Source organism: Thunnus thynnus, chromosome 6, assembly GCF_963924715.1.
Source record: "Thunnus thynnus chromosome 6, fThuThy2.1, whole genome shotgun sequence".
NCBI lineage: Eukaryota > Metazoa > Chordata > Actinopteri > Scombriformes > Scombridae > Thunnus > Thunnus thynnus.
In genome coordinates, this window is record NC_089522.1 from 16,282,989 (window position 1) to 16,354,328 (window position 71,340).

Here is a 71,340-nt window from a genome sequence, read left to right on the forward strand (position 1 = left end):
AAATAATTTCCCACATTAATTTCACAGCAGCCTGAAGTTTAGAAAAAAACATGGTGAACACAATCTTCCACTCTCATATGGTGAACAATGGCCGTTGCTGCTGGAGAAAATCAAACTTTTTCTCACAAAAGACAGTGTTGATGCTGTTGCTGTTTATTAGTTTAGCTAGTTTGCGCATCTCTATTGTGATGAGTATTATGTCCTTCTAATGACTCTCTCCATCAGTGGTAAGCCACCTTTTGTGGGTTTAAGCCCACAGTTTAGTTTTACACGGGAGGGTGTTTAAAAGGTGCTTGCATTGTATTTTCCTGTTGCCTGTCTGCAGACTGCTGACACATACATAACACCATGCAGCTCCTAAACATCTCACACCGGAGTAGAAGCTCTGCACGGCCTGCACGCACCACATAGGGTAAAAACATTTATTGCAGAACACAGGAGAGTAACGACTTAAATGTACAGCACTTACTGTTAGGCTTCATAGCTGCTGCTAAAAATTACTCAGGAAGTTCCACTGGCTTCAAATGATCCATTTTCAGTATCACATGCGATTCATAACGTGTGCATAATAGCGGTATTTAAGTTTTTATACCCATTCATAATCTATAGCCTTTACTGACTGATAATTACAATTTAATACCAGATTAGATGAGCATCACAGAATCAGGAGACGTCATCTTTGCTAAATACTTCTATTTGTGGGATACATATATTGCATGTTTGACAAAAATAATATCCAGCAACATCACAAGTAATTTACACTGGAAATTTACAGCGTAATGGAATTTCAGACTTCCATTTTCCTTTTTGCACTCAGTATAAAAGAACAGAGGGGATGGGAAACCCCTGGAATACGCTGTGTAATGTTAGAGAGAAGTGAGAGAGCAGTGCTGTGAAGCATCAGCACTACACAGTGGTTACAAAGTGACATTTCACATTTTCATGGAAGTTGGTATTCACATTCACCCATCAGTAAATTGAAAGATTGTTCCTCCTGTCCATAAGAGATCCCTTCCTAAGTGATTCCAAGTTCCACAATCAGTCTAAAATTCAACCAAAGATATGATGCTTCAGCAAAGTAAGTCAAATCAAGTGGGTATTTTCCTTTTTCGAAATCAGTCAAAATGTATTTATATAGCACAATTTGAAGTGTTGTGGAAGAGCTTCATATAAAAATGAAACTGTCACTCCACCGCAGCTCAGCAGGGAAACACTGTGTGGGGAAACACATTGGGACTATTACTCTAAAAACATTAAGTTGTGCAACTCAACATGGCAGAAGTCCCATATTAGCTTCAGCTAAACTTTAGAAAACATTTTTGTTAGTTTTGTCACACAAATCTCAATTTAAAATTATTACAAACCGATAATCGTCTCGGTGTACAGTACACATGAGCATGTCGGTGTTGTTTTATGACAGACTTGAAAAATGTTAAACTATCTTTTAAATATTGCCACTGAGACCACATTCCCACACTAATAGAGAATAATCATCTCATTCTCAGTTTATTTTATAGTTAATCGTTGTTGATGAGTTAAACTCCTTTGGAACTTGGAAAAAGTGATGCTTCAATACTAAATTCTCATATTCAACAGCCTGAAACAAGTTTATTAGAAATGTATACCCAAACTCCCACAGCATAGGACAAACACAAAAGTGCTCAACACATGTTGAGTGAAACACACAAGCCTCCAAAGCATAGTTCTAGTGTTTCTGATGAACAAACATGTATAACCTGTGCTGTGTTTTTACTATTTGGGAAACTCTTGGCTGGGTACATTGGATTTCTGCCCTCACCTCAGGATGCATATGGAAGAAAATTAAGTATTTTTTGTACCTGCTACAATGTGCAATGTTTTGTACACTGGCATAGAGCAAAGGTTTGACTATGTGCAAAGACTGTATCACTCTACTACCATAATCTCAACACAAGCTGTAAGTTGCACAAGCATATCTGTTTATTTTAAATGCTGAAATATGTTTTAAAAAGAATGAAATTATTGTTAAATATTTGCAGATGTTGGCATACATTGGAAAACCCATTTCAAGCGGAACTTTTTAAATTAACACAACAAAATAAGTGCAATTTACAATACAAACATTAAAAGGGAAAAACCTGTCATTAAAAAAAATCATTTTTGGAAAATAGGCATTTTTAGTTGTTTTTCTTCGTTAGAAATCACAATGTTCTATACATAACCTGACATTGCAAAAAAAAAGAGAAGGTGTAAGACATCAGCACATCCCACAGTCATTTAAGTCAATGAACAATAACATTTCATTTTGAACAGAATTGTCCATGCAGAACAGAACAGCAAAGCACAGCACTGTATGTCGCTATGGATCTCTGTGCATGTCTGTATCCAACAGTCACTCCCTTGAGGGGTTTCGCTTTGGAAACTGTTTCGAGAGATGAGGTTTCCTCTCCAACGTGGCTGCCAACTCATGTCCGATCTCTCTCTTCAACAGACTTATAACTCGCTTTGTTTACTACTGAGGTGGCATCCATATTCATCTACTCAAGGTCGGGCATTTCTGGAAGAGAGAGAGAAGGGAAAAAAAGAACAATTAACCAAATTGTTCACAATAAAACATTCAAAGCTATTTGATAATCAGAAATAAAAAAAATTATAACTGATACTGCTACAATGTTAGGTACCACAGGCTTTTTGGACAGAGTGCAGCTACGACCAACTAGTACTGAAAATACCGATTTGTGTTAAGACAACAGTTAACTATCTCTTACTTAATGTTTTATCATAGCCATTTATGATAGAATAAAATCAATTCTCCTTCAAGGACTGTAACAACAATCAAGCCCTTTCTAACATAATATAATAATAACATACATAGGACAATATCATCTTTATAGCTTACTTAACGGACCCTAAAATAGACCATATTTGTATTCACTTGGCACCGCCTAGCATTATGCCTGTCTTCTGTAACATCACCTCGTCAGAACTAGTGACTACCGGTCACAAATTACATGACAGCTCTTTTAGAAAAGTACTTACTTTCATCATCGCTGTCTGCAGAATCATGCTGCAAAGCAAAACAAAAAACATTTAAAATCCTTCATATATGCTTTACCTGATAAATTTCACTTGATTATAATTTCTCCAAACAGAAAAAAACTCATCTCTGTAATAAAGATATGAACCACATAAAAAAGTACACTGTGTATTAAAAAAACATACCTCATCTTCTGCACCATCTAAATCAGGTAGATCATCCCCTCCCATGCTGTTCATCATCTGGAGGCATTAACAAGAGACAACAATCAACATGGCGGCACTACATCTGGACATACCCTCGCTTCAGGAACTGTGCATTCTTAATATTCTTACCTCTGAGAATTTGTCAAAACTTGACAAGTCCTCATCTGAGTCATCTTCCCAGTCTTTCCAGTTATTGAAATCCACACTCAGCCAGTTGCACTAAGGGAAGATAGATTCAAGCTGTTAAGTAAGGCAATATTTAACATGCAATCAGTTTATTCCAGCTGTTTTTACAATGTTCATATTTACTTAGCTGTTTAGTTAGGTGGCGTACTAATCATCACCATTCCTAGAACTAAGAAGTTTCATGTTTTTAAATCATACTGTCAGATGTGAGTTTTATTAACATGTGGTTTAAATAAATAAGAAAACAGCTGACCAAGATGTATGTTCAGATTCATGGAAATAAAAGAGAAATGTCTGGTTTGCAAGTACAACAAGCCAATACCAGAACTGCAATGTTCTGCAGATTGACACATTATTTTTAAATGAATGAGTTACCTTTGTCTTGTCTTTGGTGAGTCTTGGCCATGATTTCCCAGCCTCTGCTTTTCGTAAACAACACAACACAGACCTGTCTGTGCGTCTGTGTTTGGATTCCTGCATGAAACAAAGAGGGTTTGATGAAGGCTTCAAATTAATTTAACAGATGGTGGAACTGAAACTATGTCCGCAAGTGACAAACTTACTTTAGGGTCAATTTCCCCAAAAAGTTCCACTGTATTCTGGTTTTTGATATTATCTGCTCCACTGATACAGCTGTAAGGTGAAAAGAGGTCATATTATTCCATCTGCAACCATAAACGTTAAATGTAAACCAAAAAGTTTTGTGTTTTCAACATTCTGTTCATTCACAGGATCTGGACCCTGTTTCCAAAAAGCATCATCAGGCTCATCTAAAAATTGTAAAATTACCATTTAATGTGCAATGAATACAACTTACCTGAAATCAAATTTGGACTTGTCAAAATTTACGTGCACATCTTTACTGTCCTCCACGCAGAACTCTATAAAAACGGAGTCCCGTCTGTCATACCACTTAGCTGCTGCAGGCTGCCTAATGACAAAGAGAGAAGAGGGAATATGTGATATTAGGATAATCCAACATCATCCATGCTTCATTCTGGTAGTTATTCAAGAACTAACACTGCCCTACTTGTTGGCATTAGTTGGGCCTATCATTTTCACAGCCACTAGTGGCCAACGAGGATACAGCACACGAGGTCACGTTTGAATCATGTTGAGGAAAGCTTCACTCATTCATTCCAGATTAGGATGAAAACCTCTGAAACATTCATCACCTCTTCACCCCAAAGCAATAACTGTTGTCTTAGCTAAGCGTGAGAATAAACCCTTTAATCAAACCGGTGCACCTGCTAACGTTACACTGCAGATTGAACACATTTCACTAGGAAACAATTATATGATCACATTGTGAGACTGAGTCAGGTAATGCTAGGAAGCTGTATAGTCATTTTAATGTAAAACACAGTGAGGGTAAAAAAATACTCAAATGGGATAAAAGCAGCTTGTGCTACAAGTATCGCTGACAAGTGTGTAAGTTGGCGTTAGCCTACGTTAGCTAAAGTGAAATCTAAGCTAATCATGACACCATGCTTTTTCAGTGCTAACATTACCCTTGCCTTATTGGGTTGACATTAGCCTGCTAGCTAACGATATCTGAGCTGATGCAAGGCGCGTAAACAAGACTAGCAAAGAGTTTATCAGTTTAAAGGACATGCTGGTGCCAAATTATATAAGACTTAAGGAAAGTTGTCTGCCGGTGGATTTAACGATGTGCTGTGCCTTTTAGTCTTGTCATGCATGTAAATATGAACGCACCGCTGCGGCTAACTCGTGTGCTAAGCTAATGTTAGCTGGCTGAACCGCAATACACCACTCCACCGACACTGTCAACGACTACGTAATAAACTCAAAACTTACATCTTCACAGTTTTAGCAATCTAATCCCACGTCGGCTCGAGGCACAGATAATAGTTTAATGTTGCCTACGTTAGCTGTAGTGTGCCTGGCAAAAAAAGATCACTGAGACATAAACAGTTAACGTTTGCAACAGATGCCCCTGATGTCTCTCCAAACATCGCGTGCTTTCCTCTCGTGACGCACCGTGTCACCTCACCCGCCTGTTCCAAGGCAGCGCGAGAGCTCCACCACGAGCCTAATGTGAATCATACAAGAGCTATGGAGGAAGGAGGTAATTAATTAACGTTCTTATTATTAGTATTATTGTTTTTTAGCGGCGGTTGGCATCCAAAATGTTGCATTACCGCCATCTACTGGATTTAAACTTAAATCTCCACTGAAATAATATCTATATATAATGATTTCTTTTTACTACAACAGTGCAGTTAATTGCCAAAAAGGCCAAAAAACTTCACATGATCCTTACAAAAGCAAAACTCAGCATGCTTAGATTCTTGTCTCGCATCATAACATTCCTTACCTACTTCCTCATGCTTATGTCTCTTCTTAGATCTGACCCTGATTATTTCTTCCCTTTGCAAAGAAGACAGTGGATCTTTGTCACAGTCTACGTCACAATCATTCTCCCCACATTTATCACATGTGGCTATCTCACTCCTACATACAAGCAAACTATGACCAAACTTCCAGCAATTCTTACAGTGCAAAGGTTTGGGCACATACAACCTTACTAGTTAGGACACATGGTCCAAGAACACTCTATCAGACAAATACTCCAAATCAAAGTGAAGCATAATAGATTTAGTTTCATACTTTTCATTAATTACTTTGTCAGACCTCTTCATTCTATAGCTTTCTGTCACCCCTTAACACTCTTTAGATCTCCTTGTATCCACTCTGCATGAGACTCCATCAACGTTACCTTTTATTGGAGCTTTCTTGCTAAGTGGAAAACATGCCACTGGGTACATATCCATCCTAGCACCCAACACTAAGATTTTCAAGGCTTTTTCCATCTGTGTCTTTGACATATGTTCAAAGACTATCAATCGTTTTATGTCGATCAGTTTAACTTCACCCACTTCATCCTTAATCCATCTTGCCACAGTGTGCTTTTCTGACAAAGCTCTACATCCAGCACCTTCTTTCAAACCCTGAATCTTCATTCAAACCACGTAGGTTTCTTTTTCATGTTCACTCTCACTATGACTCGATGAATCAACTTTCTTTTTCTTTCCCTTCTCTGAGGATCTCTCACTTCTAAATTCAAAATTCTCAACTTCCATTTCCCTTGTTCACTCTCCATTTTCATCTGCCAACCCTGCGGTCGCCATCTTCCCCTCCTCTCTCAAATGAGGACCTCATTTAAGACCTCCTTAATTAACGTTTGATACGCCTGATGATGAAGAAAGTGACTACCTGTTGACAATATCAGTCCTCCACCTTCAGTAAAAGTTGCAATAAAAATATGTAAAAACATTACTTAAGCTAAGTAAAAGTAAGTGTTAGCAAAAATGTACTTAAATGATCAAAAGTAAATTATTCAATACAGAAAAATGCCCCTAGTTACATTACATTATTAGGTTATAATTGTATTATAACATTTGGTCGAGGTGGAGCTAGTTTATTAACTATTTGGCTACTTTTGAGTAGTTTAATCTATAGAATGCATCACATGTTTTGTAAGTAAAACCTTAAGTTGTAAAGTAGGACTAGCTGTCAATTAATGTAGGCTAATGGTGTAAAAAAGGTGTACTTTCCAGTACTGTGTGTCACAAGTGTGCAAACTTGGAATAAAAAAAATAGCAGAGTTGAATCAACATCTTTATGACACACTAGAAAATAAGCTTCAACAAGGCAGCATATTAATGCGTAATAAGTGTCTTTCCTTTGCACATGCAGTCAGAGGTGCACTTGTTACAACCGCACAGGTAGCAGCAGCCTTTCTTGCAGGTGAAGCAGGAGCAGTTTGTGCATGTGCAGGATCCTTCAAAGCTGCAGATTCCAGTTTTGGAGCAATGGTCGATTTTTTAGTCAGTGTCTCCTCATCTTCAAAATATGAAGCTGATATTTTCCTGTCAGTGTTGAGTATATAAGCTTTACAAGTGGGTAATGACGAGTGCTCCATTTATTGTTGGTGTATAGTTCTTTTTAACCTATTGCCTTCATCAATATCTCAGAGTCTAGAGAAGGACCAGTGAGGAAAAAAGGACTATAAAGGGAGCATGAATAGATGACTCCCTTGTGAGACAGTTTTTACAGCATAAATAAGAATAAGAACATAAATAAGTTCCACTTGTTCCATAGTCCCTTTTATGGACTGAGTGTCAGGAGGTTAACAATCAAAAAAAAGAAAAGAGAAAAAAGAAAATGTATTTTGATAGTATCATGGGTGCAGCAGAAGACTGAGGGTATTTCTGCATTTGGAGATGTTGAAAAAGATGCAGGACTCTGGCTTATGGTTATTTTCTCAATAGAGATGAGCACAGATGCAGTGTTGGAAGCCAATGCATCTCCCTTCACAGTTTTGCTTCTCAGCCAGCATATTAACAGATTACTCTTTAGCATTGCCATCAGCCACAATATCAAAGTGAAGTTTAGCTTCATCAGTTTAGGACCTTATAGGAATGGAGGCTGCCAGATGCACCTGCTGCCATGTTGTTTGACTTGTAGTGCTTTTCTTTATCAGGCAAAGCACTCAAGCAGCAGAAAATGACATGGAAACTGACAGATGATTTAAAGTCACAGGGGTAGGCTCTAGCTGATGTCACTTTGGGAGCAGCTTCAATCAGTTGGATTGGACAAGTGAATAGAAAGGATGCGAGGCTATGAAGCAGTATCACCAGTGTAAGGCTTGGCAGCTTCCCATAGAGGTAGTGGAATAATAGCCGAGGCAGGGAAAAAGAGAGTGAAGCATCATCAGATGAGTGCTGTTCACTGTGAATTGAGCCACAGATGACACAGATGATAGTTTGGATAGAATAACAATGGCAGGCAGCTTCTGAATGTGTGGGAGACAACTGGTGATGTCAGAGATGAAGGGATGAAAATATCTGGAAGTGTTGGTGCAGTGTTGGGTTGAGTAGATGTGTAGAGGTTGCTTTTGACACATAATCTGCCTTTCCAACTTTGACCATCTTGTGCCTGACATTTGCCTTTCTAAGACCAGAAGGGGGGCCAAAATAGTGGCAGGCCTGACAGGGGATAGTGAAAGGGAGGGGAAGACACTTTGGAAATGAGGGGCTGGAGTTAGATGACAGACTGGAGTTTTGTTGGCCACAAAAAGGGCTTTAGTTAGAGCATACAGCTCAGTCCTAATTTTAGCCATTTTTTAGGAGGTGGGGATATGAAATTTCAGCTATGGGTATCTTTAAATAAAACCAGAACTAGCAGCATCAGTCTTTAAACTTAATCTATCGCCAACATTTGAACTTGTTATCTGCAAAATTATAATGCTACATTTCTTCAGATAGATGTGCAGTATGCAATTGTCGTCGAAAGATTCCTCCTTACAGCCACAAAAGACAGTACATTTATAATGAAGTAGGCTCATGAATTAGTCATAATTAAAGGGGAAAAAGACATTAGTGTAATCTGAATTACCTCCAGAAGCTTTTCTGCCGCTGCAAAGTGATTTGCCAAAGAGAATTAACAATAGCTCGCTGTGCTGCTTTTTTTTTTTTTTTACTACTAGACTCTCTGGCAGATATGTAATTTGGATGCATTATTGTGATATTAAAACCTAATTTCCTTCTTCAGTGTGGTCCATCTGACAGAATTTTGCCTACTGGCCTGATTGTAATGATGCCATTTATAAATGTAGAGTTTTTCAAGCAAACTGCTGAAGCCATGGTTGTAATATGGAAACATTTTGTGTAGCTTCAGCTGTGGATGCTGACAGAGTTGATTAGGGTGATTCCTAAAACTTTCTATTCGTGTTTCCAAAGCTCAGGTTTAATTTATGAAATCGTTCCTTTAAATAGCATTAAGATCAGACCATGATGATGTCAGCATGACACAGAATCCTGGAGCTGCACCATATATGTTGAATCACACGACAACTGCATGTAGCCACAGGAGCTTTACTGAGATATGACTACATTTTCTAAATCACAGCTGGATGTCTTACGTTCATGTAAAAGTCATTACTGCAACAGAAAAAAATCAGTGAGCCCACAGAATCAGTCACTAATTCAGTTCCCATGGGCTGACTCCAAGAAGTGTCATATTATAATAGCACACTGTATTGTAGAGCTCCACTAGTTCATCCACTGATGCAGAAGCTGAGTAGGTGATGTGCTGGAGGTCCATAGTTACGATGGCTGGGTCAGTGCTCGTTGATATCCGGATGCTTTCATCTCTTCTTAGTAGTTGTAGTTGTCTGTGTTTGAAGATATCGTCTTCTAACATCCATGCAACAGCACAAAGTAAAATATGTTTTTCTGTACGGCAACAATGAAAGAGTTGATGAGAAGTGTTGAATGTGTAGCGCTGTCAGAAAGGTGAAAGATATAATAACCCCAAATTAACTCTGATAACAATGAATTGCAAACCGTCGTGTGGATACTAATATGTGTGCACTGTTAACAAACTGAGACTGGATCCTACCTTGTTTAACTATGATGTGCATTTAGATAAAAAAAACATTTGATTGACTTACACAACATAAATGATACATGGTTTTAATCTGCTGCTTTCACAGTCGTCATATATAAAGTTTATACCTCGATGAGTAAGATCACCAGATATTAAATAAGGAAGTTTAAATAAAGAAGGAAGTAGCTGAAATCAGAATAGCTAAATAAATATCAAATTGTATTAAATTGAAATAAACAGTATAATCACAGTATGAAATGTTTTTTGGGAAGTGATGTGGAATATATTGCATGATGTTGCCGGCTTAAGATCCTCGAGCAGGGTGATCCAAAGTCTATAGTTGGACCTGACAGCCAGGTCCAACTGTCACATCAGCAAATCCTAAATCTAACCAAAAACCAGAATAGACAGGGAAACAGATTACTGTATCAGCATGATTTCACTGAAAGCCTCTCTGGTGCATTTTTTGCTCTAGCTGCAGACGAGAGAAGGATTCTCAACTTCTCTGACACTCTTCTGACAGCAATGTTTTTTTTTAACAGGAAAAGGAAAGACTCATCAACCCTTTTCACTTTTGTCTATCAAAACTTGAAACAAGAATCACTAGAAATCACAGATTTCTGCAGGTTTAATAAGATTACAGAGGTTGTTATGAATCAGGTTTAAGAGGTTTGGATGAAATCTAAGAAATTCTTTATTATCAGTACATCGCAGGTGTTGAAGGTGTTAAGACACTATCATCATGTCAGTTATCTGAAGATATGTTGAATGTTGATCAATTTCCAGAAATTCTTGCATTAGTTTTAGATAGAAAAAATGTCTCCTGTCATATGGAGGTGTCTTTGAGTCAGCAGCTATCTCATGTTTGAGGTTTATGATCCTGCATTAACTGAAAAGCAGCAGGACGAAGACTATTGCTGTAATGGATGTAGGGGCTCATATCCTGCTTCAGTTTCATTAATAAACAGAGAGCTAATGAGGTTTTCTGATTGTTGGTCAATCACCCAACTTTAGTTAAGTACGAGTATAGAGGTGCAATGATCAGTGGATTAATTGATTGGTAGATCAACAGAAAATTAATTGGCAACAATTTTGATAATCGAATAATTTAGTCATTTTTTACGCAAAAATATCAAATAGTCAGTTGTTGCAGCATCTCAAATGTGAGAATTTGAAACTTTTCTGTGTCATACATGATAGTGAGCTGAATATCTTTGGATTTTGGACTGCAACTAATTATTTCTTAAATTATTTTCATTATCTATTAATTTGCCAATTATTTTTCTCTATGAATCGTTTTGTCTATAAAAATAGAGAATAATAGAGAAGTAGATGATAATACCTGTTATAATTTCTTAAAGCTCAAGATGATGTCTTCAAATCTCTTGTGCTGTCCGATCAAGATATTCAGTTTTCTATCACATACAACAAAGAAAAGCTTCAAACTCTTATTTGAGAAGCCGCAACTGTTGAATATTTGCCATTTTTGCTTTAAAAAACTAAACTGAAATGTTTATTTGATTATCAAAATAGTTCCCGATTCATTTTCTGACGATCAACTAATCGATTAAATTGACTAATCGATATAGCTCTATTGTTGATGTGACAAAACGAGACATTTGAAGACGTCACCTCGACCTTTTTGATTATGACGGGCACTGTTCTCTATCTTATGACATTTTATGGACAAAATGATTAATTGATTAGTTGAGAAAATAATCGGCAGATTAATTGATAATGAAAATAATTGTTTGTTGCAGACTTAATAGAGCAATGTACAATAACACTAGATAGCTAGAGAGAGAGATACAGATATGAGGGAGGTATACTAGAGATAAATAGGACATAGTTATACTAATATATAATATTTATTATGATTATATAATTTCAGCTCTATCCTGCCAACATTTTTTAATACTGTGGTACTGAATTTAAAAAAAATCACATAAAAAGCTGTAATTATACCCAAACAATGTATTCTGTCAAAATGTATCAACAGATATATTATTTCTGTCAATAAGTGAGAGCATCCTGACAGACAGCTTAATTTGCATCATAATTGAATGAGTGGGTATTCCCTCAGTGTCGTGTAGGCTGAGCTCACTGTGTGTGGGTTGCATTTTTTTTTTTTTTTTTTTTTTAATCATTAAAGCTGCTCTGCACGACATAAGTATGATTCACAGCAAGAAGCACAAACCACCATTTGTCGGCCAATCATGTCAGCTCAGTGACGAACTTCCTGGTCACATTTTCTCGTAGCTCCCAGTGGTCTGTCCCCCTTATTGATGGAGATGTTTGGTCCCCGTGGAGCCAACAAGGAGGAGGACATGGCCTGAAAGCGGAGACACGGACTCAAAATGAGCAGAAAAAGCACATTATCTGCCTTAGAAAGCTGTCACATAGCGAGCGTGGCCGGAGCCAGATAAGAAGAGTGACTACAAGTGCTATTTTTACTCTGTTAACGCCTAGCCCAAGGACGTACTAGGAAGACAAACACAGGCGAGACTAAGGGGGGTTGGGGGGGGGGACAAAGTGCAGGGTTTTTGGATGGCGTTTGCAATGGGCTGGGGAAGGGCTGTCGAAAACCTGAAGTGATATGAGCCCAGATAACGTTTTGGATACCATGTCTTGACTACAAAAGACGAATTATCCGCGGATAAAGTGCACCAGCACGCCAGAAATAAAGGCCTCCTCCGATGGAGCGCTGTGCTCTTTAATCCAGCCAGAAACCTCCCTGACTGGCAGCGACGAGCTACGGCAAAGGGTGAGGTACTGAAGTAATAACGAGAGGAGGAAAAAACCTCAAACACTTAGCTAAATGTTGACGGTAGATATATCTAAGCTATTGTTGCGAAATCGCTGAATTTCCTCGTTGCTGCTGCTGCTGCTGCTGCTGCTATTGCTGCTACTGCTGCGGAGAATGGTTTATCGCCGAGTAGCTGTGATAACGCTTCAGTTGTTCTTCCTCTCTTTTTCTGTTCAACAGGAAGCTTTATTCGCAATTGAAGGGATTTATGGGATCACAAGGTAACATATCAACCGAAACAAGTGTCACTCTTGTGTTTGCATGTGGCTGTCAGTGAGCTTTCGTGCCCTCCGCGTATGACGGGCTTTAGTTTCCTTTGTTTACAGTCTGTGAACAGCTGAGACGTCCGCAGCCCGTTGTAGATTTCTCTTTGACATGCTGCAGCCACTACAAGTAGTCCATGTAGAGATATTAGATTTACTTTGTCATTCACAGATGCAAAAAGAAACAACAACTGAAATAGATGTGTTAGACTGACTATGAAGTATAGAAATAAAGCAACCACAGCCAGCAGGCGGGTGTTAAAGCAGAAGATAGCATCATTCCTCAAATGCATTTGAAAATCACGATAAGTGCAAGTGCAGATAAGGGGACAACTTCTACAACAAGTGCAAATAGTGTTTGTTTTGATGTTTTTGTTGACACTCTGTAAGGTGCTGATGACTTTTCTGTGCTTTTCTGTGCAGTTTCCTCTGATGAGATGAGTGTGCGTGCTGGCCAGGGCAGTGATGAGGTGCTGGTTTCACAGGCGGTGTGGGATTACCTGGCTGCAGCTGGGAGGCCCTGGCTCATTGACTTCCAGCACAAGCAGGGGATGAGTGCTGGTATCATTAGGCGAGGAGAGAGGGGAGGGTGCTGCGCCGTGAGGCTGCAGCCGGTGGAAGGCTCCAGGAACGCTGGAGCTGGCGTGATGGATGGACCCATCTCCAGCGAGACACGAAAAGCCTTCATTGACTTATGCCGTTGTGCCCGCAAAGAAATGAGCAAACAGGAGGGGGGACCCAAGAGGAAGAGGGCTCTGCTGCCCTGTGTCGGAGTCCTGGAGCCGAACGGAGAAGGGAACCTGCTTCAGCCGCCACCTCCCCAGCCGCGGCGCTCCCAGAGACAGCAGCAGAGGTTCAGGAAGCCTGCTGATGAGGAGGCCTGCGCCGTGCTCCACGAGGCAGCCCAGAGAAAGGACATGGACTCCAGCATGGCTTCCCACAGCGAGGCAGAGGACAATAATACTTGTTCAATCTGCATGGGGGACATAGTGGAGAAGACTACCCTTGAGAGGTGCGGCCACTCGTTTTGTCGCTCTTGCCTGGATCAAGCCTTTAAGGTGAAGAAAGCGTGTCCTGTGTGTCGGTTGGTTTACGGCCAGTTGATTGGGAACCAGCCTGCCAATGGTAATATGATCGTAGAGAGAGATCCTGATCTGGAGCTTCCTGGGCATGAAGGCTATGGATGTATCTGCATCATCTACAGCTTCCCTCCTGGCCTACAGGCGGTGAGTAGACCGAGAGCACGAGTCACACAGTGTTGCTGGAATAACTTGAAATTTTGATAATCATCTGTGGGTGTAATGAACTCAACTCTCAGCTTTTAATAAACAATACGGATCATTAAACATTGTCAAATACACTTTTTAATAATCTTTACCTACCTTTGTCTTACATCGAACTGCAAATATCCAGTTTTAGAAGGTAATACATACAACTAAAAGTAGATTCTTCAGTCTAAATGTAAACAAAAGCATCACAATCTAGGATATAAACCTGCTGTGATTCAAATTAATTGGCAGGTCTTTTAATGCAGGAAGGAACACTAAACAGCATCTAAAATAGTTGTTTTCATATGCTGGTTAAGGCATGTTTGTATCAGTAATATTTGTATCACAGCAGTGAAACAGGCTTGTATGTTCAATTGTGGTCAGTTTTTCATCACTACAACAAACTCCTCACTTATTTGGTGACTCTAGCTCACATTTCTAAGGTAAAGATTAAGGAATGGAAGCAAAGTGTTGTCCCAAAGCTGCTTTAGTGGAACTTATACCTTTTAAAGGGGCTCACCAGTGCTTTAATAATTTCACCCTCCATGACTTTTTGTCCCTTTTTTATGGGTCAAATGTGGATCAAACATTCCTTTTAACAAAATCAATAGTATCTCATCGTTAGGCAGAGCCTGTTAAATGCCAGTGTCTTTTTAAAATTCATGCTCCCAGTTTGTACCGCAGCTTTCTATTTATAAAAGTGTATTCTCCAAGCCTAAATTTAGATAAACTTTCCTGACATCAGTGGGATTTTTGCTTCTGAAACCTGGGAAATCTCCCTTCACAGAAGGCAAACAGTTTTTACAGGCTGAGTCATACTTTCCCTGACAAGTTAACTGACCTTTATGTGTAAAATCAGTGGAGTTTCCCAGGAAAGAGACAGCTTTATGCCAGAAGAATGCTCATTGTCTGCCAGAAGTACCGTACATGTTCTTGATCTAACAACAGCAGTGATTGTAGTATTAAAGTGTTACATACCTCAATAAACAGACACAATTTTTTTAGGTTTTAAAGCTATTTATGTAACTGATCCTGTTTTAACTCCTTTGATGCCAACAGCCAGAACACCCAAACCCGGGTGTTCGGTACCCGGGAACAGACCGCGTGGCCTACCTCCCTGACAGCCCTGAGGGGAACCGTGTGCTGGGCCTGCTGCGCCGGGCCTTTGAACAGCGCCTTATCTTCACCGTCGGTACCTCCATGACTACGGGCATGCAAAATGTCATCACCTGGAATGACATTCACCACAAGACCTCAATATGGGGCGGGCCCCGCTGGTATGTATGGGCTTTTGGCTTCAAGTGAATGTCACAAAGATTGGATCTGGTAATAGTCTCAAAAACTTCCCTAAGAGGTGTGGTCGTCTGAGGACAGGGCTCAGTGAGGACTGACAGATGTAATTCGAATTTCTGACAAGGAAATGCTTTCAGCTGATGTCCTTGGCTAGATGGCACTATTGCTGCCTGAGCTCATACAGATGCAGTGATGGCTTTTTTATTTCTCCTGACAGTTTTGGCTACCCAGACCCCACTTACCTGGTGCGAGTGACGGAGGAGCTCAGAGAGAAAGGCATCACGGCGGACTGACAGAATGAAAATGACAGACTCTTCCAGGACTTTCCGAGTGTCCTTGTGGTGGACATGACTCAGCTCCAGGTTGGTCTCTGAGACTTCCCGTCCCCTAAAGGATGGCAGAAGACAAGGCCCTCAGCAGACAGGCGTCTAATGCTGCAGCAGAGCCCACATCACTCCACCGGTTGTTCCTCTGTTTGTTCATTTTTCCTCCAAAGTTCAGCTTAACCTAGTTCTACATGTGGAAGAAAATACTTTGAGTGCAGTGCATTCTTGTATTACACAATCCTCTACCTGTCACTGTTGGCAATAGGACCGATATCTGATGCACTTATTCAAGAGCATTGTGGCGTGTTGGAATTACCGGTACTTATATATTATTTAGAAAATCTAAGTTTAATGTTCTAAAGACAGTTTATGTTATATTAATGTTGATTTCTACTCTGGGGATCACTTTATTTCTTACAAGCACACATTGTTGGTTTTATCTCCCCGGAAATGTTTGCTGAGCAAGTCTCTTATTTGATTGTTACTAATTACCTGTCATAAGGATAGTACTTGGATTATATGGCAGACTAGCATTGCTTCAATAGAAAGAATTCATTTTCTGAAGTTATTGCAATCTAAAGCACTCACAGGCACTTTGGTGATGGAGTCCGTTTTTCAGTGAAGTACGAGTAATGCTTTTTTTCTTCCTCTGTGTTGGAAAGTGCTCGGGGCAAACAGGTTCCTGCAGCCATCAGCTGTTAGCTCGGTGGCCACAAGTTTTGATGTCAATTGTTTGGAACTCTTCATTTGTGTGTGATCTTCATTTTTACTTAAATTAGGGAGAATGTTAAACGATGTCTCATTGCAGCACTTTTTATTATACACATTAGGACCTCCTCCTGGGTTTTTTGTTTTTTTTTGCTATCGGTCACTCCTGTTATTTCAAGATGTCTCCCAGGTGTTGAGCCCATTACCTCAGTTGTTAGTAATGTGCTCATCTAATTACCAGATTTATGACGATGTCAAATATAAAGGGCATATAGACCACTCAAACCAAATCAAAGGCACAAAAGCTCTTTAAATATCTATGCCTCTGTCCCTGTCAAACTGGGAGATTTGCCTGCTAATCTTCTCATTTAAAATGAGGTAACTGTTGTAAATTTGTTTATCTAAATAGATAATCTATGATACACAGTGAAAAAAATTACTAAAGAAAATGTTGTGGGATCAATTGATGTGATTTGGGGTGGGTGGGGTATGGATCTCATTTTGTTGTGCCTTTCTGATATTCACTTTTGATAAAAAAAAATAAAAAAAAAACAAGCATGATGATACTAATGAATGGTAAGCAGTTCGGGCATATTTCGGTGTCATTTGATAGGTAAATAGCATTATGTTCATAGCTATACTATCAGGCTTTAAGTACAAATATTACACAGTTCATGAAAATATGTATACTAATGTGTATTAAATTAGCTTCACCTTCATAAACATTCATGCAGTCCAAATGCTGAAAAAAAAACCCTTTGAATTGATAAAGCTGTATGTGTGAAAGTGCTTTGCTAAGTGCAGTAACCTGCTTGGCTAGTGGTAAATTTGTCATTAATTTGACTGGTCAGATCCATACATCAAGTACCCTTTAATTATGTTTTCATCCCCCTTTGTATTTTAGTTTAAGGGACCAACTGAAATATTTTTGGGACACAGGATTGTCAGTTTACTCAAGCTACTGTGCAAACATTTCTATGCATTACACGACCGAGAAGGATCCAGGAGAACGGAGAGATTACACATATTACAAGTTGATTGTTGAGGAAAAGATGGAGTTTTGCTTTTCTAATTGTGTTGATTGGTACTTTGTTGATATTCAGAATAATGTGCTTTACATTTTAATACTTGAATAAAAAGTTATGTTTGGGTTTGTGTTGGATATTCAATGTCGGCCCCCAAATAAACTAGGTATGTCATAAGCAAATGACAATTAAACTTGTGTCCATTTAGAAAGTTAGAATGAATTGAGGTGCTCCTAAAAATTTGACCTGATTTACTTCCTTGTAGTTTAAGATTCTTGCAAGAAATTGAACTCTGCTAATACACTTTTTGCCATCTAGTGGACATCATGACTATAGAGTGAACAGTAATAATAATTAACTTCTTCAAATGTTTAAAAATGTGGGCTATATGTGACTAAGCTTTTGAAACATTTTTAGAGTAGTATTAATAGCTCCACTTTCCAGTGTACAAAGTGTGTCATTGTAAAGAAATGTTAGGTTTCGCTGTCATAGTTTCATTCAAGCTAAGATATGTAAAATGAAAACCACAGCTTCTCTGGTACCAGCTGTGGCCGTGTGTTGCATATCATCCTCTCTCACACTCCCCACATTTCCTGTCTGCCTCTCTATAATATACTATTAATTAGTCACTTCAAAAGGTTATCGGGATACCTAGAATAAAGGTATCCCATGCTACCTCAGATAAGACTCACAGTTTTGGGGTGTGCCTTATTGAAGACGAGCACATGAGTTAGGGTTAACAGTTTATAAAGGCTGAATGAAAGAATTATATATTCGCCCTTTCAAACAGTATGACAACTAACTTGTCTTCAGAACCCTACTAAAGTACTTTCACTTGAGTAGTTTTACAAAGGTAGAAAATGGTAAATGTTTCTCCTCCACAAACTGATTTTTTCCCTTTTGGTTACAGCTTCAGGCAATACTTTATTAGCTAATTATCAAAAACTATCAAACCAAATGCTGATGCTCTAATAATGGTAACCTGTTTTATATAGTAGCCTTTACTTGCACATTGAGATTATTTAGGGATCAATCAGTAATTTTGGGCCATATAAATTACAGGTATACTCACTCACAATGTAAAAGGTTGAGTTATGAATAAATGCTTCCATTCTTACAGACATATTGAACCTCAGCTGCATCAGTATATATTAACTTAGTTGTCTCATGTTTATCTGTGTATCAAAAGAATTGTCAGTGTGGGTTTGTGTGTTTTAGGGTTTAATGGTGGGACAACCCTGCATGTTTACATTTAGTTCATGAAATTTGGCTTTAAAATGAATCACAGAGAGTCTTTATGGAATATTTCTAGGATAAATTTTAATCAAACCAATCAGTGGAAAGTGTTTGCACCACCTCCTTGCACATGGATGTGTATCACCCAGTCGAAATGAGTCGGTAATATACTTATTTGACGTCACGTGTATCTGGAGGCAAACCTATTTGCTTCCGTACACGAGAAGGCGTAACATACCCGGAAAATGATGGAAAACAAACACTCTGTGGTCCGCAATGGTACGGACAACTGCGTCGTCTGCTTGGACACAATTCAGGAGAAGAAAACGTTAAAATGCCTTCACTCTTTTTGCGCTGAGTGTATCGACTCGGTTTTCAAGTTGAAGCCCGCTTGTCCGATATGCAACACCTACCACGGAGTGTACACAGGGACCCAGCCGCAGGGCACGATGACGGAGACGCGCAGCTGGCAGAGCCTGCCGGGCTTTGAGCACTGCGGCTCCATCACCATTCACTACCATTTCCCAGCGGGGATACAAGGGGTGAGACGGAAGATTTAACCCACATAAAATCCATTTACTCGACTCTCTGTATGTTTCAGCCGTTCATGTCCACCAGAGGGCAGTGTTGGTTGTCTTTAGATCCATCATGGAACTGGATTAAGTATGATAAGATGGCCACAAATTCGTTTATTAGTCAGCCAGCTATTGTGCACCTAAAGGGAGTCAGCCTTAGCTTCAGTCCGGTGTCGTAAATCAGCCTATCTTGTAAAACATGTGGTTGAAAAACATAGGTATATGACAGCATCATTGGCGGAAGTCATGACAGCTCCCCATAAGTGAAGCCAAAACATCTCGGTCGCCCCCTTGTGGCTGGCTGCAGTATAGGTCATAAGTCCCGCCCCCTCCATGTTAGCAGATGGGACATGAGCCAAACTAAAAAAATCAAACTACACGTCAAGTAAATTGTTCCCAAAATGGTTTCTGTCATTTTAGGTATTTCTTATCACACGGATGTTTGTCCAAGTGCTCACTTTTCTGATAGGTTTGTTTTTAATTAGGTATTTGACTATATAAAAGGGTCTGTGACGTCATGATTGACAACTGTGAGAGCCACTCTCAAACCTCGGTCAGGCGGTGGAACGCCTGAGGGGGCGTGTCCGACACTACTGCGCAGACTCTGGCTCCAAATGACGTCACACAAATAAGATGGCAGCTCACGGAAAGGAGATTTTTGTTTTGTTTTGTTTTTATAACTTTATTAACACAGTAATGTAAAAATACAATACAAATGACAGTACAGGAAATATTGGAGAAAATTTAAAATAAACTAATCACAAAAACACAAGCAGAAATAAAATTGCACAATGTATGTATGTATGTATGCATAATACAGAGATGAAGAGAAAAATAAACGCAACTTTAAAAAGTGAATAAGCAATATTACAAACCAACTAATATCATCTGGCAATGTCCTCAATGTTTTTCACGAGATGAGATGTCTTTAAATCATTCTTTGTTTTTTGATCATAAAAAGTCTAAAGTTCAACATAAAACAAGTTTTTGTCAGGAAGAAACTGAAGAAATCTGGTCTTGTGAATATGATGTTTTCCCAGAAGACACAGCAGTTTTATCAAGTTATCAACTTCATTGTTGAGTACTGAGTGCTGACATAAAATAAATGAGAAAAGGACTCAACATCCTTTTTGCAGAAAGAATATAAAGGGGAAACATCGGGTCCAAAATTGTGAAAGAATTGCATGGATAGCATCTGTGTAAAATTTTAATATGAATTTCTTTAACTTTGGGGACAAAAAAATCTATTAAATTCAGACCAAACATTCCTGCTAATGTTAGGAAACATCACTTTCCAATGATGAAAGGAGTTGGGACACTGGCTTTGAATAGAAGTAAGAACACTTCTGAAATGAGCATTATTACCAGAATGTTCCTCGAGAACCTTTCCACAGTCTAGGAATCACCTCTGAGAAAGATTCATATAATAACAATGCTTTAATGAGAGACACCAGTTAGTGGATATACTTTTAAGTACTCTGGAGTGTCTAATCCTTTCTGTTGGATGAATTATTCATAGTTAGCTACTGCAGGTCCCCTGTATCATTTGGAAGTTCAAAAATAAACACAATACCTTGGTCATACCAGTCCTTAAAAGATATGGTCTTATTTGTGTATACAACATGCTGATTGTTCCATAAGATACACGTGTGTGGGGAGAAGTTGTGCTTGAAAGCAACCTTCCATGTGTAAATGGCTTGTTTATGGAAGTTGGCAAGTTTAGCAGGTAATTAACCTGAAATAAAATTACAGGAAAGCAAGAACCTTAATCTACCACACTGATCAAACACAAAGTTGGGAAAAAATGATTATGAGCTAAACAATATTTTAGCCAATTAATCTTAAATATACTATCAATAGTTTGAAAATCTAAAAATTAAAACCTTCCTCTGAATATTGTCTAAAAAGAGTTTTCCTCCTTACATCTGTCTTATATTTCCAAATGAATTTGAATAAGAGTGAGTCAATAGCTGCACACGATTTCTGATCAATATGTAAAGATAAAGCTGGATAAACCTTCTGCCTTAGAAAGTAAAACACGACCCAAAACAGAAAGGTCTCTTTGTAACAACAGTTAAAAATGGATTTTGACTTTTCAACTTTTGGTAAAAAAGTTTTGAGAGATTCTTTCATCTGGAGATTTAGTTATAGTGATTCCCAAATACTTGACAACTTTTTTCATCTACTGAAAGGATATCAGAAGGGTTTACAGTCATTATTTCACACTTGTCTTTATTATTAGTGCAGCCAGATGCAAGTGAAAACATTTTAAGACATTTATAATAATGGGTACTTGAAGCTTGTTTTGAATGAACAAACAGGTATCATCAACTAGCTGACTAAAGCTCAAAACATTGTCACCTGTCTTAATACCCTCTACACTGCAATTGGCAATAAACAAATTAAGAAGTTCAGCAGCAATTTAAAAACAAAAACAGGAAAATAGGGCACCCTAGTCTAATCCCATGTTTGACATCAAAATGAGGAGAAGTGCCGTGTGTTAAAGATACTTATCTGTTAATGTTAGTATAGAGTGCACTTATTATATTCCTGAAGTTCTCTTCAAACCAAAAATATTGTAAAGCCTCAAAAATAAAGGAGTGTTCAACAGTATCAAAAGCTTTGTTAAAGTCTGAAAACAAGATCAATGACTTGTCACCAAATAATTCTGGATAATCTAAAATATCGAAGACAAGTCGGATATTATTAGAAATGTACTGAATTTTCATCATAGAGGCTAAAGGACATTTGTTTCTTTGTTGCAAAATTTTATCAGACAGAAATTGAAGGAGTGTAATATAAACATTATAACATATAACATAAACATTTACCAAAATAAATAAATCATCCGCAGATTTAATTCACTAAAATCCATCTGCCAGCATCCGATACCTCTGTGAAACGAGATATTTTGGCTTCACTTTTGCGTAGCAGTAGGAAGTGGAGACACGTCGTCCATATTTATATACAGCCTATGGGTGGCATGATGGGGATCCCGTGGAGGGAGGTGCGTCCCTCTGTTGCCATAGAAACAGTGTATGGGCTGAGGAAGAGGAGGACAAGATGTGCTTGATTCAACGATTTCATGATTATTTGCCCACAACTCACCTAATTTTAGAGCGATATACATCCCCCTTCAGTGACGGCAATATGCTTTGGAAAAAATAATTATTTGGTGTAATGGTTGATGTTCAGTTTTATTATTTACATCAAAAATTAGGTTATAAAAATTCAGATAGTCTTTGAATTAATGTGTCAGAGGGCTGCAACTAAAGACTATTTTCATCATAGATTTATGTGCTATTATTATTATTGTTATTATCAGTTAATATCTGTTAATTGGCCATTGTGAAAAAACTCAGAGCCTAATGTGACGTCTTCATGTTTTGTTTCCTTCTATTAATTGTCCAAATCCCAAAGATACTGATATTAACAATGATTAAAAACGGAAAGAAGCAGGACATCTTTACACTGGAGAAGCTGGACCCAGAGAATGTTTGTCTGAAAACTTACTGAAATTATTAATAGATTATCAAAATGGACGCAGATTAATTTTCTATCAATTGACATGAGCCACCATGAGGACCAAGTGGCAATAGAAGTTGAAACATCTTCTTTGTTTGGTTCCTTACAGGGAGATAAAGAATGAGCTTTCCCTCCCAGTCTGTAACGCCAGATATATATTTCAAAACGTGTACCTTGAGTTACGCATTCGATAACCTGCTGTTTACCATTTTATAGCCTGAGCACCCAAACCCCGGCGTGAAGTACAGCAGCACTTCTCGTACTGCCTACCTGCCAGCCTGCAAGGAGGGAGAGAAAGTCCTGAAGCTGCTGAGGAAAGCCTTCGACAGGAGACTCACCTTCACCGTCGGACGATCTGCCACCACAGGCCTCAACAATGTCATCACATGGAACGACATTCACCACAAGACCAGCATGGGAGGTGGTCCACAATGGTATGCACAGTACAGCATCACTTTTGTTGTGATCAAGTCACTTTGTTTTATGTGAGCTGCTACATCTTTTATCACATTAGTCCAGCTCCAGATCTCTGAGTTCAAATAGTGAAGCAATATGGAAGTTCAGTCTGATTATCAGGTTTAGGGCTGCAACTAATGATTATTTTCATTAAAGATGAATCTGATTATTTTCTTGATTAATTGTTTTGTCTGTCAAATGATAATAATATTTTTTTAGAGCCCATGTTGATGTCTTTTTACTGTCTTGTTTTGTCTGATCAATAGTCAAAAATCTAAAGAAGTTCAGTTTACCATCATTACTACATTTGAGAAGCTGCAACCAGCAAATGTTTGGCATTTCTTGCTTTGCTAATCAATTAATCAACTAATTGTTGCAGCTCTAATCAGGTTAACATCACTCAGCCTGCTATCAGGTATAGTCTTAATAAATATCTACCCATGTTCATTCAAGGGGACTAATAGTGGGTATAAACAGATACATCATTTAGGGATTACATGCTCTAAAATACAAAACATTGAGGTTAATATCTAAAGGAAAACACAAAAATGGATTATGATTATGGCTGCATGAATATCTTTTTGATGCTATTGAACAAAAATTTTGAGGAAATTCTATAAATGTTGTAGCAGAGCCTTTTCAATGCTAATTTAATTTGATACATTTAAAGGACCAATAAGCTAAAAAGAAAGTTTTTTTTTCTTGTTCCAGAGAAAAACTTCTGCTTGCTTGTCTCTCTCCATTCCAGTTTTGGGTATCCAGATCCAGAATACTTGTTCAGGGTCCAAGAGGAGCTTCGTCTTAAAGGAGTGACAGAGGATGACTGATGGGCGGAGTCCCACTTTCAGGGGACATCCTTCAAATAGAGTTAATACTGTGTGTTGAAACACAGGTCCTTATTTCATGTCTGCACTTGTTGCAGTCCTCAAGCAGGGATCTTCATCAGTGACACTTTAAGACGTATGTACATGGAATTATTATCTTACAGACATAAATAATAATAGCAAACTTTATTTATAGAGCACTTTTCTTAACAATGTTATAAAGTATCAAAAGAAAGTAAAACCAGACAAGGCAGATAGAAAGAAAGTAGAGACAATAAAAAGAATAGGATCATATAAATAAAAGCATATATCAAACATCTCCAAAAGCTTTTACAAAGAGAAAAGTTTTAATAAGAGATTGAAAAGAAGCCAAGAGGGCACAAAAAGGTCAATAAATCAGAGATGCATGTAGGTGCAAGTCCGTTTAAGGCCTTAAAATGCAAAATTTAGCAGGGAGTCAATGTAGGGAGGCAAGCAGGGGGTAATATGATCATGCCTCTCTGTTCCAGTAATAAGTGGAGCAGCCGTGTTTTGTACCAGGTGGAGACAGTGGAGGGAGGCCTGGCTTAAATAAAGTCTGCTGTAATAATCAAGCCGAGAATAGATAAAAGCATGTACATGGCATGACATGGAGGTTAGTGGCTTTTCCCAAAGATTTTTCAACTGACTATGCAAAAAAATACTTGAAACATAGTCTGTGTGTAATCCAACAAACCGAGGGTTACAGTGCAGTAGGATTACTGTATTGATCGTCAGAATACATTTCAGTAATATATGTCTTGCCTTTGTATCACTGGATCACAGGTCTGGTGCCTTAAAGCAGGCGGATGCTAACAGACGCTAAAAGCAGTCTTCAGTTGTTCTGATTTACAGTCGAAAAAGACAAACTTAACCAGAGGGGTGAGGCGAACAGAGCAGAATAAAACAGCATCTGACAGAGAGGGCCTGCTAGCTGTGTCCTGTATATACTGTAGTGACATATCCTGATGATGTGACCATATGTGACAACTGTCCATAACTGCAGTTTAGCAATGGTAGCTTTAGCTGTAGCACATTTCTACCGTTATGTATTTAAAGTTATGGAGTGAGTTAGTTGGATATTTTAAGTTTCGCAGAGAAATGAGAGACATTGTCTCTGGCATATTGTATCATTAGAAGGTAAGTCCGGTGATATTCTATATATTTCTCTTATAACCAGCAAATCCTGCGAGTAGACCAAAACCAACAATTAACAGATCCTGCTAACAAGCTTCGTCTGTGTAGCCAATGTATGTTATACAGTAGCTTATTCCTTTGTGCGTCAGAGCTCCACTGTTGTCCAAAAACTAATAAAAACACATCAGTGGGCTACCATGAACATGAGCACTGTAGTTTATTTTTTCCTCTTCTACCACACACACCATCCTGATGCCTGCAGTGCTCTCTAATGCACCAAACCTGCTGCTGAAAATAGTCATTGCACTATTCACTGCTTTTTAGTAATGTTTGCTACAAACTAAAGCGCTGAACTGTTTTAGGAATTAATTTAGCCTTTTTAAAAATGAAAAGATACATTTTTGACACATTTTTAAAGATGTATGTTGTCAGTAGGGATGAATGGATTTGAGAATGAGAGCCACAGACAGGCTGGGGAAGTTAGAAAGTATTGAGACCAACTAATATAGTTGTTAGTTTTGGTCTTTTCATGGATTTGTCACCAATAACAAAAATATAAAATATATCTGGTGTCATCCTTTGTAATTATACAACAAATGCCACATGCATTTATTTTGTGCCTTCATGTAAAATCAGTCATCATACTGTATTAGAAGAAGTTTCAGGAGAGTCGGGAGTGCTCTGAATCCAGCTCTTAAGTCCTGCCTTTTGCCTCTCTGGTCCACTAGAGGGTGATGCTCTCCTCAAAGACAAACATGTGATGGCGTCTGCTTGGTATGCAGCTGTATCATCATCACAAACCCACAGTCCCACAGCACCTCCCAAACCTCATAGCCCAAAGTCAGTGAGAGGAGCAAAGCATCTGCTATAGATGATGAGTCATGTGTTTCTATGGTGCTCGGGGCAGTTTTAGCAACGACAGCAGCCACACTGTATATACAACAGAGAGGAAGGAAATCACTTTGTGTTTGACCACAATCAAGTGATCATGTCTGGATTTCTAAAGGCGATGAAAATACTGTGTAAGATGAGTTGTGGTAGTTAAATACGTAGACACAGATTCAATTTAGAGATTAATAAAGACAAACAAACCAGTCATCTTTTTTAATTGAGGTCATTTGCAGGTTATGCAGCATATCTGCACTCGTGTAACAAGTGTCCTAACCATTACTGGCACAAATAAACAGAGAGGATCTATTAATTAGTTGTTTTGTCTCTGATCTTTATTCACATAGCAAAGCAGGACACATATGCTCTGATTTTGCTTTTCATGGGTTTCTTCAACCCTGGTGGGCACCCATTTACTAAGTTACGACTGAACATGAATGATATCCATCTGATCTCTGAGTTATGGGATGAGGAAGTACCTTCAACCTATATTTCTATCAGAAAGAGTGCACATGTGATAAGGCGGAGCTATGAGGCCTCGGCCTCTTTAGCGCTTCTGTGTTGAGCGGCTAGGGGCATTTCTGTGGCCTAGGATCTCAGGGCATCTGCTGCTCTCTCACAAAGCAGACCAGGACCCATCTGGTCAAATGCTCCCCCCCCCCCCCTCCACCTCCCCCGTTTCGCGTTTTCTCCCATAATTCATCAGTCCAGTTCATCCATCACTCATAATCATCCCTTTTTCTCTCTTGTCCCTTCATCAGTTTCCTATTAATTCTGTTTCCTGTATAGGGTTTTATCTGACAATCCTTTCATTTCTGTAGTTTTGTGTAAATTAAAAGCACATACAGCATCACACGGTGTATCTTCATGAATGTATCATTATATATTTGCATAGGTTTTTTTGTCATTTTATTACTATGCACTGTATTTGCCATTTTAACAGAACTGAGAAATTGTCTTGCTAAATAGTGGAAGAAATTTTGAGAGAGAGGAAGAAAAATGGAGCACCAAAAGTACATAATATACAGAGAAGTGCTGTTGAAATTCAATCAGCATGTCTCCTAATTAAAAATTCACTTACAGTTCAGTGGATATAACCAACCTCGGAACATGAAATATCCCATGTGAAAGACCAAGAGGACATTCTCCCTTCTGACTGCATTTCCTCAGGCATTATTGTTTAAATACAAATCATTTTCTTTAATGCACTGCAATAAAATGGCTTGTAGCTGTTACTGTACTGTGTTTGCACTCTCACTTATAAAGTAAAGCTTTGGAGCCAGATTTTATATTAATATTGAATGACTCTTTGCCCTGCGCTGCAGGTATTTCCCTTTCCTGTCAGTGTCCATCTGGACATCTGGGGACAGGGGCAAAGATTTACGGAAACCAGATAAAATATGTATTAATGATTATGCAAAGCAATATTGTGGGTGGATTAAACATGCATCACTGTAAGTGGCCAATGACAAGCTCCCTATGAAATGGATTGATGGCAGAGTGAAAATAAACTCGGCGTATGGATTAACTCTAATCTGTTGCTGCTTTCATTTATTTCCATCAACTGTGGTTGTACGCTGTTGTGACAGGAGGACTTGAATATTCTCCCGTCAGGCGCTGAAAATAGAACCAAGACTTTGTTGGTTTCATGTCTCTGGGTGTGACTAGACGGCCGCTCAGGAGGGGCTCCTGAGAGACGCACAGATACGCGAGAGATGTGCAGTGTTTCCTGTACTAGAGATGATAAGAAAATCATTATGTGACAATGCAGAGCTGTTGTTCTCGCCCCCTCTCCCCACTGTGCTCCTTAATTAGAGTGTCTCTGGCTGTAGGGAGAACCCTGGCACATTGCCTGCCTGCCTGCCTGCCTGCCTCCTCATCTTCTCATCCTCTGCTGCCGAAACCACCCAATCACAGATATACCTGTCTATCTGGGTGCAGAGCACGCTACTCTTCTTCTCCTTTCACTGAAATGAACTCCTCCAGACATAGCCTACTTTTGCATACCTTTGAAGGCATGTTTTTTTATATCTTCACCCAGTTTCCTCTTTTAATGCCAAAGTTGACAGGGATAAAGATTCTCTGGCTTTCCTGGTATTAAAAATATCTGTATCCAAGTCATTAAGGACAAACGAGGGCATTTCAGGCTGTATTTGTGTGTTAGGTTTATGGACAGGAGGAGGCTGAGGAGGCATCTGTCTCCATACACACTCTTTGTGTGACAGAATGTCAGCCCACAACGCTGACATGCTCATTCACTGTGCCTAAGGCTGTTTGCTTAAGAACAGCAAAGTGAAGGTGGGTGTGTGGGTGCTTGTGCTTCTGTGGCTTTTGTCTGTGTGCCCTTGACTGCATCTGTGCATACAGTATGTGCAGATACACACAAGCGAATACACGAGCATGTGCGTGTGTTTGTCGAGGCAGTTTCTCACATTCTGTTCTCTGATTCATTGCCGGGGCTACATGGCTTTTTGTCCGCCTGATTTAGCAGAACAGACCCTCTGCTTTTCTTAGTAATGCTGACAGATTTACTGACTTACTTCAGCGACAGGACACAACAGCAGAGCTGGCAACTATTGGGGTCTTTGGCTGGGTTGTCAGCGTCACAGATTGAAGGCTCTGCTTCAAGCTGTTCTTCATTAGCAACAGCCGAGTTTCTTCGTGATATGAAGATAGCAGTTCCATTATCTGCCCCCTGTGAGAGAGATTAAAACAATGTCCAGTGATTACCTTTCCAAACTTTAATCAAACAGCTTTGCCATCATGCGTATATGCTTGTTTTTCTTTATATCACACATAATAAAGAGCCTTGAAACTGCAGTAAATGGCTGTGCAGCAACATAAGAATATTTAACTAAAGCTGGACAGAAAAACCCTGAAAATACAGTCTAGGAAATATTATCTGGGTCCACTGAGGAATGCCAAACTCCTTTGTTGTCCTTCCTGTCTGCATCCTCAGCCTTGGCCATCTACTCTCAGACTGCCTCATGTAAGAGCAATTAGCCCTGGCTGTCATGGCAACTAGCATGACCTTTCTATCATTTTACAAACGAGAATCTCAACCAAGGCCTGTCGTTCTTCTGAGCAACTGCAACAGGAGTAGTGGAGTGGAAGTGGAAAAATAGTTTCTTTTTATTTTCATAGCTGACTGAGGCCGGCTGAAATTTGTCTTGGTTAAGACACTGGTGCATCATGTTTCCACAGGTATTAAAAGAATCTTGCAGTTTGGTGACAGTGAATTTCATTGAATTTAAATGCAGCGTTGCGTATTCTACATGGGACTGCTTGAATAGCAATGAGCCCTTTTATCTCTATATTCATATAGATCAATTTGACATAACACAAGTTCAAGTGCATGGAAAGTACAGCTTTGCTATTAAGCTAAAATTAGGGATAGAAATTACACAGATTACAGTGTAATCTTCATGATTCCCACTGCAAACTATTCCTGATGTACAAAGAAAGGTCTGTTGATGTTTAGTTATAAACCTAAATTACGAATATATTGTCTGATTAAAAACAACTACATTGTGGAGACTTATGTGAATCAGAATTTATCCAAAAGTCAAATGTCTCTGTGTGCAGAGTTATGTTCAGATACATTACCATTAGAAACAGGCAGGTTTACTGCTCTCCCTTAAGAGAAAATAATCTGTTTGTTATGTAAGACTGAAGACAAAGTCCATCTTATGTTTTATTTGTCATTATATGATGATTTAAGGGCTACACTTTTTTTTTTCTAGATGAATGATTATAATAACCTTTCGTTAGGCTGACTTCATTTATAGAGCAGGTACAGAAGTTAAAGTTTTTTGTTTGCAACGTAATGTAAGAAGTTTTGTTCTTGTCTATGTTTTACAAATGTTTCACCAATGAAACTGTGTTTTGTGTCCTGTAAGTCCATGTGGGCTGGACACTTATGTGTCCATGACACAATAACTAACTAACACATGAGATAAATATCTGATGGATCTCCCCTGTTTGAATTTCAGTCCCATTTATTCACACACTATAGTAGAATGATTAAAGTAAATATAGCTGCAAGCAGCAAAAAGTGGAGCTCAAGCACATAATTTGACATACATGTATTGTACAACTTTTAAACCACAAGAGTTCACAACAGATGGAGAGAAACAGGAGGACAACTGTCACTGACCGCAATGGATACTTAACATTAGCTGAGTTCTGCATACAAACAGAAAAGTACTGCATTGAAGTCAATGAGAATGAGTAACTTGATGTGTAAAATTTAACCATTGTACATTTAAATGTATTTCAAAACTTCTTACAACATTTCATATCCAGACTAAACAATCTGTTGAAATACTTTTGAGGATTTGAAAGTTAATTGATTATGCAGATTCTGAAAAAAAAAAATAGAGTGAGTGAGTTCATAATTAAGCATTAGTTGCAGTGAAGCAAAGTTCCTTCACATTTTGCAAGATGTGTTGCAAAAAGAATGAAGTACGACCTTCTGGTGATTTTTTGAAGTTTTGCGCACTGAACTGCTACAATTGTGACTTGCTTATAAACCCCACATTCTTTGATCAGCCAAAAACTATTTGACCTGCCGACAAGGACAAGGCCATGGATCACGTCTTCATTTATGATATTTAAAGATTTAAAGTTTTGGCGCCCCCTAGTGACAGAATATACCAAGACTGTGCAGCAAAGCTCGGAGCTAGCATCCGAACATATGCACCAAATTTGGTTGCAATAGCTTAAGTCGATTTTGATTTATGAACATTTATGTAAAATTGACCTTAAAGACACAGGTTTAAAAATGTATAATTTCAAAACAGAACAGAGTATCAAAACAAAAATGAATACCTTTTGTGTGGCTTGATTGACTTTTGATGTGTGAAATTTAGTAAAAATTGAATCAAATTTGAAAGCTGCGAAAGTTTTTAAGTGGCTTGGACATAATTCAAAATGGCAGAAAATCACGTGATCTGAGAGGGTGGGTTCCTATTCCCAAATGATGCAAAATCATCCACAGAATGGACAGGAAAAGAAATTTTGCTTGTAGGTCATGTGGTTTGGAAGTTACACGTAAAAATGTGAAAATATCAATTATAGCGCCATCATGTGGGCAGATGATGTGATTTATATGCTAAGTTTGGGCTCTGTATGTCTTATGGTTTCTGAGATCCAGACATTTTCAGTGCATGATAATAATAATAATAATAATAATAATAATAATAATAATTTGTACAAAACCTTTTACAACATTTCATATCCAGACTAAACTACACCTTTGGTGCTTGGAGCCTTAATTAGTGTTAACCTGTTGTTTTCCACAGAGCTGTCACGTAGAAAGCATCTTGATTATAAAAATTGGGATTAAGCACAATCCTGTACACAACCTTTTAGGTTTCACAAATGGAATACACAGTGTAGATATAAATACCGACCAGCTGAAGAAAAACTTTATGCTCCCTTAACTGTAGATTTCATGTTGCTGTCTTAAACTGTAATAAGCTGATAGTGAAAGAAGAAGTATTCTCTGCTGCTGCTGAGTGCACTTACATCAGTGCTGGCAGAGACTGTGGGCCACACAAAGAGTTTATTTACCATTATGTGATGTAACTGTTTCTTCTACTATAATCCACAGCAAGCACCCAGGCAGAGTCCTGATACAGATCCAAAGAAGATCAGCCAGAACTATCACGACAAATAATACCAGTCTCTAACCGCTGGATCTTAAGGTTAACTGTGTGAGAGCAGAAGTCCTCTGTGGTTATGAAGTGAGCACCTTCATCACCTGTGGTTTGTTGATGTAGAGACGTCACACTTCCGGGGGGCCCAGCAGGAGTTCGTACAATTAGCAAATGGAACAGCTGCAGCTTATGGCAACAAACAGCTCACTCAGCAGTTTTAGATGTTGAATCATAAGAGTAAACAGAAAGATTAATCATGTCAGATAATTATAGCAAGAGTTGAGAATGTTGTGTGTGTAACCATTCCCACCAGTGTGTGTCCTCGTATGATATATAAATCAGTGTGAGTCATAAGGTACATTTTCATAGTCACGGGCCAACTGGTATCCCAATTTTAGCCTGAATAAGATACAGGGTAAAGTTAAAAATCAGGTTATACTTACAGGCCGGTACATTAACAAAATTTAAGTAATCTTTCATGACCCCAATAGAATAACGAAATCTCGAGGGTAGTAGAGCTTCACTTTGTGGAAAATCATTTTCATATTTAAAATTGAATTAATTTCCTGGCAGACAGTCATGTCTAAAACCCAGTTTAAGCCTCAGATTGCTTACTTAATTTCACGATTTCCAAGATTTAAAATATTTTTTATTCAAACCAAATATCACCAAACAAATGTGAGTATTATAATATGATATAAAATATTAGTTACACACAAGTATTAATATTTTGTCTCCACTTAAAAGCTCTTTTGAACATCAAAAGCCATCTCAGTAATTATATAATTAATGGAGAGATGGAGAAGACATTAACATATTGCCATGGTGTAGTATTCCTGCCTTCTACAGTCAGAGTCGAGGAAGAAAGGATAGCTACTGGAAGAAAATGCATATTTACTCACCAAAGACGCCACCCCAAGCAGCTGTGAATCAAAAACCCAGGAATATGTGAGTCAAAGAGAAGAAGAAGAAGAAAAAGAAGAAACAGCTTTGGGAGGGAGCACACAGACAGAGGGCGGATGAAAATCCTCCACGGGAATATCTCTGGAGCTGCTGTGTTGCATAGTAACAGACTGTATTCCAGGATCTAGACCGTGCATTGATTAAAAACTTCTCTTTTATCTCAAAGTACTTTCTTTCCTACCTTTTAAATGTATACTCACGCAGAGAACCTTTCGTTATTTATGATGGGCATCGGGGCTTGTGTTATTGTGTAATGAGGAGAGAGAATGGAGGAAAATATAGGTGAAAACAACGTGAGGAAGTAGAGGAGGTAATAAGATATTCTTCCCTGTTAGACAGGAATATCAAACAACAATAATCCCACAACCTCCTCTTTAGCAACCGAGGCATCAATAGTCCAGTAAATTTTCATCTTGCTACAGGATGTGATGTATTCATGGACCCAAACTGATGAGTGATGGCAATTATACTAACACCCTATAAGCCAAACATGTTGAAGCATTTTGTGTGTGATTTGATCTTTTTTCCGTGCTGAACCAAGCTGCTTGGCATTTATTATGTGTCTTGTAGTCTGCTGTTTTGACAAATGTGAACTCTGACCTGTGAATTTGCTCATTTCTGTGGTTGAGTAACACAATCTTGAATTTGTCATTTGCATAAATTTTTAGTTGGCACAAGTATGACAGGTCCACAGACAGAAATGTCATGACCTTCTAAACTCCAGTCTAACAGTGAGCAAGATTGTCGACTAATTGTGTTCCTGCTCCTTGAACACAGTGGAGCTGGCACAGCCATGGATGGCTCAGGTTGACAGAAGACTTTAGGCCATACTCACCCAGACTCTGGCACGCAGGACTCATGTTTACCGAGTTCAGTGACTGTCTCACATGTATCATACTGTTGCTTCAGTATTCAGTGCAGGGGTAACATACTGCTGTAAGTCAGTACTGAGACTCATACTGTAAATCTACACCCGACTCTTGACACCTTTGTTATACTGTAAGTCTAGAAGATGCACACTGCAGTCATCTGTGTAGCTTCACTGCTTCCTTCAAAAATCTATGCATTGTATGCATCTTCCTCTTCTATTCATCTGTAAAAAAAAAAAAAAAAAAAAGACTATGAAAACATGCTTTTATCACAGATGTGCTACCTGTTGTTGTCATGACAACAAATCCCTGCAATGGCATTGTTGTAGATCAGCACGTCATATGTGAATTTAATCAATTTAATCATTACATTGATAACAGAGTCTTGTTAGTTTGCTTGCCTCATAAGAAATAGTGACCATATTAGCTTCTCTTATGTGTCCTCATAAGTTGTCTGTTTGATCTGCACTGTAACTTGGCTTGTTTTAGTTTCCTGTGGATGCTGCCAGGCAGCAAAGACCCCTTCCCAATGCAGTGCTTATGTAATCTGCATTGGCTCTATGCTTCAGTTCCCCCTTTGAGTATGTACATGCAAGAACATCCCTCTAGTGTGTGTATTCTCAGTGCTTTTACAGCTCCCTTGTCACTAAGGATCAATGTCATTGCCTGGCTTCAGTTTTTCTCTCTCTGTTTTTAACACTCCAGTGTCCGTCTCTTTTGAAGCAAGGGAAACATATAGCATTCCTCTCTCTCATGTCTATGTCATTTTGAAGTAAAATAGGGATGAAGTTTATACTAAAATGTATTGAGCTAGTGAAGATATCCCACCATCTCCTCTCACACCCTCCCCCACGGCCTTTGCTCACTCCCCATCTCCTCATTTCTTTCCGCCCAACCCCCCCAGGCAAGAGCAGGAGAGTTATTGCTCAGCGGGAGGGCCCTCTGGTCCTGCGTGCATCCTGGACTAAGCTGAACACACACCTCACACTCCCTCAAACCACTAAAGGCACATGCTCCTGCCTGTAGCCATGGTTCCCTAAAGAGGAGTGGCGGAGATAAAAATGAGCAGAGTGCTGCCTGCAGTAGCCTCGGCCTCCCTTTTGTCTGTCTCCCATCCTTCCCCCCACTGCTAATACTTCTCTCATAGCTGCAGGGACCTTAAGGATAACAGTTGCACACATGCACGCACATACATGCATGCTTATCCCTGATGGAGACATGCTCTCTTTAGAGGAATGCACTGGTCCTTTTAATGGCTGCTGATGTTTTCATCTTGAGTTACAGAGCGGACTCACTATCAATTTAGGGTGCCGGATATGGATTCACTGCTTTGATGTGTGCAATTAGTGCTTATACACATGACCACTATGTAAAAAGTAACATGGTGGTGGTGAAACACGGCAGGGACACAATATGGTGTAATTATGGAGTAATTATCACTGCTGTGCACTCAGTCTGCTGCAGCTGACCTAATCTAGCATTTTAATCAGCACAGGGAGCATGAAGGACAAAGCATCTCGCCCTGCTTATTTTTCCACTGGTGCAGCTGAGGGGACGGTGCTTATGGGCGCTGTACTGGATCTCGACATGTTATTTTGGCTTGTGCAGACACACGCAGGATGTGGCCCATTGCCAAATCCACTCTGTGTGTGTGTGTGTGTGTGTGTGTGTGTGTGTGTGTGTGTGTTTGTGTCTTTAGGGTACAGCCCAGTGCTCCTCCTCACCCTCTTGAGCTCAGACAGTGTCACATTGTGCACAGCAGAGCACGCCTCGGCCTTTGTGTACGGTTGCCCAGTGATCACAAAGAAAAAGACACAGAGCATGTGCATGTTGTTTGTGTGTTTGCCTATGGCGTTAATATTTTGGATGTGAGGTTTGGATTAGTGCTTTGAAACATGCAAATAGAGTCCCCAACACAAACACACACATAAATATACATAAATACATAAATGTATTATATCTATTTCTAAAGGACCATCTATAATGTTAAAGGATAAATCCAGTTCATAAAACTTTCTTCCAAAAGAGTTTGAATCTGTATGATCGTCTGACAGCTTGTGACTCGGTGATTACAATGTTATTAAGAAACCATAAACTAGAATTATACTTTAAACACATACATTGCCATTTGATGTATTTAACTAGAGTTAACTAACAGCTAATTTGCATCAACATCTAACAGCTAATTGTCATCTGCTGCCCCTTGGCAGTACCAAATAAATAATAACAATAACAGTAGTATTTTCCACCATCAAATACTTGTCATTTCATTTGGTGAAGATTGAGAAAATTTTCTCTTGCAGCAAATAAGATCAGGTAAACACACATCAGAGACGATGCTAACACACACACATAGCATATAAGGATTATAATAAACCGATGTTTACTCATCCGGCCCACATCTCCTCATTTTGCATGACTTTGTGCCACAGACATGTTTCTGGCTGATAAAACATAAGGATGTGTCCTCAGAACAACACAGTGATTTCTTGGTTCCTTTAAAAACAAAAAACAAAAAAAAAAACAGTTCAGTTTCAAAGGAACAACTTGTGCTTCACCACTGTGGCCGCTGGGAACATTAAACAATTGCTCACATTTGACTGAGCTCATTGGTGGTGCTGCCAGGGAAACACAAGGTCAAGAGAGAGCTCTAGGGGAGCCGTAGGTTTAGCCACAGGAGGGAGTTTAAGGTCAGAGGTCATGCAGAGAGGTGGGGGCTGCAACGTAATGTTTAGTCCTCAGTGAGCACAAAGACACGGAGGGAAAATCTGTTTAGATGGACAGTTACTAAAAAGATGATTCAGAGGATGTGTTTGTAGAGGATTTTATTGAAAGTCATCAAAAGGTAAATAATGTGTATAAACACTCAACTCTAAAACCTTTGAGACTGCATCTGAAAATAAAAAATCTTGATTTTACCGCCAGCCTTTGCAGCAGCTTGTAAAGAGCTTGTAAGGATAAAAAGGATAAACAACACAATGTAGAAATGTTGTGATCACATCCCGTTAAATGCTGATATACTACCTCTTTTTGTGAGCAATACTGGCTGAATTGGAAATTGATGGGTTTGGATATTCTGGCCCTGCCCTGCACTGCGGCAGAGGCAGAGAATCTGGTGTCTGTGTGAGAGAGAGAGAGAGAAAGAGAGAGAGAGAGAGAGAGAGCACACCGCAGGACTCGACACCTCATCACACCTCATCAGTAATCAAAGATTAGCACATATCTGAACAGATGCGTGTAGATGGATACACACAATTTTCGCTTCATGAGCACAGTTTTTTTTTTTCTAAGATGACAATATGGCAGATTTGAATTTGCTCGCACACACACAGGAAACATAAAGTGACAGCTTACTTCTGCAATGTGCTGTTATTCTGTTGTGTCCTTGCAGAGAGTTATCTGTGGACCCAGAACATGATGTTAATATTACACAACAGCACTGAGGGCTGTCCACTCAGTGCTGCATAACTCCCCTCAGATCACCCTTTGTACTCCACCATCCAGACCCGAAGAAACACTGTCCAGTCCTGAACACTGACTCATTGTACTAAGCTGTCAGGTCTAAATCTTTTTTTTCTTTTCCTGGTTGCACATATCTTTGAACTAGAATATAGTCACTATAACTACAAGTGATAGGAAAATACTGGTGCATCCTCCAACATCAATCTAGATTCTAATTAATTGATTTAAATGTCAGCACCAAGATAATGATGTTACCACTCATATGAATTTAATTTTGTGATGTGAATTGATATTCTGATTAGTTGAAAATGTGTGTGAATCAGAATTAATCCACTGAGCTTTACAGCCCATTAAATTGGCTTTGTGTGGGTAAATGCCCTCCCTCTCCAGCTTTTGTCCATGGCAACACAGTAATCCTTGGTCAAAGTGACCCGCTGTTTGTGCTGGAGACAAAGAACTTTTCTAAGGTGGCTGTGTATGGCAAAGACTTACCAAAATGGCAGGGTCGATCCTAAAAGCTCACTGGACTGTGCCATGATGCCACTTCTCCTCAACCGAGCCCTCGAGGTACAAGCCACAGCTGAGTGGGCAATTGAACTCTCTGTGCCTGTCCAGATGTTGGCCTAATTTACTACGACTAGCAGCGTATGTGGCCCATTTACATGTCCTCACACCCAGTGTGTGTGCCTGCATGCGCACAATGTCAGTCTCTACCTCAGGTGTTCCAGCATTCACCCCGGTGATGTCCCATGAATCATCTTGTTTTTTGGCAGCAGAATATTTGTAGCAAAAAGCAGGAAGAGGTTTGTTGTATAAGTTCTGATCTGAGGACAGGTCAGGTTCAACAGCCTACACCAGTTTTTCAGTCTATTTTAATGAGAAAAGTGTTGTAAGGAAGGTGGAAAACACATTTTAGGTGATTTATTTAACCTGTAACAGTTCCTAACAATGCCCTATATCCTGATCCTAAATTTGCTGGAATATTGGTCCCCTGTCTGATCCCAGCTTATTTATATCACCATGACATAAATCTTTTTTGGTCAAGATGTATATGTACATTAAAGGATAAGGCAGGCAATGTTCTATATTTTTCTTATTGTCAAGAAATCACATGTGCAAGGCCAAACAAACAATGAACTCATCCTACTTACAAGTATTGTGTGTGTATTCAAAGCCTGATATATCTTATTCCTCTATGCCGTAAACCTCTGTTGTTGTCCAAGAACTATTAAAATTACGTCAGTGAGCCACACTGCTGCACTGGGTGACATGTTCCTTCACCACAAATAGTTTGGGCACATTCGTTTGTTTAGAAACAGCAATCACATTTTCATTCTTCAGAGAGCAGTTCTGTGTAAGGCAGACACCAGCCATGTCTTTTAAGTTTTGAATTCACCACTAGTGAAGTCCAGACTCTGACATCAAAACCTTTTAGTCTTGTTTTCTCATCGTTCAGTCTTTGGGATAGAGCTGACATGTTTGTACATTTGACTAGTAACAGGAGCAACATGTCCTTGTACAAGCTAACATGTGCACCTATACAGCACACAACAAACATGGCTGCTTCCTTTGCAACCAGTTCACTTAAATAAAGGCAGAAAAACATCACGGTTGCCTGCAGCTTGCAGCAATCTTACAAGTCAACACTACCTTGCAGATGGCACTCACTGCGTAGAGCTGATTGGCACTAGTTAGAGTCTGTAGCATTGAAAAAGGAGGCAATGTGAGGGCACATGGGCTGGTTGGTCTGCCGGCACCTTTGGCACATGCTGTGGCACCAGGCCAGTTTCAGACTCTTCTGCAGCTGGCAGGGACCAGATGTGGTGCGTTTGAAGACAGATGAGAGAAGCATCTTCAGAGGAGACAGTGAAACCGTAAAGATTTCCGACAACCTGTAAGGATGAATGTGTGCCAAGTGTTAGCTAGCTAGCTTTATCTCTCTCTCTCTCTGTCTATCTATGTATCTATCTATCTATCTATCTATCTATCTATCTATCTATCTATCTATCTATCTATCTATCTAAAACTAGAACCCTTTATATCATTCTTACTATGCTGTTAATTATTGTCATTTACACATTTGAGTCTGACACGGTTTTCTTTCCCCAGTCTGTCATTAGTCTGTCTGTCATACTTACTTCCTGATCATCACTGACTATGATCTCAGGGTTGAGGTAATAGAAAATGACAGTAATCCCACACCCATCCTGGTTTAAATTAGCTCTATCCTTAATGAGACATGCTCTGCATGCATGCAGTGACATGGAGCCTGTTAAAGAAATTATTAGCACTGACAGAGCGGCAAAGATAAGCAGCTCACTTACTACAGAGATGATTGAAGTGATACACTACTGGAGAAATCTGTTCACTTCCATTATAACACTTTCACAAGACTGTGATCAGCACATGATAGAAGGGTATGAAATATATGAGCCACATTTTCATAAGTTTTTTTTTAAAAAAATGTGTAAAGCTTTTCAACAACCTTATGTGATTGTTTGATGAACTCGTAATGATGAGTATATCATAATGATGCATAAAGTTGGTGTAATTGGATCTATTATATATCTTAATATACAGTATGTACCTTTATATGCAAATACATAATTAATCGCACCAGCAGCTATGTTATTTGGATTCTTGAGCAAATATTTGAATTCTTGAGATAATTTGTGACAACACTGTAAAACCAGGTACAGTATATAATAAAGAATATCCTCACACAGAATGGATGAATGGTTTCTAATTTAGTTTATATATTTATATTTAGTGTGTAATATGTTTTAAATGACGAGAGAACAACAATTCAAGGGTGCCAGACAGGGCAAGCTTTATTTAACACAGCAAAAAACAAAAAACAAAAAGAGAAAAAAAAAATCAATTCCCAAAATAGATTTTAAACAAATGTAAATGTACAAAAAAAGGCAAAAATAGCTACTAAATAAATATTCACATCAACAATATTTTCATGTGGCATCCTTCAAGATGCCTAACAATAATTATAAAACAAGAGACGGTATGTACAATCATACAACTTTAATAGGACATGCTTAGGAGATTGACTGCACCATTGTACCACACACTGACTACAACACAAAGGCTGCATATTAACTGACATGGTCCGTGAGCCGCCCATCTATCCCATCTTCAGAAGGCCTGGCATTAGCTCCCTAACCCGAAAAAAAAAAACAATATCACAAAGTATTTTTCTGAACAAGCCTGGCAATAAATGCGTAACTGACGCTGTAATAATGGATGTGGGGATGTCTGCTCGTGAGCCAACCCTCTCTGTCCGCACAACCAACCCAAGAGCCAGTCTCTGTTTCCTACGCTGAATTGTTGCTAGGCAATACTGAGGAATTTGGTGTGTGACCATGAACTGGAAGCCTTTGTGCAAATCAACACTTTAAGTTCCTCCGACTACCAGGGGCAGTCCACATTAACCATCTCAGAGAGATATTTCCAAAACGACACTGGGACTCACATCATGCTATTAAATACCAAAAAACTAGACAAAAACTTAATACACATCAACCAAGAAAGAAAAACAATGGAAAAATATCTTTCTTTGGACAGGGCCAGCCTGTGCATTTTGATTACTTGTTCTCCTTAGTCCCACATTATTTCCCTTTTTTCCACACACTAGCCCTTTTTACAAGATGATTGTTAGACTTTTGAAGGTTTCCAGGCAGATTCCCAATGTTAAAAGTATACACGGCTCACTCAAGCAATTTATTATTCAAGTCTACTGCCTCAATACTTTTTATTAAGATTATGTGAAATTGACAGCAAAGTTCAGCTCAAAGAGCATCCTTCCCTCTTATTTGCATTTTCTGATCTATTTCATAGCTCGACATCATCATTGGTTATTTTATATACCGGTGGAGGAGGGGCAAACACAGATCAGCAGCCTCTTTGTACAGCAGAGATGGTTTCAGTCCATAACTTGGATGTCCATGGAGCGCTACAGCACAACAGTAATCACAAAGCTGCGTCTTTATTGCCACACAGGTTACCTTGCATCACAAGCACTTAAATCATTATTGCTTTATGGTTAGAAGCACAGAGATCGATGCTGCACACACACATAACCATGAAGCCAAAGATTTAAGCTCAGAAAAACGGTCAAATTTTTGCTCCGTAGTCATTGTAACCTACAGTTAAGTGCTGCTTATTGGAGGTCGATAGATTAACAAGAGTGTGCAACACAAAATCTTGGAAGAGTAGAGTCAGGTCGGTAGTGCTACATTGGATTGATGCAAATGAGAGAAATCCACAGGCATATTACAGTAGTCAAAAAATCTCCATGACGACTGGGAACATGATATGAAAGGCATTTTTCAAAACTGCATAATACCATTTGAGAATTGTTGAAAAACTGTCAACATTGCAATGCTACAAATCTTTTCCAAGGAATATTTGAAACTTCAAACCAGAGTTCCCCATTAGAAGTCGGCCTGCCTTAGGTAGACGTTATCCTATGCTTTTAAATATGCCTCATAACACTATGACTGGCATCAATAACCAGCCACAGTCTCATAAATAATACTCAGCGGCTCTGCGTTATTGTTTATGCTCCTGGTCACAATAAAAGCATCTTTTCTCATCTATTAAAATGTGTCTGCCCCATCACCGAAATAGTACATTAAAACAGACTGTGACAGCAGCGACAGCGGAAGCCCAACTAAACTTCCCTTTATTTATTTATTTTTTTATGTGTGTGTGTCCTCATTTTCACGGTCATTTTGCACACACAGAGCCTCTTCTGCCTCCTGCACTTAGTCCACTGAAAGCCTGTGGAGCAGGGCTGTCCAGAGCTACACAACCATGCATCAACAATCCATGCAGGTTGATACAGTCTAGACTGCTGTCTGCACAACAGCTCATATCCCTGCTCTCATCACCACTGAGACAATGAGAACACCTCTCTATGTAATAGCTCTTACTGCGGTTTGTCCCACTGCTTACTCTACATCTCTGTGCTTTCACAGGCCTAAATGGGGACACCAACGACAAGCTATTTCACACCTCACACACCTTACTAAGAGGGATGTACAGGATTTTGCTAATTCCTGACGGTTTCATGCTGGATTTATTTTTGTACTTAGAAAAATATCCATTGAGTTTGTCTGAGAGGCATTTACATCACAAGATTAAACGTCACACGTTGCACATTTCCAATTTGGACAAAATCAACATGTGCCTAGAGATAGTAAAATCAGACAGATGTAACACCATTGTAGTTGCATACTGTTTACAGGTGAAAAAATGATAGCTCGATGATCAAACCTTGACTGATATTGTTTGTTGGAAAGCAAGATAAACAGTAGTGGAAAAAGATGGATGTGCGCTAAAAGGTTCAGGAGCAAGTGGACAGCGAGGTGTCCACCTCTTCTGAGGGATGTTTGGTTTCTGGGGGGGTGAGGGAAGGATTCAGCAGGAAGCCCTGATAAAACCATCGTGCCCACCCCCCCTTCCCCGAGACCAAAGAGGCAGGGGCTGGGGGTCGCATGTGAAGACTGTAACCCAAGAGGTCTCCACTCACATGACCGAGCAGCTCTTGGTCTTCTCCTTCTTGAAGGTGGTGGAGAGCAAATCCGACTTGCTGGGCAGGTGGAGAAGTCTTTTAGAGAGACGGCGGGTGGGGCTGGGCTTCGGCAGAGGCTGCAACTTGTTGATGCAGGCCATCGCTGCAGTGCGGAACACGCTGTGGATGCTTTTCTCCGAAGTGAACGCTGAGCACTCCAGGTAAGCCTCTGCACCCAGCTGCTTGGCCATCGCAGAACCCTGGAATAAATGAAGTGATGAATGGTGCCGTTCATGACATCCTTTAATAAAATGTCATTGTATTCTATTTGTGTGAGTTGTTGTGAGGTTAGGGAGGAAATGCCATTGTAACAGGTGACTAATTATGTTCTTGACCCCATTGTCATCATGAAAAAGATCAAATGGGGATGAGCAAATGACTGATATTTATAGTTTACCACTGTAATCACATTGCAGGATTCTCGTTGAATGTAAAATGTGTTTTTCATACATGTTTTTGTTCCTTTTTTAAATCCTTCATTGACTATATTCCTGGAAAAACTACAAAGTGTTCTCTCACCTGTTCATAGGTGATTGGAGTCTGTTTCTGATTGGACAGCTCCATCAGCGTGCAGACATCTGTGCGCAGGTCGGTCTTACAGCCAATGAGCAGGATGCGTGTGCTTGGACAGAAGTCCAGGATCTCAGTTTTCCACTGTTGACAAAAAAAGACAGTAAATAATAAGTGCAGGCACTGTCCTGCAGTATGCTTTCACAACAACAAGCTACACTTGAAGAAATTACTGGTATTAGGTGTGTGACAATGGGCTAGAAAAGAGAATTATGACTGTAAAGTTAAGTACTGAAGCCATTACCTTCTTCAGACTGCTGTCCACAGTGTCTGGGCGGCTGATGTCAAAACACAGCAAGACCGCATCTGAATCACTGTAGCACAGGGGCCTCACATTATCATAGTATGGAGAACCTTGGAGGACAGAAACAAGAGAATCATTAACGTGGATAAAAGACAAGACAAGAAAAGTGAAGCCAATGAGGAAGTGCCTTAAACCAGCATTCTTTCTAATGGCCAGCAGGGGGCGACTCCACTGGCTCCAAAAAGAAGTCCAATTGTATAGGAGTCTAGGAGAAAATGACTCTACTTCTCATTTGATTTTTACCTCAGTAAACATTTTCCTAATGAGTTTATGATCTCAGTCTTCTTCAACATAGCATGATGTTCATTTTGTAAATTATGGTCCCATTTCGAGTAAAATAGGCGATAAAGCAGCGTATGCTTTAGGGCGTGGCTATCTTGTGACTGACAAGTTGCTACCACGGCGGTGTGTGAGGTGCTGTAGTTGGAGCTCCTCCCCAGCTCCACACTCTCGTCCAAATATGCTACTTCTCATCATTTCTGGCTCCAAAAAGACAAGATGGCGATTGTCAAAATGCCAAACTTGAGGCTTTGAAACTGGAGTCCGCAAACCAGTGGGTGACATGACGGTGGCTTTGTCAATTATTTTTATACAGTCTATGTATAGCTCTCAGAGTTGTTGATTCAGATGTTAATCCATGTGTTCTATGTTGTTTTCTTTTGAGTGTGACATTGTTTAAGTCTAAGTAAAATGTGAGGCAGATTGTAAGTGGGCTGTTACAGTCTCACTTGCTATTGCTGATTTTGAGTGGATGATGCTGTGACTCAGTTGTGTAAAGAGGTAGGTAAACACACACATATCTCGTAAAATATTCCTGCACAAATACTTAAACGACGTCATCTGATGATATTTTAACAGGATGGTTTATTTTGACACTACTGGAATTCATATCCTGGAATTTTGCCGCCAGCCGTTGACCACTGTGTTTCTCAATTGCAAGGTAATGTTAGCATACATCAAGCCACACTGTGCTATTGTACTTCGTTACTAGAGAAATGGCACAGGTTTTACATTAACTTTAACTCTGTTTGAAGGTAAAAGACAGTGTGTTGAGTTGTGCAATCTCCGGGAAGTTCAAGGTGGGTTTGGTGAAACTTTTTGAAATGTAAGTGTCCTTTACAATTATGTGTGTTATGTGTATTTGTCTGCTTTTATTTTATGTTTTCTGTCGATAGTCATAGCTCACTACCATATTTTGTTTTTGTGGTTTTCCTTTTAAATCATTTTTGTGTTGAAAACTGCAACAAACTGTGAAAGCACATGAGCTGCTCTCTAAAAGGACTCAGTAGCTTACACGCTCTGTTAAAATAACCTGTTGAAAATGTGGTCAACAATAAAATTAAAGCTACAAGAACCACTGAAGTAATTGTGTCCTGTGTGGCATCTAATTCCACGGGCTGAGAGTTTGTGATTTGAGCCAAAGATGAATTTATTTGAAGTGAAGATTGTTTCAGGAATCGATTGCTGTAACAACAGGCATTTGGTCAGAGCAAAAAGGGTGATAGAGCAGCAGAGCGGCAGAGGCAGAGCGGGAGAATACAGCTGTGGGGATTATATGAAATCGGTATCACTTCTCCTGTTGAGCCTCACTTTGCTGTCCCTGAAACTGCTCCTTTCCCTGCTCCTATATCCTCTGCTGGCATTTCAGAGGGAGAGAAGATGACAATCGAGCTCTAAATCCTCATTGATCTTCTCTTGCAGTAGATTACGCAAGTGGAACGGTAGGGCTCGGGGCAGGCAGACGCTCCCACTCATGCTCAGAATCCTTAAGTAAGCCACCCACCCCCCCAAAAATCCTCTGCTCGGCGCGCAATACCTCCAGTCCCTCTGTTACCACAGCAACAGCCTTGGAATCCACCATCGACATCAGGCATTCCTCCCACCTCTCCATAAAGGCTCGCCTTAACTGCCAATCAATCATTTTACACCACAAACTGCCCACCCACCCACTGTTGGGGACATTCCTCTGTTCTGCAGCAGAGTTGGGGACCACAGACACACACCCATCACACAAAAAAACACACACAAACACATGCCAACACCACACCTAATGACACACATACACTCACTATTTAAATTTGGCAGTAGCCAGCGGTAAACCCAATCTACAATGAGATGAAAACAGAAGAGGAGCAGCTCAATGGGATTAAAATGTTTACTTTAGGCTCCATGTGAATCCCAAAAGGGATTCAGTCTTCCCCTTATAGCTACAGATAACAAAAGCAGTCTGTGTAATCACTCATTAGATATTACACAACCGCCCTAATTGATTTACAGTGTAGAAAACAATGCATGAGAAGAAAACATATGAAAAAGCACACACAACATGGATGTGTGCATATAGATCAGTTTCATGAATACTTAATGATTTTCCACATTATCAAAGGGTAAAACTGAATTTGCCAGATGCCGGGCGCTGTGAGGAGAATAATGACAAGCTGTGATGAAATTCCTCAGGGCTCAGTGTCCTGAAGAAAGTAAACATCGCTGCACAGGAACAAAGGGACACACTGTATGTTATATGATAACTCTGTTTCCGCGCCTTTGGATAGAAAAATGACTGTTCTGCTCTTAATTAGTAAAATTAACGGAAACATCCTGATTAAATGATTTACTGTGACTGTATTTTTACAAAGAGGACAGACACCGCCGCCTTAAGAATGCAAATTACATTATTGCCTTAACACCATTTTACACCTAGGACTAGGGTAGAAAAGCCACGCTCATCTGCGAGACAACTTCGCTCACCGTGAAAATTGACACACATTGAAATCAAAACAATTAGCACCACTGGGATGATGAGTCTTGTGTGTGTTTGCGACTCTGAGGTATCTCATAGGAGAGTCAGAGGCAGGGCGCTCTATAAATCTCCTCAATCTCCTGCAAAGGGTTATCACACAGCTGGGAACCTGGGTGTGATTCTGCATTAAATGGCCACTGATCTAAATACAGCAATCAATGGAAAGCTGCACAGGGGGCCCAAGAGCCTTTGCAATTAAAGCTGACAAATTAGTTACCCTGCCAAGAGGGATGGGAGATGCAGGGGGACATCTTGGATGTTTCTTTTGTTACTCAAACCCTCCACAGAAATTGATTTTATCTTTCATTTTGGACAAAGGATGCATGATTCAGAAGGCCTTTGTATCCCATCTTTTCAGGAAATAAATTTAAAAAATGAAATGAGTAAATATTAGGATTTGAAGCTCCACAGCATGCTGTTTGGGTACAGTAGCAGCCTTTGCAGCGCTCTACTGACACTCCAGGACCCAGTTTCTAATCCTGGAAGAAATAGCTGTTTCTATTGTAGCAAGAAAAAGCCAAGAGGAAGAGAGGAGGGAAAGCAGGAGTGTATCCTACTGAGGCAGATCACAAAGAGCCCTCCTATGCCATTAATCCTTCACCCCCTGCAGTCTGATATCACAGAGTACCGGTCTCTGTCACTTTCCCCTCTCTTCCCTCCTTCTCTCCATTGCAACAACCCAGAGAATGGCTTGGATAGACAGATCAATGCACATGCAGCGCAGTTAAGCATGGCCCAAATGTTTCCTTTCTTCCTTGTTCTCAACAGCAAGCCTCTACAACAGATGGAGAGTTTCTGAGGCATGAAACATGGAGAGTGAGCCTGACTAACTGGGGAATGGAAGGAAAAGAAAAGAGCATAACCAAATTCCTGCGGCTGAGCTAAACTCCATCCGTCTTGATGGTGCGGTGCCCAGAGCTAAGTGTCGAGGTGGAAATTGGGCCAGAGTGGAAGTAGGCTTCACAGGCCGAGACGGAGGGCCTTGTGTTGGAGCAGGTGGGGGAGGGGAGATTCTTCTTCTGTGTGTGTGTGTGTGTGTGTGTATGAGTATGAGTGAGTGTATTTTTGTGCATGTGTATTAAATCAACTGAGTGACATAGCTAGTCTCCATCATTAGCACACTCCTCTCCGACAGTGAGAATGCAGGGGTCAGACAGATTAATGATCCAGTGATGGGATGACTCACAGATTTGGGGATGAGAGCAGCCCTGCCCCTCCACCCACACTCAGCTGGCTGGGAGCTGTGGTGGTGGTGGTGCTGCTGCTGCTGCTGCAGCTGATAACTACGGACTTCACAGCCCCGGCCACAAAACACACTACATTGCTTCAGACAGTTGTTCCCTGGTTTCACATGCCAAAGCCAGTCAGAATCACTGCTGAAGCCCCCTGCAGGGAGAGAGAGGACGGTTCTTTGTTCCTGAGCATCACCACAACTGAACTGTTGACAAGCTTTACTTTGTAACTTAACACTGTCAAAGCTGATTGCACTCTGGATTTTAAAGTTGAATCAAACAGCAGATGGTATAAAAATTTTAAACTTTTTATGTGCAGAGAGTCAGAGTCAAAGGTAAAAATCTACAATACATGTTGAAGGCTTGTAGATCACTGGGCCTGCTGGATTAAATTAATCAAGACTAGTACTTTAAAATAATGAATGCATTTTAATGCCTTATCCTAGACTAGTGTTGAAACAATTAGTCGATTAAGTGATTATTTAATCAAGAGAAAATTAATCAATACCATTTTCTTTTATAGTCATTTATCAAATAAAAATGCCAAACGTTTCCTGGTTCCAGCTGCTTTTCTCTGTTTCATTGTAAAGTGAAAACTTAAACACTTTATTTTAAGTCACACTTTTTTAGCATTTATAAGCAGTACACAAAAATGTAATAAATGCTTTATAACACACTATAATGCAGTTGTAAGCAGATATGTATATTTATCAATGTATTTGTCAACAACTGTAACTCCATACATTCATAACTGGATAAAGGCTGCAACTAATGATTATTTTCATGATCCATTAATCTGCTGATTATGTTCTCGATAAACTGATTCATCATTTAGCCTATAAAATCTTTTCCTTAAAAAATGACTAAAACATTTATTCTATTATCAAAACAGTGGCTCAAAATAGGATGCTGTTATATAAACAGATAATAATGATAATATAGTAAAACACAGTAGCAATAATATAAAATATGTCTTCACAGGAAAGTTATAATTGTTGACAAATGCTCTACATGAATAACCATTTAAGATGCCCTGATATCTGCTTATAACTACGTTATAGTGTGTTATAAACCATTTGTTAAATGTTTATATACTGCTTAGACATGCTAAATAGGGGTAAAGTGTTATCATCATAAAAATAACTGAATGAATAATCAAAATGAAAATAATCATCAGGGCCCTAAAGAGGACTAAAATGACTAAAAGCTGAGTGGCCAATAGAAATGACTGCTATATGGCCATTAACATGGTTATTGTCTATTAACTATCCCTCTCTTTTACAATTATACAGATTGTTTCATCAGCTTAAATGGATTTCGGGGTTCATTCCAAATCAATCTCACTTATATATCATACAATAAACGATAATGTATACGGTATCGTCTCAAATTCAAAGGCTTTATCAGCAAGACTGTTCAACCTGAAATAAATTACTCACTAACACAATAACGAGATTCATTATTCACTATTCATGAGTTACAGCCACTGGACGATGTTCGCCTTCCCCTCTGTCTCCCTCCCCTTGCATGTCCGATTGGGCCATGCAGGCTGATTAAAGCTGGTGGATTGATTTTGGTCTGTAAATCCATGGCAGGGCTGGGAGAAGGAGCTGCCTGCCATGTGGAGCCGGTGATGAGGTCAGTTGGATCAATGAAGGGGAGTCGGGATAATGAGGAGACCCTGCCGGTGCGGTGGAGCTGCAGCGGCACAACTCCACGCAATTAGAGCAAATTACAGTAAGAAGAGGAAACTGTATTGTGCGACCAACAAATAGCTCAGGAGCCTGAGTCATCTATATGAGAAATGAGGGGGAGGAGGGGGTGATATAAGCTCTCCTCTCAGAGGAAAAAGATACTGAAAAGTATTAAAATAAATCCTATAGGCATATTTTATACTGTATTATATTTTGTAGTGTATTATTCTATGTGTTTGTTAAGGGGTGACAGATGCAAATTAGCCAGAAACTAAAGGGTGCACTGTTAACAAGGGAGCGACAAAGAAAGGGGTCAATAGAGAGAAGGAGAGAGTTAAAAACAACAAAATATGCGCAGGAAGAAAGTGAAAATGGGAATGGAAGCCAAACAGTAAAGCTGCATGTTGTTAAAGTGAAAGCACAAAAAAAAAAAGAAGAAAGGAAGGAAGAAAGAAAGAAAGCATCTCAAGCTCATTGGGTCGGTCAGAAGGGGTGGCCCAGTGGTCCTATTCAGAGTCTTAATCCCCTACATCATGCTGTTCGAGTGGGTGACCCGGGGCAGCATATGGAGGAGAATGCAGGTCACCAGAGTTTCTGAGCTGCCTCATGTCTGTCTGCTCCAGAAAACCTTCCTGCCCAACAGGATGTCTCTCTGTGCTGCCATCATCCCCCGGCACCAGGCCCACTCCTGCTGGCCAGACCAAAGGTCCACAGTCTGGGATTAAAAAGCAGGATTTGGTCTGGGGAGGGAATTACAGTCACTACTTTCCTATTACCGCTTTTGGATAAAAGGGGGTGAAAAAAAATATGAGAGCAGAGTAAATACTGCATCCTCTCATACAAGTGGGTCTGTTATGTAAAGGATTTGTTGTACAGACATGCAGGTTTCTCAGCCATGGTGACCTAGTGGTGTGAAGCTACATCCGAGCACGAGTGTGGATGGACGGGGATGTGGGCCACATAGAGAAACCATTGTGCAGCGAGCATGAAGGGGAATCAAACAGGTGCCGCAGACTCGTGCTCACAGTATCCAGGTCAACACACTAAACAGCAGATCCCCGGGGAGATCCACTCTGACACATTGACCCTGTTTTTCACGCTTAGTGTAAATTAACATATGTAGCACAAAGTCAGCAAAAACAGCAAGTGAAGCGGAATAATCGCTGTCTCTCTGCCAGTGAAACATATTAGGCACAGGAATGCTGGGCTGGATGCACTTGTAGATCTGTCAGTCCCCGACACATGCAAAGATGCATCAGGTGATATAAGAGGAAATCTAGTCAGCAGACATTTAATGATTCAAAAGAGACTCTGCAGTTCAACAAGTGCACACAAAGAGACCATAAGGCTTTATGTCATTAAACACCACTTCCAATGATATCTCCTTTATTCCAATAAGAACAGGGTCATGAAAATGCTCCCAAAAAAAGGAAAATCTGGAGAACAAATTCAAAGGCGCAGCTCTCCTTTCAGCAGATGCTCTTTACATTCACAGCACATTGCCTAATATCCCAATCTCCTTCATTGCTGCAGGCAGAATGGAAAGCCATAATAGGCCAGACAGAGGAAAGGTGATCAGTTACCTGAAGTGTCCCACAGACTGAGCTCCACTCGCTGCTCCTCCAGCTCCAGACAGGCTGTGTAGTTTTCAAACACCGTGGGCACGTAGGTCTGGGGAGCAATTAGCAACATGGTGCCATTAGTGGGGATGTGTCAGTCAGTCAGCTACAGGTAATGGGATTTATCTAGATAATTAGTGCAACACAAAAACCTGCACTGAAGACTCAATCAAATAATAAGCAAATTAAGAATATGTTAAATTTGAGGGAAATTCGGATCAATCAATCACTTGAATCACTGCAGCTGCAGGAAATATTCAGTGCAGGCCAGTAAGCACTTAAAATGAAACGGTAACACATTTATAATGATCATCCTATGAAAAAGATTACGCAATTTAAAAAAAAAAAATACCGTAAATGCATACAATATAAACCAAGAGGACGAAATTTTATGAAAATGCGCATGAAAACTGTCTGCAACAGACGCACCGATTTTTTTTTTCTTCCACACTCATTTAATGAGAACTTATCACTTATTATCAACAAAATACAAAACTGCATTATGTGCATAGATGTTGATTTCATTTTTCAAACACATGAGCCACATTAATGCATACCTCTGGATAACAGTCCTTCGCCAGGACTTGCAACATCGCCGTTTTTCCGCATTGAACGTCTCCCACAAGAACCAGTTTACATCTCACCACCAGCGGCTGTGTATTTCTCCTTTCCTTCATGGTGTTAGTAAAACTCCAGCGCTTTAGCAGAAAAATGTCAAAAAGAAAAAAAAAGAAGAAAAAACAAGCAGCAGAACAACCCAGAAAATGTCCCTGTATGGTCGAGCGTCCCGGTGTTTCGCTTTCGGAGGATGCCCGCAGTTGATCTGATTGAATTTGCCACTGCGGCTCTTTATACAGGCGCGCAGCAGCCAATAGGAGCTCACCATTCCACAGGCTCTCTAACATCCCTTTACTGCACTCACTGATGCTCTCAGAGAGCAAAAACAACTTATTTTGTACACGATGATACAACGTTGTGCTGCGTTAAAAAAACAGGATTTGAACACATATTTTGTTCAGATGACTGCAAGTTTAATATATATATATATTTATTTATGTTTTCTTGTAAGATAAACCAAACCCCAATATCATGCACAAATAATTTCAGCTCCTTCTCCAAGAATTAAATGTCAAACTGTCTTAACATGAAATTAATTCAGGGTTCATGAAACAGAGCAGTTAGACCGCAGACTTCTGTTTTGTCACCTGTGGGTCTTGTCACTTGGCCTGCTGCAAATTAATTGATTAGATTGACTTGACTCCCTGGATCAATAGCATACCACTGGCTGATGACAATGGGACTGATAGACCAATCCAAGGTGGACTAATGAGTTTACTTTAATCTGCACTACAGAGTTAAGTCAATTTTATCCAAACAACTCAGCTTCCTCTGTTTGAAAATGATCCACCAAATGATCCACCATCTTCTACAACTGCTCATGAACTCCTTGTCTCAGATTTATATGGTTAAACAAAGTATGTGGAGGGTAATATAACACTGGAATGAGACAAATTAGCACTGAAACTTGTCTGATTTCTCATAGAAGGTTATTTATTCCACTTAAATCCAACATTTCTTACTGGTTACAGTTAATCAAAGCCACCCACATCCACAGACAGATAAGATTTAAAGAGTGTTTGAGTGAATGTTTTCTGATCAAAGGGCAGTCTGATCTGTGTCAGTGTGGTGTTCAAGTGTAATACCACCATGTTGACATGTGGCGGGTTGGTGTGAGGCCCCCTGATAGGTGACCAGCTATCGGCCGGCTACAGGGTCAAGTCAGAGGTCTTTCCTCTCACTTGCGCTGGTCAAACCCCTGGAGACACACACTGACTTTCACACCCTGAAGGTTATTACTGTATGGAAACAGCATCTCATTGTTAGGAGGAGGAGAATTAAAAGATAAAAGTCAATTAACCATCCTCCCCTGTGTCTGGCAGTCTACTGGCTAATTTACTTACTGTTGCCAATCAGAGCCCTTGCAGTTTTTGCCCCAGCGGGTCAAAGCAATTTGCTTTTGTTCACAAACAGCCCGTAGCATTCACCCCTCATGCTGGGACCTGTCTGCGTTTTACAGCCCACTATGTCTTGTTGTCATCATACACAGCTCTGATTGTGGAGGTTATTGTGTCTGCACACTGTGGAGAAAATGTCTTTTGTATTGTTCTTTGCATTTCATTACCGTCAACAACAAAAACAACATCAGACCAAGTGTGCTTTGAGTCTTTATTAGTAGAAAGCTTCTCTGTGATTAGAGCAAGCTGCGATTTTACACCAGTCTTGTTATAAAATAACAGATCTTAATCAGTGGTGGAAAAAAAAGTGGTTGAAAGATAATTTTATCATTTTAAAAATGTTGTAAATAAAAAAATAGTTTTGAGATTTCCCTCAGATTCAGGGTATTTTAAAATACATTCAAATAATATATGAAATCTCTGAATCAAATGAAAAGCAAGAAAATTCTACATAATATTCCCCCTCCAGATATTTTTAAAACTCATCTTAAGTCCTATCTTTAGCCTTTTAATTGTCATCTTTTTTTTGTTTTTTATCTGTTATTTACTTCTTCTCTGTGCAATCTTGTGATGTTTTCTGGATTTTATCCAAATTTTATTAATTTTATCCTACACTTTTATTAATTTTCCCATTGATTCTCATAATCATGTCTGTGTTTTTAGTTGACTGTAATTCTCAGTCAACATTGGTTGTTTTTAAATGTGCTCTAAATTAAAGCTTGGATGAAAAGTTGCAAACTGAACTCTCTCTAACCCTTCTAAACTAACTGCAGTGCATACATATAGATGCTTACTGTATATACTGGAGACAGCGCTCCTCTTACGGGACAGAGGGAGAGAGACAGGTGGCTGTGAATAATCATCAGACATAAAAGTGACACCTTCCAATATGGCTGATACTAGAGGATGAGAAGGAGGGGGGAGGAGGAGGCTGGGGAGGATACTGCCAGGATATCACACCTTGATATATTTGACGTTGGTAATTAACATCAACACAATGAAAGAGAGTGGCAGCAGTCTACACACAGCATCTCAGGAAAATAGACAAAAGCTGAGTCACTGGCTTTCTCACAAGATTCTCAGACGTTTGAAAATGTTAACTTGGAGACATCCTCATTTTTACTGCCACAAACTCATCAGCAGATGGTGTTGTAACCCGGGATTTCTAGCACCAATTTCACACACACGTGATAGGCTAGACTTACACATGAGGCAGCAGTTTGCACTTTTTCACGAGTGTGTCTGGGAGGAACGTGTTCGACGTACAGTAACCAAAGAGGGAAGTGATTTTGAAACACGGCAGATGGTGCATAATGATCATGTCCAGATAAGAAATAGAGCACAGTCTGAATCTGAATGTGTGTCATATGGGTGCAGTTACATAGGATTTGAATGTAATTAATCAACAAAAGCATGTACAGACTGATGAAGGAGTCTTTGTGTGTTTCACATGTATTGGGATATGACACCTCTCAACCTTCCTTATCATACATAACTTGGGTGAAGGGAAGTCTGTTTAGTTGTGAAGGCACCCAAACCTTCACCTCTATGTGATTGTTGAATATCTGATTCCAATTCAATGGGCTTAATTATGCTGCTATAACAGCCTCCACTCTTCTGGGAAAGCTTCTCACAAGATTTTGGATCCCGGCTGCGGGGATTTGCTCTCACTCAGCCAAGAGAACATTAGTGAGGTCAGGAAATGATGTTGGGCAATAAGGCCTGGTTCACAGTCAATGCACCTCTTCCAATTAAGTTCTTCTACTTGAAACTGGGAGAACAGTTTTCTTTATGGACCCCACTTTATGCACAAGGGCACTGTTGCAACAGGAAAGAGCCTTCAACAGACTGTTGCCATGAAGTTGAAAGCACACTGTTGTCTGAAATATGATTGTATGCAGATGCATTAAAGGACAGGTTCACAATTTTTCAAGTCCGTCCTAAAATTATTAGCTAAACTTTAGTTTATTTGGTACATTTTTATTCAAAAGAAGGGCTGTAGATTTTGTCCCTCATCACTTACATTGTAAGCACTTTTGGAGGGCATCTTGAAATGATTACAGGAAGAAAAACATGTGTCAGTGTTCATGTGGGCACCTGTATATTGTTTTAAGGCAGACTTGAAAAAATTGTGAGCCTATCCTTTGATATTTCCTTAAATTGGAACTGAGGGGCCAAACCCAAACCAAGAAATACTTCCTCAGACCAAAAGTACACAAAAGTACATATTGTACCTTTAGCCAGATACTACCAGGACACAATTAAAGGGTAATTTAACCCAAATTACAAAAATATAACTTTTCATTCATCTGTAGTTTTGGATTTAATTTTCCCAGGTCTGGAGATTTGTGTAAAATTTCTGCTTCCAACCAAAGTAATGAGTGTTTTTTGTGGTATTACCAGAACTGAAAACTTACATTTAAATACAAAATTCAACAGGAATGTGTTTTTTTTTCTAGAAACAGTGTCCCAGTCACTTGGCATACCTCACTGCACAGTTTTTACAGGTACTATTTCTTCCATTGAGAACAGAGACGTCTGTGGAGACAGAAATCTAAGAGCCATATATCTCAAAAACAGTCCAGATAAAACCAGAACTGGCCCATGGATTTATATTACAAGAGATAAGTGAGAAAATGTGTTTTCTTAAGGAATTTGGGCGAACTGATCCTTAAAATATGAATTTTGAAGCAAGATAAAAGCCATAATCTATTCTGTTTTACATGGGATTGATTATTCTACAGCATCAGTATAACCTGATGCTATTCTGCCCTCTGTTGGTGATATTATGAATCTTTGAGGTAAAAATAAAATCACCAGACACACAAATATTACTTAAATCTTGTTTTATTCACCCCCTTTTTCAAATGTGCTATTGACAAAGATGCACCCTGTACACGTCATCATCAGACACTGTTGGACATCGTTCATCTTGTCGACTTCTCAGAAACCACGGGACATGTTGACATCATCATTAGACCAGACAGCTTGTTCAGTATTGGAGGTGGGTACAGCAAAACGTTTAGTGCATTTATTGCATCGTAAAGCAGACATATAAATGATAGTAGTGCAACTATACCCCATCATAACTGAGGAGGTATCTTGATAGTCTCAGCTAGTGTCTCGTCAATGCTAGACTTTGTATTGCATACAGAATTTAGGCAAGTGAAACGCAATCAGAAATGATAATTATAAAAAATTGTGCTTTGGGTGTCCAAAGAATTTTTGTATAAATTTCCTGCAATAAAAATTAAGCAAATAGGAGGAGCTGATTTTTTTTTATTTATTTTTTAATCGAAAGAAGGTAAATTGTTCTCTGTGTTTCATTAAGTAGAAGTTATACATCTCAAACCTGGTCCTTCAGAAATGAATGTGGGTGTCAGTGGAAGCAATCTTTACGGTGGTCCTAAATAACTGCAGTGCATCATTCTAAAAAGAGAGGAAAATACATATAAACACATGCTTTCTGAGGCGTTGAATACACAGCACCAGTCAAAAGTTTGGACACACTTTCCCATTCAAGTGAATGAGAAAGTGTGTCCAAATTTCTGACTGGTGCTGTAGAATTATGTGCTGTGACTAAAACCCTTCTACTTTCTGTCAGCATTTGTCGTTTCTGTGCAATAATATCTGCATATTGAATATACAGTATGTACAATTAAGCCTTGATAATGCATATATGTGATTGGTTATGTAGGTCATTTACTCTGAAGAGTGAACGGCTCATGTGAGGATGGTCCTAAAAAGCCCTTCTGATGAAACAGGAATACAATATGTCATGCACGTACATTAGATTATTTACAAATGTGGTACTGTATGTTAGCTGAATTGTATAGTTTCATGATAAAAGCATTAAAGTGAGAATCTGAGATGCATTCATTGCATTGTGGGCCTACAATGTGAAATGGAGGCAAATTGATTATTAAATAAAAATAAGAGAGATGATTGGTGGCTGTGGAAAGTTTGGATGGAAGCTTTTGATATTTGCAGCCAAGATATTTAACAAATCTTATGACTGAAAGTTGTGCATTTTCTAAAATCATGTGGATGTATATTTAATGTATATCTGGCAGTTTGTTTGCATTGATCAGATAAATAAGCAGTGGATACAAGACCATCAGTAACATAAATATACCACCAGAGGTCGCCCTCCATGTACTTACAAGCCTACATGTACTGATTTTTTAGCTGTTATCTGTTTATGCCAAAACATAACAAAACAATATATCGGGCTTATTAGGATTAGCACAGTGTGTAGTAGAGGGTTTATACAAATGGCTACTTCTTTTTCACAGAGCAACAAACTCCTGAAGCTCAGTTGATACCTAAAGTCACCCTGATGAACACCCTGTAGGGTTGAAATGTTGCCTTTTTGAGTCAAATAATTTTTTAGGAGCTAAAATTGAGTGTGCAGACAGTGTGCAGCGTTCTCAAACTCAAAACTGAAACTGGGAGTCTTTAGTCTACCCACTTCTCCAGTTACCACTACAACACTGAGTAGTAATAATGTTTAAAATGTAAATATGATATAGTAAAAAAAATAAATAAAATGCAGTTATGTTCCCGACTATCTGGGTTACAGTGATGTGTTTATTTTAGTTAAGTGCTAATATCACCAAGAATCCTATAAAGCACACATGTTGAAGCAACATTTAGTTGCATTATTAATCTGTACATCTATTATCTTTGGAAATTATACAGTGATGTGTTTGGTGCTGATAGCAATTATTGTTTAAAAAACATAATGTACAACATCTGGTTACTCCAGAAAAGGACAGAGGCCTTGCTGAAGTCTTTCAGTTTGGTGTCAGGAAACAATAACTAATAAATACCAGATGTACCAAATCTGAAAGCTTGAGACAGAAAAAATGCCTTAATTTTGTCCCTTTTTGGAGTAACTTTACTCATATCACCAGATGTTGTATATTTTTGTTTTTATGTTGTTATGCTACAAGTTATATTTCTGAGTGGATCACATTGTGTCAGAGAGAAGAATTTTAATTAATTTCTTTGGGATATAAAATTCACCCTACAGTTCAGCAATTGACATACTGTACATGATTATTGTAGTGGAATTGATGAAATATGATTCATTAGAATCATATTTTAGTCTAAATGTGACTTGGTGATTTGTTTTATGTATAATTTATACCTGCTTGTCTTGGGAAACTATCAGTGATTTCAAGAAGCACATTGTTTTCTCTGGTTACTATTGAATTGCATTTTCATTTTAGTTATGAGATTTGCCACCATCTCCCAAAGCCAACACACCAGCATTTATACATTCACAGCTGTGACAAAGATGCATATAGACTGTAGATGTGCAACTCTGTGCTTGTCATGCATGGGTTTTGCATTACTGTTGCAGACAGATATGTGATCAGCTTTACTGAGAGCTGAGATATGAATTATAGATATTAATATAGATAGTTACTGTAAAAAAAATAAATGGAAAGAATAATTTAAAAAAAGGCTACTGCATAAACAAGGAAAGAAAGCACGTGATAAAGGAAGAGAAAAGTTTTCATTTTCCATGTGTGTCCCAACTCCGGTGACACCACGTTGACTCTGTTAGAAACTATTGTGCCTTTCAGAAAACATTTGGTTAAATTGGAATCACAGCTCACAGAGAGCTACAGAGATGGAAGACATACAGAATTGGTTTTCTGTCACTCTCTGAACTCTTTGGAGAGGGGCAGAGAAAGGAAACCCTGGGAAGCTTCTCATATTCATGTTTTGTGTTATACTGACAGCTTTGCTACAGTACTGTACGCTATCGTATTACCTGATTTCACAGGTGTGAATCATTTGTCTATGATGAGAGCTGAATCAGCCTATCTGTGTCTAGGACGTCCACCTCTGGGTGTCTGAACACACATGGGCTGGCTCAGCTTTGCCAGGTGGGGGACGTGACTTTCAGTGTGAGAGCACCGAGTTGGGAACAAGGTCGGGGGGGGAAGCAGGGTGAGGGAAGGTGGCGTGCAGTGGCTGCACTGTTATACTGGTTTTTGTTACCAGTAGGCGTGCAGCTGTAGAAAGCGGCCCTGAGTTGTCGCGTGGCGGTGGGAGCAGGGAGCTCTTTCCGAGGGGGCAGCAGTGAGGTGGAGGCTCCTCTGTCTGTTGTGGTGCTGGTCATATCTTCCTCCTCCTCCTGCTCCTCTCCTTGTTTTTGTTGCTCCTCGTCCTCCAGCTCACCAACCTCCTCTTCCTCTCACTATAGATCAGCACTGGTACTGGTGGTGGCTGGCTGTGGAGAGGTGAGGGCTGCTGCTGCCCCCTGGTGGCGCCCTGATCCCTGTGCTCTATGACCTCTGAGTCTGACCCCAGCCGACAGCACAGGCTGCTCCTGCAGGAGAGCAGGAGACACATTTCAAGAGGCAAAACCAGAGGCAAAAGAAACTGCAGTGTGCCAAAGTTAGAAATAGAAAGAGAAACTAATTCCTTCTCACCTATGTCTGTGGTAGTGATCATTCTATCAACTCTTGAGTTTCAGAAAACTAGTGGACAGACACAGGAGGCAGATAAGATGTTATTGATAATGCAGGCAAAATGTTAATAAATCAAGCATCAGTTGTGTGTTTTTCTTACCTGTTGGCTGGAGTTAGCTGAGGGTGGGGTGATCACGCTTTGGTCCAGTAGGGGGTTGACAGGGGCAGAACAGGGGAGGTGAGTGGCGCGCCAGTAAATGTCAAGGTACTCTGCAAGGTGTTCACATGCATCTTCCAGCTGGTTCTCATCCAGGATGACATCAAACATCTCCTAATGAGTCAAAGATAATACCAAGGGATGAGAGATAAGAAAGTTACACCACTCAATGTCTACGAAAAGTTTGTACTCAGTTTAAAAGGGATAGCAACACAGATAACAGCTGAGCATTATCAAGGCGGAGTGACATACAGGAGGACACTGAGCTAGCTTGTCCCCCGCCATCATCTGGACGTTGAGGTGTTTGCTCTGTGACTTCCCTCGAGATTTGATCAACCTCTGAAGAACCTGTGAGATGAAACAAAGCAGTTACTGGTTCCAGTTTAATTTCATTCATCATTTTCCTCTTTTATTTAGTCATATAAAGTGAGAGCATTGTGGCAAATCATTTGAAATCCTAACATAATGTAATGTGAAGAAGATTTTATGATGATTAAAGCTTGTAAAGAGGTTCAAAGTGCAAAACTATATTATTATGAGTCATCAATCAATCATTATATTCATGAGCGCAACAACAATTATTTGCACTATTGATTAATCTGCAGATTATTTTTGTTCTATTAATGGTTTAATCATAAGTCTATAAAGAGTTCTGAGAGTAGTTATTGTTTTGTCTGACCAGAAGGCCAAAACCCAAAGATATTCAGTTGACGCTGATATAAAACAGAGAAAAGCAGCAAATCTTCACATTGGAGAAGCTGGAACAAGATTATTTTTGCAGGAAGAGTAATCAATTATGAAAATAGTTCTTTTAATAATCAACAACTATATGGGTCTTGAATTAATTTCTTTGTGAAGTTTAAGTGGGTTGTGCTCTACTTTAGGCGAGGAGACTTTGACGTAGACGATGATGGGAGCCAGAGAGGTTTTGAGGAGCTGTGCTGGGTGATTGATAGTGTCTGCATCCAGGACAACCAGCTGAAGAGACTTGGCCAGCTCAAAGATCCTTTCTATCTCACTCTGGACCTCAGCTGTGAACACACAAAAGAAAGAAGAACGAGTTGTACGAGACACTTCAATCAGGTTAAGTTTAGTTCTTGACTTGACTTTTTTTGTTTTAAAAAGATGCGTCATCTATTCTTAGCAGGTATTAATATTTATTTAGCAAAAGAGACAGATCAAAGACAACTTTCTCATCACTCACCTAGACAGGGGCGTGCGTTCATTATGGGCTTCTTGTTCAGCACCGAGCGCTTCGCCAGTGACAGATCAGCAGTCACCCGTGTAATAGAGATCCTACAGAAGAAGCGTCTTATCACATCACATCCACAACTGTTCCATTTCAAAGGATGAGACGAACTTGCACTCTCTCGCAGCTAAAAATAAATCGTCATCATCATGTGTCCTATCGACCATGAAACGTGATAGGCAGAATCCCACCAAGAGCTCTGCAGCTCGGTCACAGTGTTACTGTACACTGAGCTGCAGCTGCAGAGAGCAGCCCAGACAGCCGTACCCACCTGCCATCAAATCTGTGCTTTAGGAAGTCAAACAAGGCTTTCTGCATCATGTCTGTTACCTAGGAGACAGATGAGAGGAAGGAAGAGTGGTGAGACGTTAGGAGTGACTAGTGTTATGAAATATCTCACTTTTGATTTTTGAGTGTCAAACAGAGCTAATGATTGTGAGATTTGCAGCATAAAACAGTTACATATGTTCACATTTAACATGATAAAAAAGGACCAAAAAGACTGTATACTGTATCCTTCATGTTTAAAACAGTCCATCACAAAGGAAGATAGTGCAGCGCAGAGAGATATGAGCATCATGAAGGATGACATGGATAGAAATAGTGTGTGTTTGCTTATATATGTCTGCATGTGCACTGTGAGAATGCAGTGAAGCAGTCTATTTTCAAACAGTCCTGAAAAATAGATGGCGTGTGGAACGGGGGGTGAAGGGAACAGCGGTGTTGCTGCTCCACAGTCTAACACAGAGAGAGAGAGAGAGAGAGAGAGAGATGGAGAAACAGCGAGAGGAAAAGAGAGGAAAACAAGGAGGCAAATTTTGAAGAACAATGGCGGAGCAACAGAAAATATGTACAAGAGAGACAAAGCAGAGAGAAGAAGAAGAACAGAGGGAAAGAGAGAGAAGGAGGCAGGCTGGCGTTTCACCACTGGAGCATCCCCAAAGCACATCACCAGAGCGATGCATAAATATTTCACACACACACACACACACACACACAAAACAAACGGCTTGGCGCACAGCCTTTGCAGTCACAGTGGAGGGAGCGAAGCAGAGAGAAAATGTTGAAGCACAGAGACATTCTGTTCAATTACATGCCTTATATTTCAGCATATTCATCCGCAGAGTCAATCACAACTGACACATTTTCAGATTAATCGAGTTTAACTGTAATATAAGTTCATCTTATACTATATGTAGGGATACAGGTTACAGAAGTATAGTTTAGAAGGGGGGATATATTTAAGGGCTGTGTATATAAAGCATTATGTCACTCAGAACGGATTTAAGATTCCGGTTGTTTTGCTCTATAATTTCATCAGGATGTGACTGTGGTGTTTAGTATCAGTGTTAATGGGATAATGGAGACGAGAGTGATTCCCTTTAGATCAAACCAGGCAAGTCCATACTGGACCAGAAAATAGAGTCCGGATTAAGCTGGAACAAGCAACAGGAATTCAGAGAAGAAAAGAGCAGACGAGACTGAGCTCAAACACTCAAATATGTCATAATTAACAGGCTGCAATTAACAGTTATATTATTATTATTTGATTAATTAAATCTAAGTGTATAAAATGTCTAAAATCATGATAAATTCTGTGATTAACAGTAAGCAAATACTCATATCTCAGACGCTATAGGCACTATACACATAGCAATACACGCTGATACTCCAACTGAGATGAAAGAAATAGAAAAATTGGCACAAATGGTGGCTTTAGACACTTAATTATCATAATCAAAACTGTCCTACAGTAGGTTCATTTTATATCACAATTCTTTGGTTTGAATATTTCAGCACAAGCTCGATATCTGACCACATCCAACACAACAACCCAAACACATGGTAAGACTTAAAATACAATGGTCGTCTCACCTCATAGCCTTTCAGAGAAGGGCCCACCAGCACCACTGGCCGCATAGAAGGAACCACATCATATGGAGGTACATGTTCAGTCTGCATGGGCCACAAGCACAGACAGGTTCGGAAGCAGCAAATGTACAGCATATTGAAGTGTATTTAGAGTCATGACAAACACGTTTAGCTAACACACTTAAAGGAATGTTATTGCATGTCATTACCAACGTACATGTGAGGATGTATACTTGAGAGTGTCCTTAAATAAATTGTAAAATAGGAAAGTGATACACAGAGGAAGAGGTACAATTGTGAACATACCTGTTTCTGCTTCTGTTTGGCTTTCAGAATAAACAGAGCGAACATTAATCAAGGAGGAGAAAAGCTAACAAGAAGGCTGTTGTAATACATAATTGCTTCAGTAGAAAATGCTTAACTTTGAGGCTCCATAAGTGTGTATTAACAAAGAAAATATGCTGAAGAAAAGTGCATTTATACTGCAGCCCTTCAGGATTGTAGCTTTTCATTTGTGTGTAAATTTAGGAGGGCTCACAAAATCATTAAGCTTAGTCTGATGTAAAAGGTGAAGTATGTTGATAAAATATTTCCCGGCAGACATTACTTCTGATGGGAACACTGTTGCCCAGGAATAGTCCCTGTTTGTGACCCTGTGAGAGCATGTGGTCCCAGCAGACAGACACAGCAGCAGGACTCCTCCAGCCTCACTTACCTGCAGATGGTGGGGTGGACCACCTGCCTCCGGATGAAGCGTTCCCTCCTTTCCTGCAGAGCAACATAATGCAAAACTTCATTATGCGTTGAATCCCCTCAGGAGGCAATTTAGAGAGAAGGACTTCCAAAACAGAGCAACACATAAGCAAGAACTAGTTGTGTCAAGGAAAAAAAAAAAGTTTTCAAAGAGTACGCTAGACAGGAAACTGGTAAATTAGGGGAACAGAGAGACACATAAAGACAGAGATACAGCGACAAGTAGAGGCGTGCTAACACTTATAAACACCAATCTGTAAGAGTTGTGTGACCTCTGACCTTGCTGCTGCTTTCTGCTCTTGTTTTATCCTCATGGCGTCTAGTTTGACTGGGCTCGGGATGAACGTGATGTCTGCCCCTTCTTTCACCAGCCGACCAATCCACCAGTCATTGTTGTATTTCTGCATTACAGAGAAGCACACCTTTTATGTCTTGATGTCTCTGAGCCACAAAATATGTTGACATCAAATTTAATAATAAAAACCTTTCATGTGCAAGTGGCAGAGACAGTAGTAATGATCTCACAGTAATGCCTCTCACCTCTTTTATGTGCAGAAAGTCTTTGGTTTCAAAGTTGATAGCGGCACCTTGGACTGGACAGTCTTCATCAAGGGCCCCGCAGTAACTCACATTAGTTTTCACTGCAAATGCTACTGGTTTAGACTGTTGAAAGACAAAGAAAGTAAGAAATGTAAATGAGACATGTGGCAATATAACATTAAAATCACCAAAATTTCTATGGATGAATTTTGGTTCTATAGACCTTAACGAATCTAAAACATAAAATAAGTTTACTGGAAAACAACCTTTAGGTATTAACATGATTCATGATGTTTTTCGCCCTCAATTACTGCTCCACAGTAATTGAGGGCGAACTTAAGGACATGCATCGACCTATGACACTCGGGGTCTCACCTTGGCTCTCTCTAGCTGCAGCTGAGCCTGGCGCTCGGCTTCACGCCGAGACGCCTCCTGGTCCTCCTCCAGGGACAGGTCGGAATCCGAGGGTCGACTAGTGTAGGAATCGGCTGAACCCTAAAGAAAAGGAACGGAGAAGAGGAGAGGAGAGGAGAGGAGAGGAGAGGAGCAACCGTTACAGCCCAGACAGAGAGGAGATAAATCCACCACGACACAGTACCTAACACTTCGAGGCAGCTGTTGCTCTTCACTCAGAATGAGTCATTAAGTGAGTTCACAGTACAAGCGCTGATCTATAGCAAATAGCTTTGATGCAGCTCCAAAAAATATCACCTACATCTCCCTCTGTGTCTCCCATATCTTTCTCCTTATTCAACCTGTCTCTGAACTTGCCTGTCCTCTCCTGAAGCCGTGTGATCCACTACCGGTAAGTTCCTGCAGCTTTCCAAAGCAGCCCTCTCAGGGGAACATGTGCGTGAGTACTGCAACAACACCAACAACCAGCACAGCCTTGTTGTCTGTTTAATCCACTCAGCCAGGCACACAAGATGTTGAAAAAATAGTTTTTTTTACCAGGAAAAAAAAACAAAGACACAACTCTTCCAAGAATACTGAAAATAAAAACTAATGCGATTCTAGATTTTGATTTATTTGATTGACTCAAGGTTGCGCTGCAGAGATGTGTACTAGACAAATGGATTTTGATTATATGTTTGATCATCCGTGATACTAGATGCTATAATTTATATCAGACACACACTTTCAAAAAGTGTTTCAAAATTGTCATATGCGATGTAAAACACATATCTAGCACACCACAGGCAACAGACAGGCGTTTAAGAACAAGTCCAGCAGTTGATTGCAGACATAATCAAACTTCCTTTCAGTCAGTGGCCATGACAATGAAATTAAACTTGACAGACGGAACAAATTTTCAATTTTTAATTCAGATACAAATCACAGCTTAAAATTCAAAATCGTAACATTTGATATGAGTCACTTACATGTCAACTGAACATCAAAACAAACTAAAAAATGTACTTCTTTTCCATGAAATACAGCAATAGACATAATATAAACCCATTGGAGCACACAGACAGACACATAAACTTCCAAACTGATTAAACTCTCACAAGGCTCACCCCACCAGATCCTATATTTGTCCTCTCACTCCATCAGCAGCTCCTCTGGTGGCTGCAGTCCCAGCTGGATACAGGACTGAAAGACTCTTGGTATACCAGACAGGAGCACCCACATAAGACATAAGCCAAAAATAGCTCCATAACGTCATCCTTCTTTTACCTTTTTTCCCCCACCCGTCTACTCCTCCCTCTTCTCTTCCCTCCTCCTCACCAGCTCCATCCCCCCACCAAAAAACAGTTTTAGCTGAATCCAGCACAGAGTTTGTGGATATCATTTGAATATCAAAGCCTGCCAGAGGTGCAGCTGAGTCTGAAGAGTCTACCAGCAGAAGAAACAAAACCTAATTAAAGCACATAGAGTACATAGCCCCGCCTGATGTTCTCAAGTATAGTCTGCTTAAAATATCAGTACATTGTCTGCACCGATACCGATTGTACTTTTATATTCTTGCAATTTTATATGGTTTTGACTTGATAAAGAAAGATTATAGCATAAATTCTTTTGTAAATAAAAAAGAAAATACAAATAAGAGAAAACATGACGCACAGGACCACCAGTCTCTTTTTCTACATCACTGTCCAAAAGTCCAAATCATCACAACACTCTGTTTAAAACTGCATGGATTCCCGGGGAGCTTAAAGAGTGTTAAATATTCAGATCTTCTCTGCTATTTTGTTTGGGGCTTTTAAGTAATGTAAAACTATGATACTCGGTTTGCAGAGAATCATATATTCTCCCACATTTATTGGCCTGCACTGCTGAGAAGAGGCATTGACAGACAAATGTATTGTACTGTAAGATGATAACAACAAATTCAATCCATGTAATTACTTGATATATGCAGTATGTTCTTTCACCACTTGCAGTGTGGTGCTCCCCGTAGCCAAACTACTGGCATTACAATCCAGATGTTTAATTTTTTTTAAAGATTTGCTGTCTTTTAAGCTTTTAATACAAGGTGTGACAGCAAAGTTGCAGATCAGTGGGGTTTTTTGACTGCAAAGATTTAATGTACTCCAAAGTCTCAATGTTTTGGGGTTCTAATTTGTAAAAATATTCTTTCAATTGTGTGGGAAGTTTTAAATAACCTCTAGTAAACGGATGTGCTCTTGGTGTCTCCCTCTATCTCTCATTCTCTATCCTCTTCCTCAGTGACTTTCAGGTGTATGATGAGGGCCTGATATTCACATATGATAGTGCAGATTTGAATAACATTACCTCATTGGTAACTGACAAATCCCATGGTGCTGTGTTATTCAAAACCATTCCCAGACAGAGAAATTTCAGAGTCATGCCTGTTCTGTATTTCTCTCCATGTGCATGAATGAAGAAGCCAAATGTATAAATCCACCTTGCTGTTTAAGAGACCAAATTAAGAAACAGAAAAGATTTGAAATAAGCCGAAAATGTTTACTGAATGTTTACTGAAACTCCTCATCAGCAACATCAAAAATATTATGCATATTGCAAGCTATAAAGGGGCGCTACCGTTTCAAAATCTTTACCACTTCAAGCATCAATAACTATATGAAAGTGCTATAAAGTCATCTGATATATTGTGTGGCAGCACTCACAAGCCTCCAGAATCCATAGTTATTAAAAACTGTAGAGAAAACATTGGAACATGGTCAGCCATATCATTAAAAGTAAACAAGTATATTTATCCATGGTGCACTCGGCATAGATTCAGACAAACTCATTCTGCCTCATTGAAGAGCTTTAACTCTTAAAAACCCTGCTGCTCACCACACAACACTGGGATCAATAGTGAAATCTAATCTAATCACAGGCATGCACGTGTCAGTGTTGGAACAGCTTTAATGCATCTTGAAGAATTCGCAGCTCACTGTGTTTTCTGACTGTGTTGACTTTTTAAAACAACAGTAAAACAATCGCACACTCTCACAATGCAGTTGTCTTCGTAAAAGCGAAGAAACAAGAGACGGGGAAGATAACGAGAAACCCCTCACATACTGGAAGTCCTATTAGAGGTTGAAACATGAGATAATGACAATGCAGCAGTTGTAGATTCTCACCAGCAGAGGGAAGCAGGCACATTACAAACAACATGCCTTCATTGAAGAAGCAACTGTACATGATACTTTCCTCAATGCCTGCAGTGAACCTGTTGTTTGTTTGTTGTTTTATGTATTTAGATATATAAAATATGCATTCCATAGAAAATGAGAAATAAAAATGAGCTTTACTTTCAGATAGTCTATTCATTTTTGGAATTTGGACTCTAAATAGCTGTTGTGCACCCTAAATGACATCACAAATCAACTAATAAACAAAACTGAGCTCAACTAGAATACTTAAAGGTAGAAATGACTCAAAGACGACAGGGGATATGGCTGTTGAACTAAATAACAAAACCCATGACATTCAACAGATGGGGCTCCCGGTGATGTACAAGTTCAAAGCAGAGCTGCAAAGTATACAGACCTGAGATAGACAGACAATCTGCATGTGTACAGTATGTCCAAAGAGGATGAGGAAGAAGGAGGGAGGGGGGGGGAAGAGAGAAGAAGTGGGGAGATGCTGGCAAAGTGAGTGAACCAGAATAGACTTCTGCTGAGACAAGACTGAGAGGGAAGGGGAAGAAGAGAAAAACAGAAGAGATGTCTCACAGCAGACAGACAGGGGACCCATGATGAGGAGGCTGAGGCTTGCATGCAGAGTGATTACACAAAAAGGGGAACATCAACAGCGTACCTTGTTACAGATGAGTCCTGTAGCGCTCGAGTCGGAGGCAGACATGATTCTGCTACCAGCGCTCTCTTCCCCCCCATTGCACAGAAAAGGCGGAACCCTCCTCCCCTCAGCCCGTGGTTACGAGGGGGGGGGGGGTGTAGAGAGAGAGAGGGAGGCGCGCTCAGTCTAAGTGCTTCACAGCTGACGTTGCTGCGCTGCCTCAACAGCCATTTCCTATACAAAATTGATGCCCTGACTGCAGCACTGGTGTGTACACGCCTGCATACTGGTACATCGGGTTTCTTCACCTATAAACCAGCTTCTACTCCTCTCCTCTCCTCCCCTGAGTAGTGTCCCCCCACCCAACCACCCACATGCCTCAAAATCTCATGTATCCCTCTCCAGCATCACAACCCCCTGCAAGTTTCTCCATACGTTTCTCTTCTATCAATTCTGTCTTTAAAAGATCCTAAAAAAGTGATGTAAAACCAGTTCCACAAGCAGGTTATGTTTACCCTCACACTGCGGAGCATCATTTTTCACTGGGTACAGACAGAACTTCTATAAATAAGACAGAACAACGACTGAGCGGTTATGTAAGCCATGCTAAGTGATAATAACAATAACCAAGTAAGGAAAAGCTGGGAGACAACTGAGTGTGTAATCGTCATTCCTCTGCTAATTAGCGATGTGCAGTAGAAGCTCTCTTTGCCGAACAGGTGACTGCTTCAACTGTAAAATGGCCAAAACTAACACAAAGGGTGTGAGGAGAAGCAAAGGACAGGAAGACAGAAAGAGAGGAAAAAACATGAATGAAGAGATGGAAAGAGGGAGAGGAGAGGAAAAGAGGAGGGCAGGGCTGTGCCCGCCTGCCCTGCACCATCCTCCTGACAGGAAGGTGATGCATGAGCCTACAGAACAGAAATGCAGCGGTGAGTCAGCAAGCAGCCATCTAGAGTCCATCAGATGTCTTAATAAGCCAGTGGAAAGGTCTCTATTGTAAGAGACAGCCTCGTTGTTCCTGGCAAGCCAGGGCTGCATGCCTGCTCTCCAGGTCGCCCCAGGCACCGAGGACCCTACTTTGGCGTCCATTATGCTGGCAGCATGCACTCTCTTACCCTCATTCAAGTTTGGCTGCTTAAGAATTAAGTGCAGTCCACCAGAGCTTTTAGCAAAAAATGTCTAAGGGCTATCTATATTTCTGCAAGGCTTTTTTAAAATTAAAAGGAAGCAAGCACACACACACACACACACACACACACACATACATATTATTGTAGTTAGAGCAACTAGCTCCCTCAGATGCCTCTGGAACAGAAGATAGAGTGACTATTTTCATCATTAGTGCTGTGCAGTAAGCAGCCATTGAGGATCAGCCTTTAAAACAGTGGGAGAGGGATGCAGAGATGGAGAAGGAATCAAAAAAACAGGAGAAATGAAAAGATAAGTGTAAACCTGTACAGCAAATTAGATTAACAGAACAAGAAATTATGAAAAATAATAAAAATCATGAGAAGTGGATTATGGATTATGTGTTCTGTCTGCTTTACAAGTGTTAGTTTTGAACTTGAATTGAAGTGAGAGAGACAAAATAGTAAAGACAAAGGGAAAAGGTGAAAGAGTGAGAAAAAAAGGAGACAAAAAAGAAAGAGGGGGAGGGGAGGCAGAACATTAGAACAATAGGACCAGAGATTAACAGCAGAATCTTTTCTTTTTTGTTATTTTTTGCTGTTCAGTCGGTCTAAATATAGCTCTCCCCTCCCCTCCTATCCCCTCCTCTCCTCTTCTCTCCTCTCCTCTCCTCTCCTCTCCTCTCCTCTCCTCTTCTCTCCTCTCCTCTCCCATCTCAGACTGAGAGTTAGCAGTGGGGAGAGGATAGCAGAGGATTGTCAAAGTTCACTGAGTTTTGATGAATTCCCTCAAGAAAAAGCAAAGCAGATTTGAGACTGGCTCAGCTATATTCACTGATGCCAGATAGCCCATCTGAATGTGAACTAAGTGCCTATATGGAGAACAAGAACAGACAACCACTGAGGCTTGTCTCTTTTCAGTCTACATCGTGTGTTCTGTATTCTGCAGCGACGGTGCTTTTCTTTTTTTTTCCCCCTTCATTACAAAAGTATAATATTACATCCAGTGTTGTTCAATCCTCTTGGTAATTTGATGCAGGTATATTACAGGGTTTTTTTTAGCACTTTTCTTCAAAGTTTATGATTACACAAAGACAAGAACTTAACTGTCAAAGGTGAATATGGACAATAAGAAATGTGGAAACAGGTTGTACAAAGTAATCTAAAACTTGGTATAATTTCACAACCATCCTATATTTGGATCACATGCCAATTTTCATGACAGCATGACTAGAGCTCGGCAAATGATACCTGACTTTCGGCACTGATGATAAATATTCTCTATACACAAGAAATCGCACAAGAATTTTGGCTACATAAAATACAGGCTAAAATTGGCAAAATTGTGTTTGAAATGAGTAAATATCTGATTCACGAACGGCTGAAGAAGACTATAAATCTGACATTCAATGCCAACTTTCAACACTTGACAGTTTTCGATACTTGCTGCTTCAGACACGTTATAGTTAGACCAAAAATGTAGTAAGGTGTGATATACCTTTATTTATCCAGTATTTATTTTGTGCTGTAAGAAACTCAGAATCTCTGCACCAACTTGGAATCAAGTGGTTTGTGAAAAGGGCACTTCAGTTCCAGATTTTCCCCAACAAATCTAGAGATTTAAGCACAGAACCTTTACAGCTCACCAACCTTTTGACCAGTGAGGAGGCACCTTTACTATCTGTGTGCAGTGGGAGCTAAGGCAGCATTACAGGCAGAGGTGGATCATTCAGAGCCAGAGAGAAGGTCTCCTGACAGTGTAACCAGAGTAGAGCAGAGTGGATCAATAGGAGAGCCACCCAGATTGATACTCCATCCTGTCCTGAGCAGCTCCACCCTCCTCCTGCTCTAATGTTACCTCAGGATACTTTCCCCCTGCCTGTAATGAGCCCTTGGCAGACCCTGCTGCCTATAAATAAGCACTTCCAAGTCATTTCAACGCACACTACACAACTGCTTTCTCACCAAAGACGCCAAGCCCTCACAGTAAT

General features: G+C 39.8%; 5 protein-coding genes across 10 annotated transcripts in view; 2 read left to right on the plus strand and 3 right to left on the minus strand.

Moving 5' to 3' along the window:
- Positions 1-1,588: 1,588 nt before the first annotated feature.
- On the minus strand, positions 1,589-5,380 carry ptges3a (prostaglandin E synthase 3a (cytosolic)). Its single transcript, XM_067592124.1, has 8 exons — positions 5,227-5,380; positions 4,226-4,339; positions 3,972-4,041; positions 3,784-3,882; positions 3,352-3,441; positions 3,202-3,258; positions 3,019-3,046; positions 1,589-2,536 (listed from the first exon to the last, which is right to left on the minus strand). Coding segments are annotated over exons 1-8 (480 nt in total). The 5' UTR covers positions 5,229-5,380; the 3' UTR covers positions 1,589-2,516.
- Positions 5,381-5,387: 7 nt separating this feature from the next.
- On the plus strand, positions 5,388-17,636 carry dtx3 (deltex E3 ubiquitin ligase 3). Of its 5 annotated transcripts, none has more exons than XM_067592120.1 (5): positions 12,328-12,591; positions 12,809-12,849; positions 13,315-14,117; positions 15,219-15,436; positions 15,670-17,636. In XM_067592120.1, the coding sequence occupies exons 2-5, from the start codon at positions 12,837-12,839 to the stop codon at positions 15,743-15,745; spliced, it is 1,110 nt and encodes a 369-aa protein (XP_067448221.1). In that variant the 5' UTR covers positions 12,328-12,591; positions 12,809-12,836; the 3' UTR covers positions 15,746-17,636. The 5 variants fall into 5 exon arrangements, with proteins under 5 accessions (XP_067448222.1, XP_067448224.1, XP_067448221.1 ...); XM_067592118.1 differs by having other exon boundaries at positions 12,328-12,586; XM_067592121.1 differs by lacking the exons at positions 12,328-12,591; positions 12,809-12,849 and adding an exon at positions 5,388-5,497.
- Positions 17,637-18,914: 1,278 nt separating this feature from the next.
- Positions 18,915-25,484, plus strand: LOC137184445 (probable E3 ubiquitin-protein ligase DTX3). The gene is made up of 3 exons (XM_067592125.1): positions 18,915-19,289; positions 23,064-23,281; positions 24,052-25,484. Exons 1-3 carry the CDS (start codon positions 18,993-18,995, stop codon positions 24,128-24,130), a joined length of 594 nt encoding a protein of 197 aa, XP_067448226.1. The 5' UTR covers positions 18,915-18,992; the 3' UTR covers positions 24,131-25,484.
- Positions 25,485-39,929: 14,445 nt separating this feature from the next.
- On the minus strand, positions 39,930-51,916 carry rnd1b (Rho family GTPase 1b). Its single transcript, XM_067592126.1, has 5 exons — positions 51,488-51,916; positions 50,895-50,982; positions 43,526-43,635; positions 43,231-43,365; positions 39,930-42,911 (listed from the first exon to the last, which is right to left on the minus strand). Exons 1-5 carry the CDS (start codon positions 51,833-51,835, stop codon positions 42,666-42,668), a joined length of 927 nt encoding a protein of 308 aa, XP_067448227.1. The 5' UTR covers positions 51,836-51,916; the 3' UTR covers positions 39,930-42,665.
- Positions 51,917-55,776: 3,860 nt separating this feature from the next.
- cacnb3b (calcium channel, voltage-dependent, beta 3b) overlaps positions 55,777-71,340 on the minus strand; it is a 22,197-nt gene continuing 6,633 nt past the window's right edge. The window contains exons 1-14 of one of the 2 annotated variants that reach the window (XM_067592127.1): positions 68,241-68,350; positions 64,380-64,499; positions 64,005-64,127; positions 63,744-63,865; positions 63,427-63,479; positions 63,018-63,037; positions 62,715-62,795; positions 61,111-61,169; positions 60,795-60,886; positions 60,470-60,621; positions 59,843-59,938; positions 59,534-59,704; positions 59,395-59,442; positions 55,777-59,291 (exon numbers count right to left, since the gene is read on the minus strand). In XM_067592127.1, coding sequence (XP_067448228.1) covers positions 59,413-59,442; positions 59,534-59,704; positions 59,843-59,938; positions 60,470-60,621; positions 60,795-60,886; positions 61,111-61,169; positions 62,715-62,795; positions 63,018-63,037; positions 63,427-63,479; positions 63,744-63,865; positions 64,005-64,127; positions 64,380-64,499; positions 68,241-68,285 — 1,164 coding nt within the window. In that variant the 5' untranslated portion in view covers positions 68,286-68,350 and the 3' untranslated portion in view covers positions 55,777-59,291; positions 59,395-59,412. Of the gene's footprint in view, positions 59,292-59,394; positions 59,443-59,533; positions 59,705-59,842; positions 59,939-60,469; positions 60,622-60,794; positions 60,887-61,110; positions 61,170-62,714; positions 62,796-63,017; positions 63,038-63,426; positions 63,480-63,743; positions 63,866-64,004; positions 64,128-64,379; positions 64,500-68,240; positions 68,351-71,340 lie in introns of those variants that run through there. The other variant, XM_067592128.1, reaches the window with a different exon arrangement.

Bases quoted from the DNA above. Each gene is read 5' to 3' on its own strand.
- ptges3a (XM_067592124.1), bottom strand. The intron at 3,442-3,783 runs GTAACTCATTCA...ATCTTCCCTTAG, and splicing joins TCACCAAAGACAAGACAAAG to TGCAACTGGCTGAGTGTGGA. The intron at 2,537-3,018 runs GTAAGTACTTTT...TCTCTCTTCCAG, and splicing joins TGCAGACAGCGATGATGAAA to AAATGCCCGACCTTGAGTAG.
- dtx3 (XM_067592121.1), top strand. The intron at 14,118-15,218 runs GTGAGTAGACCG...TGATGCCAACAG, and splicing joins TCCCTCCTGGCCTACAGGCG to CCAGAACACCCAAACCCGGG. The intron at 15,437-15,669 runs GTATGTATGGGC...TTCTCCTGACAG, and splicing joins ATATGGGGCGGGCCCCGCTG to TTTTGGCTACCCAGACCCCA.
- LOC137184445 (XM_067592125.1), top strand. From the start codon at position 18,993: ATGATGGAAAACAAACACTCTGTGGTCCGCAATGGTACGGACAACTGC. The intron at 19,290-23,063 runs GTGAGACGGAAG...ACCATTTTATAG, and splicing joins TCCCAGCGGGGATACAAGGG to CCTGAGCACCCAAACCCCGG. The intron at 23,282-24,051 runs GTATGCACAGTA...TCTCCATTCCAG, and splicing joins ATGGGAGGTGGTCCACAATG to TTTTGGGTATCCAGATCCAG.
- rnd1b (XM_067592126.1), bottom strand. From the start codon at position 51,835: ATGTTAGAGAGCCTGTGGAATGGTGAGCTCCTATTGGCTGCTGCGCGC. The intron at 43,366-43,525 runs GTAATGGCTTCA...TTTTGTCAACAG, and splicing joins TGGACAGCAGTCTGAAGAAG to TGGAAAACTGAGATCCTGGA. The intron at 42,912-43,230 runs GTGAGAGAACAC...CATTTATTCCAG, and splicing joins CTCCAATCACCTATGAACAG to GGTTCTGCGATGGCCAAGCA.